At 46.2% G+C, this 62,201-nt stretch overlaps 2 protein-coding genes across 10 annotated transcripts; both read right to left on the bottom strand.

Annotated features, from left to right (window-relative positions):
• Positions 1–2,081: 2,081 nt before the first annotated feature.
• On the bottom strand, positions 2,082–7,089 carry LOC121593945 (protein lin-28 homolog). Its single transcript, XM_041916744.1, has 4 exons — positions 6,235–7,089; positions 2,749–2,852; positions 2,494–2,669; positions 2,082–2,408 (listed from the first exon to the last, which is right to left on the bottom strand). Exons 1-4 carry the CDS (start codon positions 6,341–6,343, stop codon positions 2,249–2,251), a joined length of 549 nt encoding a protein of 182 aa, XP_041772678.1. The 5' UTR covers positions 6,344–7,089; the 3' UTR covers positions 2,082–2,248.
• A 9,290-nt stretch (positions 7,090–16,379) lies between these two features.
• On the bottom strand, positions 16,380–51,698 carry LOC121592137. Of its 9 annotated transcripts, none has more exons than XM_041913477.1 (7): positions 50,065–51,698; positions 41,494–41,530; positions 23,526–23,747; positions 23,305–23,421; positions 22,075–22,113; positions 19,295–21,929; positions 16,380–19,215 (listed from the first exon to the last, which is right to left on the bottom strand). In XM_041913477.1, exons 3-7 carry the CDS (start codon positions 23,736–23,738, stop codon positions 18,782–18,784), a joined length of 3,438 nt encoding a protein of 1,145 aa, XP_041769411.1. In that variant the 5' UTR covers positions 23,739–23,747; positions 41,494–41,530; positions 50,065–51,698; the 3' UTR covers positions 16,380–18,781. The 9 variants fall into 9 exon arrangements, with proteins under 9 accessions (XP_041769411.1, XP_041769412.1, XP_041769410.1 ...); XM_041913478.1 differs by having other exon boundaries at positions 23,526–23,750; positions 50,866–51,698; XM_041913476.1 differs by having other exon boundaries at positions 23,526–23,750; positions 50,065–51,697.
• Positions 51,699–62,201: the final 10,503 nt, after the last annotated feature.

Below are 62,201 nucleotides of genomic sequence, written 5' to 3'. Positions count from 1 at the left end.
TATCTTCACCGTTTTCTTGCTCTGCCCCTTTGTGCACCCCACCCTTTCACAGTGGAATCATGAATCGATCAACAAACCGCAAACCAAGCCATGTGGAAGAATGTAACAAGGCCAGGAACAACGGAATCACTTTCCCTTCCTTTGGTGTGTGTGTTTTTTTTCTTTCTTTTTTTCCTCTCCAACAAACATTCTTTTTCGCTCTTCTCTCGCCCCATCGTGCTTATCATATGTTTCTTCCTATACTTTACTCCCCCCACCTCCCCTTTTGCAAGCTCACGGTGTAGCTGTGGCACACAGCCTTCCCCATAAGCGTCCCATAGGCGGCATGTGGCGGCCGCAAAACGCGTGGATAATAAATTGAAGATGAAATTATGACTGGTGGGAAAGCGCCGTGGCTCCCCATGGTGAAGGAGAGAGAGAGAGACAGAGAGAGAGAGAGAGAGAGAAAGAGTGTGGAAGAGTGAGACGCGTGACGGTAAACTTGAGGAAACAGGAACTGCCGCGTACTCCGTTATTCATTCATCGGGGCGTCCCTTGTGAGATGAATTTTATGGTTTGCTGCATCCTGGGAGGGAGCAAAAAAATTCAAACTAAATTTATTAGTAGGCTTTGAAAGGTGTCACGTGTTGTTGCGTTGGGTGGGAGGCGTTTGTTGGAAGCATGTTTTTTTTTTTTTTTTGCTTGCGCACACTGTAAGCCGTGAGTAGCTCATAATGGGGGAAAGTGTTTGATGATACGAAGAAAAGGGATCGGAAAATAACAAAGACGAGTTTGAAATGAGTTACATTGTCAATTTTTGGACCTTTATTGGGATATAATATTGATTATTTGCTCATTTTTGTAGTCACTGTTTCTCTTAATTATCGGGTAGAAATGTTATCTATTCTATCGTTAGAAAGAGGTTTATGTTGGGGCAATTTCTGAGGCTCTAAGGCTATACGCGATAAACAAACTGCTTTCGGAAAAATAATTTTGGAAATGTATTTAATAAATGAATTATTTTTTCACTCTCCAACACCAAAACTTTTATTTTTGATCTTCACAAAAAATAATTAGATAACTTCTTATGATCTCTACACATTCGTACAAAAAGACGATACGGTACGATTTTTTTCCGCGATTTGGCTCATACGACGAAGTCTATGAGAGGTTCTTGTTGAAATTCTGGTCTCCACAATTCTTTTTCTCAACATCTTCTCTACTCTCACGTTCCACCATCTCTCTGCCTCCATTAACTCAAGCAGCCGGAAGTCACTTGAAGTACGCATCAAACCCACTTCATCATGGTGATTGGGAATTTCAAGCCTTATCGTCACACAGTTCATCGTATCGGTTCGGTATCGATACAAAAAAAATAATCCTCCCCCAAAGTGACACATTACCGTAATGAAAACCCCTAACCCGTAACTTGCCCATTCGATGGTGGAGCTTTGGCGGTTCTGGAGGGCCGTTTCCTATGTGTGACGGTAACATAACTCAATATCGGTGTAAAGTGTGTAATGTTGAAGAGATGAGGAAGCATGTGCGTGGAAAAAAGCGATGTAAGCATTTTGTTGTGGATTAGTTTAAGAGATTATTGATGCCTGCTAGAATCAGTCTCTTTTGTTTGATGTTCAGCGTAATAAAAAAAAACATTTCCTTGACATCAATCGTACTAAACATTGTAGTACATTTTTTTTATTTATTAAAATCCAGAGATGTGTATAAAATACACTGTTTCTTTTTTTAATATGTTCTTTGATGTTTTTTTTTGGTAATATTCTTAAAATCTGTTGTTAAATAAAAATTAAATGCAATAAAACGGACAAACCCCTTCGCAAACAATCTAAATTGGATTGAATCCGATCTAAAAAATATTGTGCGCTCGGCAAAGCGCCATCTATGTTTGAGTACACAAAGCTTATATCAGGATGGCAGCGCTACATCCGTCGGAAACGAGAACTAACTACGTTGCTGGGCTCAACACTAGAGAGCAGCACCGGACTAACACATCCACGCGCGTTGCTGTTTGGTGGAGCATTAAACATTTTATTCAAATTACCACTGAAAACAAAAAACATTATTCAATGACAAAGAACATGTAAATTTCTTATAAATTACTCTTTATTATTTGATTTCCAGATAGGCTTTGCTTACGTTCTACACTTTTTACTTCTATTGTACGACAAAAAAAGGAGGTAGCTGTTTAAAGTTAACGACTCTCTTGCACTAAATGCAACGAAATGTTTCGTTTCCAGCGGGGAAAGACTCATTTTGGTGATGATGACTGTGGTGGTGCTGGTGGGGGTTTGGTCGGACAGTCCGCTATTAAATGATCCTCACTTCTGCAGTTATGGCAACGCTTTGGCAGTGGTCCCAGCTCACACTTTGACGCGATGTGGTTCGCAAACTCGCCACAATTGTAGCACCTGCAGTTGGCAAAGACAAAACCAAACAATTTACCCATTGAGTGGTATATTACGGTTTCAAATTTAAACGTTATATTCACTTTACCTCACTTTCCGAAATCTTCGCTTTTTACTGTACGGCCGAAAGTCGCTCCCTTTGCACTCCGCGTGCGACGGACCGTAGACGCTCGTTGCTTCGTACCCTTTGGCCGACAGTTTCGACTCGAACTCGACCTCTTCGTTTTCACCCAACGATCGAAAGCCACCCATCTGTATGACGCTCTAATTTAAAAAAAATGGGACATTTTACAAAAATTAAGGGCATTATTTTTAATATAAATAGTAGTTGGTTGGCTCATACCTGATGCACAAACACCTCCTGGCCACCGTCGTCCGGTGTGATGAAGCCCCAGCCTTTCACCACGTTAAACCATTTGCAACGTCCTCTTCGTGGTCCTACCAAGACTGGAGAATGGAAAGTTAGAGAAGCATTAGTTTGACGGTAACAGTATTCCCTTTTTCAAGGTCTAACACACATACAGCAGGGAATCTAATCAAAGTCGATCGCCCAGAGGTCACAAAAGGCGCAGATTAATGTCAATCCATTCCGTACCTTCCTGTCGAGCGAACGAAGCACGGACCTTTCATTCCTTGTCCAAATGGTTTTTTTTTCACTCTGTAAAGGAACAGAACACGTCACAAGCTGACCAGCCAGCTGGACACGTCTCGCGTGCCCGAAATTTGCATACGCCACGAGGACGAGCGGTCTTGCGAGCTTACAGTGATTCAGATTTGAAATGGATCCGTTTTTTTTTTTTGCTTTTGATAAAAGGATTCCTCCACCTAACGGTACTCTGTCTCGCTGGGCCGTGCAATCCCGTAAAACCGCGTCATTTATGACAGGCAGCAATCTTTTCGGCAAGATCGGGTTCTTTCATTCTTGTCCCTTGAAGAATGCACAGTCAAGAGAAAAAAAAACCCTTTTCTGTCGCTTTTCTTCAGTTCATCAACGAACCGGGAAATGAGAATTTTTTGGAGCAAAAAATAGCAATATAAAAAGCAAATAGAAAGAGCCAGGAACCGGTTTATCTTCCACCAAGGATCTGATTTGTTGCTTTGTTCCATTTACTCTTACTATTTCTTTTCTCTCTCTCTCTCTCTCTCTCTCTCGCTCTCTCTCTCTCTCTCGCTCTCTCTCTCTCTCTCTCGCTCACTCTCTCTCTTTCTATTGCTATGTTTCGCTTATTAGTCTAATTTTGCTCCTGCAAGGGATGCGCTGTTTACAAGCATGTGAATAAATTATGATTAGAAACACATTAGTCCGATCGTGTACGCGACCCCGGCCAAACTGGAAGACGATTTCACTTTTCGATTTATACCCGGCACAATAACGAGCGTACAACAACAACAACTTGTCCATTACAGCGGGATGTCTATAAATTTGCACAACCCAAAAAAAAAAAACGCTCCCCTTGAACGTTTGGAACGACCCCGCGGCAAGCCCTGACAGGAACGGATTTGCACCTCGTTGCTGCGAACCTGCTTTTTCTGTGCCTCCTTTCTTTTCTTACGCTTACGCGAACGTAACGTAAGAAAAGTGGGACTTTCCCGGCTGGCATTGCTGTGGAAGTTGGGCCCCCTGTCGGTCTGTTTCGAGGCAGGTTTCTAATTTTCCTAATAAAGGATTATTTAAATGAGGTCACAATTGTATCGTTTCGCGGCTCAGGCTTAGGGGTCTTTTTTGTTTCGTTTGTGCAACATTGAACTCGTTACAATTACCGATGGACAGCGGGTAGAGCTCGTTTTTCTTCGTTGTTTTTGTGTTGAACTTGTTCCTCTTCCTCTTTTCAGGCACGATTTCGTCGTGATTCTTGTGTTTTTTTTTTTCTAGTTGGCATGCACGGTATGTATTGTTTATGTTAGGGAAAAGATATATTTGCTTCTTTGGAAAAAAAGGAAGACACATGTGTAAGAAATTGAATGCGGACATAATATTTCATTTTTGGCCATTCATCTTTGGTTGGTAATGATTGAGGCGTGTCGCTTGTTTAGGAGGTTTATTCATTCTTCTAAAGATTGTTGTCTAATAGTTCGTTCAAGAAGATTGCCTTACACTATATTACTAACACATTATTATCAGTGTGTACTCAATGGAACAAATCAGTTTTAATGAGACTTATGTGTGTAGCAGTTTGATAATTTTCTATTTAAATTATGATCATTGTTATACACGCAAATCTGCTCAAATCACAACGTTTGTCGAATAGTTTATCCATATTCACCCTGCCATGCTTATTCTATTCTTGTAGTTGAAATGTCTCGATATCGAGTTAAATATTTCCAAGAAAATCAGGTCTATCTTGCAACTAAAGCAAATATCCCACTTCTAAATGCGGTTACGGGGTTACCATAGAAATGTGTCAAGTAGAAAAGTTTTATGAATGAAAGCGTCTACGCGTTCTTTCAATTCCAGTGTCAATTGATATCAGTCGTTTTCAATACCAAATTTTTTGCAAGAAATAAATCAAAGTCGATAATAAAGCAGTTTCAAAGCAAACTATTTCATTTTTCTGCTATGAAAAATACAGCAAAGATATGTTTTTTTAAATAATTAGTTAAAATTATTTGAACGCCATGCAAATAACATTCTTTATATTTTGGGTTATTTATTTCATTTAAATTACTATAATGCTAGGATGAGAAGTGGTTGAACTCGTTGGTGTAGCAATCAAAAGGAACTATATTTTGTGTTCTTTCGTTTTGTTTAAATATTTTCTATTTGTTTTTTGTAGAACTGATATAAATTTTTTTTAATGACACAGTGTGTGCATCTTATCCCTGAGTTTGCTAACATTTTATGAATAATATACAGAACAGTCATATTTCTACATTACATTACACTACAGCCAGTATGTGTGTACTTTTCTTTGCTTCAGTTTCAACACTGAAGTTTTCAGATGGATTTCGTCAAATGATTCCTCAAACACGGCGATCAATCTCATGTGTTGAATACTTCAGATGATGAAAAACTTAACCTATTTGTGCAAGGCGAAGATGAGTTGAAGTCTTGCTAATTGCGGAATGCAATCCAAAAACGTCGTTTGTAGTAGAACATCGATTGTCTGGGGTGGTCGGAACCAAGAGTTTAATTGGATTCTAATTTTCACTGTTTTATACTCCTTTGAAGAATATTAGACATAGTTTTATATGAACGAAACGGTGGTTTAACGTGTTGAAGTGCTCAAACCATCGAAAACATACTTGCGAACTTTAATCCTTAAAACCTAAACCTTCAATTTTTTTCATACTAGTCGTGAAACGTACGGCTCATTGCTCTAGTTAATCCGGCTCGCATTATTATTATATCAGCATTTTAGAACTTAAACTAGATATAAAGCCTTATAGATTAATTTAATTAACATCTATCAATTCACTTTGAAAGTCAAACGACAAATGTAAAAATAACAAGAAGGGAGGAGTCTCCCTTTGCATTTTACACCATTTGTGCGATCTTTTGACCTCATCTGTTTCAAATGCCGCTTGCAAACCAATATGTTTCTTCCTCCATCTGTAAGTTCACTTCCATCAATCCCCCTCGAAAGACCATGCAAGAGCCGTTGCAGTGTCCAAAAATAAAAGAAGAAGCGCATTAACACCACGTGCCAGGAGATGGTTTGTGCGCGCACCGCAGTGGGAAGGAAGGAAAACCCGAGAAGTTCATTCCCGTTCCCTGCATTAGGGTGCATTTTCTTAGGGCGGCCACAAAAGCATCATCCCATCGTCGAGCGCAGCAGTGCCGGTGACCCCTTGTTGTCACACCCGAAAGGTGACACCTTTCTTCGCTTACCTTCCTGCCCTGGGTTCGGTGATGTTTGCGATGCTGCGTGCTGTTCGCTACCGGGTGGGCAGCCTCCACCATTGTCCATTGGCTGGAAGGGTCCACTGTGTCGTTCCATCGTCTCAGGTACTGGTATTGCTGTGTTGTGAAATGTGTCACCTTCGCCGGGAAAAAGCTTTCCCTCACATCCCGCACGCACAGTTCTAATGCACACTTGCTCCTAGACTGGCGCAATGCACGCCACTCGGCCACGCAACGGCTCTATTGACAGCGGGCCGGCGAGTTGCCTCACTTCAGGCCCTCACTTTGGGAGATTGGAATTTAAAGAATGCACCATCGCCGTCGTTCCCTTTGCACCAGTGCACCGTGTGTGTAAACAAAAACCTCCCCGCAAGCAAACAGGGGTGGGGAAAGCCCACCACCATAACATCCGAAAAACTAGCACACAGTCACACACACACAGAGACACACTCGAAGGTACGAAGAAAACAACCACACTCACACATTACGCACTTTTCATTCACAAACGCGCGTCTCTTCAAGCGTTGGGGATCGTTGGGGAGGCGGCAAGATGCAATCAAGGGCTCTGTTCCTCCTCACCACTCCACTTCATCAACTAACGCTCTAATCTTGCCAGTGTGCTGCAGCAACAAGACACTACCACTAGCTACCGTCACCGCGTAACGCAAACCGTTCCCCGATGCGTGCTGTCACGACCGCGCGTGAAATTCGAATGCGCGCGGGGTCTCGCTCGCGGAATCTACGCGGTTGCGTTCGCCGCACCGTCTCCCTTGGTGACTGGCGTGGCTGCGTGGTGCGCGAGTGGGACAGCAGCTAGCGCTACGCACTATACGCACTATACAGTGTTGCTGCTGCTTGTGCGTGCGTGCAACCCCAAACGCGCCACGCTCGATCGTACGCGTACGCACACCACGACTACACGTGGTCTAGCGGCCTTGCCCCGATGGTGGTGGTGGTGTTGGAAACGAAATCGTTCTTTTCAGTTCTTCCAAAAGTCCATCCACCAAAAGTGTGTGAAAGGGAGAACGTATGCCGTGCGACCCCTTTTGTGGGAATCGTCCCGCCATCATCGGGCCAAAGAACCGTTTTCTGTTATCGGATGCGAAACTGTCCCTGTTGTTCGGCCGACAAGGGAGTTTTTCTTTCTCTTTTTCGCTCCCAGTAGAGGGCAGTAGGGGCGAGCCCTTTCTGTGTAGGTGAGAAAGCGTCCCGCGAATGGAAAGGGGAGGAAGGAGGTTTCGACCGGGATAGTGTGTTCATGGGCGAGTGCGTAGGGTTCATGTTGGTTGTTTTTTTGGGGAGGATTGGGGCTATGTTGCAATGCTACCGAGCGCAGAAACGCCACACATGTGAACGCATTCCAAGCGGGGCAGTGCTTTTGGGTCGATAGAAAGATGATGGAGTGATACAAAAAAAAAACGGTGAAGTGTGGATGGGTGGTGGCTGGGTAGCGTTGGGAGCGAGCGGGAAATTGGTGGCCATTGAAGACGAGTGCGCCTGTGCGGGGCTGACATATTTGTGTGGCAAAGTGGCAAAGGAGGAGGAATGGTTTTTGGTGAGGGTATGTTACGATGGGTGCTGCTATGGAACCTCCTTAAATCATATCTCGTTGTAAAGTGGAGTTTTGTGCTTTTTTGTTAATTTATTGTAGAAGAAAAGTTCACGAGCACAGCGCAAGTTTGAATTATTTTAGTAGTTAAGTGCAATTGCAATTAAAGAATACAAATGAAAATAACTATTTGTTGTACTTTGATGAAGTCTTCTGGTTTTGATGTGACCAAATTGTGTCATTCTATGAACTGGTTTCAAAAAAATTTCAGCCTAAAAATGCGAGAAGTTTACCAAATATCTAAGATTTCCAACAAATTCTGCACTCCAATTTTGCCTCATAACGAAATTTCCATCAAACCCATTAACACAAACGGCACGCAAAACAATCGCACGCAACAACAACACTGCTGACCCGCATCTAACAAATCCCTCACCACCTACCCTCACACACACACACACATAGACTCACGCCTGCCTGTCCCTGTTTGTGTCGGTCACTGTGTTTGTTGTTAAACATTATTGCGTCGCGAGCGGCGACAAAAACCTCGACGGTTGCGTCGTCAAATCGCGTCTTCGCTGGCTGGGGTAGCCGAGCTCAAGGCTGGTCGCCATCACCATCTCCAGCCGATTGCCACCTCCGAAGCCGAACTGATTGGATGCGTCTTGGAAAGCATCTGGTCGCTTCAGGTCGCACACAACACACGTTCCATGTCCTCCCGGAAGTTGGCTTACACTGTACGGAAGACACGCACCTTAGCGCAAGACGGCAGCGTTGCGTTTGGACGAGAGGGTAAGACAGTCGACTACGGATCACTTTCACGGATGCATCGTAGCGTGAGGTGTCTGGGCCGGGTGGGAACCGGATGTTTTCGTGATTTTGGATCTGTCCGCAAATTGGATTGCCTCACCGCACGGAGAAGGGAGTTTTGGACAGTTTGGTTTGGAAAATGGTTTCATTTTGATTCTATTCGCGTGTGAAACATTGGTGTTTGTTGTAAATATCGTTCAAATTGTATTGATTGGGAGTGTTTTGTAATTGACTGATAGGAGTGGTTTTGATAACTTTTCAAGATTAATTTGATTGTATTTGATGTACCATTAGATGTACCTTTACGGTCCGTGAAGTTATGTAAGTTGTAAGTGAGATTTTTATACCTAAATAAGCATTAAAACATCATATCACGAGAAAAACAGTCATGCCATACTCCCGGAAGCATGTGACTGGATAATTATTAGCATTATTAGCATTACTTATTGATAATAAATTAGTTTTTATAACTAGAAAATTAATTTATTGATCAAAAGCATTAAACTATACTGTATTTGAGCATTCTACAAAAGATAGGGAGAAAAAATTAATAAATAATCAATATTTTTTAAAACTCTACCACTAAAGCCAGAAAAATCAATCATACAACCAATACAAGCATATCACAAGTGAAGCAAAATACTGCACAGAGCCACCGAAGTATGTTATGTTTTGTTACTTCAAACATTATGTTACAGTTAGACAGCAAATTATACTACCTAAATAGATACTCATATCTAGTGGAGCTTTATATTTGTACTCTCTGTACAAATCAATCTACATAATTAGATTTAAGCTCTATATTTTGCTTTTTCCTCATGAAGGTCTACCATCGAAAGATATATTTTGCTCGTCTAATACTTAGTTTTAGTTCTAATATTTACGATGGTTGCAGTGACATTTAGCAGCAAACGTTAATGTCGTCCAAATACAGGTTATATCTTAAAAGTTGATCAATGTTTCAATCAAATGACGAATAGCAGTTTTTCCCTACTGGACTTCGATCTTGGGAATAGTGACTGTTTCTTCTAATAATGGCCTCAGGATAGTTCTGCGATACAACTACCAAATGTATAGGATATCAACAAGGAAGTTTTTGATTTAATCCTCGAAAAGATCATGCCAACCCCTTTACATGGTTAAAGCGGACGTAAAGCAATAGTAACTTTTGTGAATACACGGACCCAGAGACTATCCTATATAATATTCCCTCTCCCTGTTTACTAGTCGCTAAATCTAGCTCAGATTTATAAGTGTAGCGATCTCGGCCGTCACTCAGCGTATAATCTTATTGATGTACTACTTTCATATATTTTGTTGTGTACTTTGTTTAGAGCACTCAATTTTACTTGAGTATTTTATGTTGTGTACAGAAAGATTATCATTTTCCACTTGTAAGTAATAGCACTAATGGTTTGATGAAAGGATAGGTTTTAAACATCCTCCAAAAACAAAGTGACACTCTTTATTTAATCTCTTTACCCGAAACTGATACTGAAAGTAATCGATATGCATCCGACAAAACAGACGCGATCACGCGATCAAACTCTTGGCGCAACTGGTACAAACGCATCCCGCCCAGCATCCAACATTCGATCGCCGATTCCGCTTTGTACAAAAAAAAATAACTACAAACGGAAACTGGTAGCAGCAAAGTTTCACTCACAAAAAAACACGTCCGCGTAAGGTGATACTCCTGTAGACGATCGAGCGATATCCAGGAGCCCGCGCCGAGGTTTTGTTTTCCCCGTGACCTAATTTGTGACGAAACCTGAGGGCGACACGTGTAGCACTACAAGGACCTCCGACAGGCACACGAACAGAAATGGAAAGCCTGTCAATGCCGCTGACGGAGAGTGTGTGCATTGGAAAGCGTCGGCTCGTTAATTCATGCATGCATGCAAATAAGCTTTAACGGGGCTAGTTTGCACACGCGTAATGGAAAATCAAGCGGTCCTTCGTCGTCCGTTCTAATTGACACTTGAACAGCGATGCAGCTGTCAATCAACTGTCCGAAAACGGGGACCGTACCAGAAGGGGGTCCAATAAAATCCGATAATATCGTCCGATTTTCGATCGCCGCGTTTGAGGCTTTTGCTACAATGGTACAGTATTTTGGGGGAGAAAATGAGAAACAATCCATCGAAATCGTACTGCGGGATATTATTTTGCTGATGTTGTTTTTTTTTCTATTGTTGCTGAAACCCTCCTGCCCTGGATTCAAGCCGTGTTAATGCGATGATATGAAAATATTGCCGAAAAAACGAATACAAATAAAAAATTAACCTCCCCGGGACGGCTTTTTTCTTTTTCATCTCTCTACCCTAAGGTCCGGCACACGCCCGCTACCAATTGCAGTTTGAAGCAAGCGCAACCTCAACAGTGGATCGGTGGACAACGGCCAATTTGCCTCTGACCGGTAGCTACCGGTACCACCGGTATGGATGAGATTTAATCCGCTTTTGCATTGACAGGACCTTCGCTGCTGCGAGAGGGAAGCAACGGCAAGGATGGGATGCATGAAAGCATTTCGGATGCAATGGACAATGGGCACGGGCCAGTGCAGTGCAGCTGGCAGTTTGTCCGCCCGCAGAGAAACGTACAGAGAGGGGTCGCTTTCGATTAATGGTTTGGTTTCATTCTATTCTCTGTGTTTGTGTCTTTATGACCTTAAAAACTTTATTTGAAACGTTGCAAACACTGATAGTGAAGAAAGGCCAACTTTCACATTCATTCGGTGCTGTTTTATTTGATGGATTATTAACATCAAATTTTAACAATGAATTCTTGACACTTTACAGCATGTTAGTTTGTGGTAATGGAGCTTTTTTGGAACTAATTAATTCATTGGTAATTAAGGTTCACATAACAAATTACACCACAATAAACCTTTCCCGTAAAACTTCCTAACGTGACAATAATCAGCAGGACTTTGAAGAATGCTGCCATTTTGGATCCATTATTTGCTGGCTGAAGAAAGGATCTGCGCATGAGCAAATATGAGATGAATGAAGTGCATCGTGGTAGTTGTGAGGCTTTCCTTGATTTGATTCTATTTTTTGTTACTGTTAGAAATGATAATAGGCCTCCCTAATAATCATTATTTATGCTTGTTTATTCGTAATGAGTTTAAAAAAATGAAAAATCATATTGGAACTAGCAATTTATTTTAAAATTTAATCATATAATATGAAATAGACATGGAATTCATTATGATGAATATTCTACGTTTATTAATATATAATATATAAAGATAAATATACTACAGAACGTGAAGCAAAATGCCATTTTTATTCAATCATGATTTTACAATTATTTTAAAATAATCAAAACTAGATGTTTTATACAAAAAATATTCGCTTGAAAATAGATAAACAACACTGCTCCGATAAATACATCGTACCTTATACGTACCTTACACTCCGACTGATCTATAATATAATATGTTATCTTCTACGCTTAGGATCCTTTAGACCTTGCGTGAAAGTGAATGTGAAAGTTTGGTTTTTTGCTATATTATATTGAACTTATTAAAATAATGAATCAAATAATTTTCCTTGTGATTCTCCGCTTTGTTCACGGTGAAAAAATAATGGTCAACTGAAAATCACAGGGATTGGACCAAGTGGATTTAATGCTTCTTCTATTTGGCGTAACGTCCTACGCGGACAAGCCGGCCTATACAGGCTTTCGAGACTTAATTCATTACCAAGCAGCCGGATAGTCAATCCTTGCAATGGGGGGATGGTGCATTCTAGGCTTGAATTCATGACGGGCATGTTATTGAGTCGTTCGAGTTGGCGACTGTACCACGGGACCGCCCCTTAATTCACTTTATATTTCATTTCGATATTTTTACAGACTAAGCAGTTGGGGTATTGAATATTTGAATTGTACCTTTTGGTGTATCCGTGTAGCCATATTCTGATAAATATTCAATGAAATATAGCAAAAAAGCAAAAATGTCAAGTTAACTTTCACGCAAGGCCTAGAGCGACCTTAATCCGGGCTTAATAAAAAAAGTAACAATACTTGAAAAAGCAAGCAATATGGGCTCTATTGAACATTGAAAAAAAAAACAATTAAATTATTAAATTAATTAATGAATAAATATTTAAATAAAAAAAAACAAAACCAAATAAATAAATAATTAAATAAAACAAAAAAATGTTTCATGGAATACAGCATGAGTAAATTATTAATAAGATATTTAGGATAAATAAAGAGGCATACAATAGGAATGAAATAGGATAAAATTACTGTTAAATGTGATTAAAATGTACATAGTAAATTATGAATCCATTCCTCAATATTTTTTTACATTATTGACATAGGACATTGTGATACAAATAAGTTTTTGTATATATATCAATACGAAGACTTTCCTTAAAATCTTGAATTACTAAAATACAGTTATCATCCGTTGTAAATCATAGCTTTATTCTGCTCTATTATTATTTTAATTGCATTTATATATTTATATTTTATTGTAAAATATTTCAATAAGAGGTCGATTTCCGCAAAAGTGTCTTTATTTCCTGTTCTGAATATTTCAAAGTACTCCTTAACATCCTGTACTGAATATTGATCTGTAAATATTAGCTCAACCTATGATGAGTGACAAAGGCAAAGGGACACACACACATCCTTACCTTGAAACTGCCACGTGCCCCTTGCACAATCTGTCAACGGATGCTTTCCTTCCGTCAAGTGAACTTACCTTCCACTGGTCACAATGCAAACAATTGGCCTCCGTTCGGCTTTTGCTGACGCGCAATGATGATGTCTTGGATAAGGACAGTGAAACCACTTCACCAGCCTTCCTTTACAACCATCCCAATAATCGTTGCGGAGCAACTCAATTAACTGCTAACTTACTGCTACTTACCTTATAACTGCATGCTAACTTGCCGGGTAGCTCATCCTCTCTAGTAGCCATTTTGTTTTATGTGGTTTTTTACATCCTTACAGGGGCTAAAAAATGGGGCGTTGAATAAAACGGTGTCGATAAAAAATGCATCGGCCGTTGATTGGTCGCTTTTTTAGCGTTTCCAAAAACGCAGCGTTTCCCATTCACGCCGGAGTCGGCTGTCGCGATTAACGCGAGTGAACAAACGAACAGCATGGACTCGGGCTGTTGGTGAACGCACGTTCAAAATCACCCTCCTGCCATCGAGGGTGCGTTTCGATTTACCCTATTTCGCTCTGGCAGGATACGAGCGTGCTGACTGCATGCGCTGAGCCCTGAGAAGGGGAAAACGGTACGAAATGCACCGCACGTCAACAGCCGGTTGGCAATAAAAACGGATAGAAAGGGGAGGATTAAAGGCAGGGATGCAAATACACCAATGCAACGATGCACGGTTCCCGGTTCGGGGTCCGAGCAGTGCTGTTAAACCGGTGCGTTTACGAAGAGGGTGCACAAAAGGGAAATGGCAAACCATGCGAATGGTGGTGGTTTCTGCTGGTAAGCTACACTCGGACACGGGAGAATAGGATATAGTCCGTTTTGCACCACATGTGGGTGCGAGGATTGTTGTCAAATTTTCGAACGAACAGACACGTAGACATAAGTTCAATGATTTCTGTACCTTTAACGTTCGAGTTAGAATGTTTGCATAAACAATACATTTTGACAAGGCATAAATCTTTACCAGGGCTTATTTTGATTTCACCAGGTATATTTTTATGAAAGTTATTTGTATTTTTGATGCGATGTTCTGCCGAGTTTAGTCTAGGTGTTTTAATTTTGTTGTTGGAATAATAGGACATCTTACGAACAATAAACTTTTTTCGTAAATTTCATCAAAGTTTTCTTCTATTTGTCAATGAATTACATTTAACGGAAAACAATGTTGAATAATTCAGTACCCAAATTGCATATGTGACACATTAAACAGTGTATTTGTTTTACTTTAATCCATAGCGAAATTATGCCTAATGGCTTCTCTTGCCTTTGCAAATGATACAGAGAATTCAACCATACATTCCAGCAAGCAGGGGTGTAGAACCCCGTTAGACGTTATACGTTAAGTGCTGTCAAACTGTTTCCCTGTTTCGTTCCACTGTTACTATCGGTTCAAAAATTATGCCATATTTTAATTACTAAAAATGTCTAAACTTGTTTGTAGTGTTGCATCGAATATTTTTTTTTACTGTCTTTTTTTAACTCGGTAAAATTCTTACAACCTCTGTGGACAGCACTGGCCGCAGATTTAACCTTTATGCTCCCAAACAATTTTTATGGTTTGATTTATGGCTTCAAAATATATTTATGGGATGGTTTATAGCTCTAATTTCTGTAAAAACGGTTTTTTTTCTAAACGGCTCGGTTTTGAGGGAGAACGGATTGCACATTGATTAATTTTATTTATTTCGTTGTTATCACAGTATCTATAATTAATTGCACCATAACAGCAGCACATTAACTAAAATTATATACAGTAATATGTTTTAAAAAGGGCATTTTTAGATGAGGAGAAATGCAAAAGCTTATAATATCTCATCGTATGAATGTTAATACATAGTTAGTCAGATATTTGGGTCACCTAATATGTTTCCGGTCTCATACTTACTCATCAAACTTGTCGTTTTTCGGATGTTCTGTTTAATTGTAGAGTAACAACACATGATATGGTGTTTTTTTTCAGTAAAGATTTTCTGTATTTTTATAAAGAGTTCCACTCGTTTTAATCTCTTCGCCTTTATCTCTTCCTCCCCCTTCCCCATTCTGGTCTTCTTCACGAACACACACACACACAGTCACACACGCATATTAGCTGGACATGGGTATAACCGTTGCCCGTCGCATCGCTCACTAGCATTGCATTCACTTATCAGCTACAGCAGTTAATTATCCGTTTAAGTCTTACTTCAAATATGTGTTTTTGTTTTAAATTATTATCAGTTAGGTAGCTGTTCGTATCGGCTTCACGGGACACTCTCGGTTAAGGATTATTTCCGTTGCTCCGCGTTACTTCTTCTGTTTTTTTTTATAATATATAACATTGTTTGCTGGGTTTCTTTTTTGTCACTTTTTCCCCATTTATACAAGATCCCAATGCCAGAGGGTGTATCGTTTCATGTTCTACTATCAACTAAACTGTTGTCTTACCCTCTCCCTATTGTTTTCTCACTTATGCCCCCTCCCCCAAAAGTCAGTGGTCCTGCGATCTATGTTAAGCTACGGGGTTTAAGCCCGTTTACTCTAATACTATTGCGCTAATATTCCACTCCGTTTGCGTTTGCATTCGTATGCCTGCCTGGGAGTGTGTTTGTGTGTGGATTTTGCTTTTTATGTTGTTGTTATTACAATTTAAAAAAAAAACAAAGTCTTACGCTCACACAAACCTACCACTCTGGTGTCAGTAAACGAATTTAAAATGCTTGTATCGTGAGCTTCACCTTAATACACCCTCGTTTACCGTACCCCGCTCTCTATACCTTAGCTCGATGTGAGTTTGCAACTTAAAAGAGGCTAAAAATTAACACACTAATTCAATTAATCAGTCAGTTTTGTTGTTCTCTCGTTCACGTTCCAGGTGCCCAAACACCTTGAAACAATCTTACAATCGTAAAAAAAAAACTTTCAGGAAGGAAAACGTCTTGTAAAATGATCAACATTTCTCTGTTTTCACTGTATATACGATCGTGTAACTGTGTGTGTGTATGTGTATGTTTGTCTGTTAATGTAACGTATGATAGTGCGCGTATAATTATGCTTTTATCTGTTTTCTTTTTTTGTTATTTTCGTTTTTTATCATTCTTTTTTTCCCCCTCTATGCCCCTTTCATCGCTTTTATTGTACAAATATCCTGTTAATGGTTTTGATCGGTGCTCCCACGCGATCGCCACTATTGCAGACTTAATGGCTAAACAGACAGACAAAAAAAACTGCTCTTTATACTATAAACACAAAAAAAAACACGAACAAAGATCAACGAGCAAAATTGCAAACGGAAAAAACAAATTAAACAAAAAAAAAATCCTTAAGATGGGGGAAACTGAAAGGCACTGAACTGAAGGATGATCGGTTCGTGACTATTGCAGCTCCACGAGCCTCTATGTGTGCCTCATGTGTGCGTCGCTCGGTCCACGCCCACGTACGTGTAAGCGTTCCAAGCTACACGATCAATAAAAAAGCAAATGGGTGGAGATCGGTTGAGGCGCGAGAAAGGGAGAGAAAAGCCCAGGGGAAGTGCTAACAAAATAGAATCGGTCAGTCTGTCAAGGAGCGTCATCTTAGCTTAGCTAGCTGTCTGCCAGCTGCTGCGCTGTGCAGAGAGTCAGGTTTGGCCACACAATATGCCAGAGCGTTGATTGCCTTCCTTTAGCGTTGCTCCCGCTGTCCGGCCAGCGCCTGAACGTGTTGCTGTAGCGTTTCTGTATAGATTGGCTGTAGGCTGCGGTCTATGCGCGATTAGCGTGCTGCGTTAGTTAATGGTATTTAGTTGCTTTTTCTTTTCTACTGTTTTTTGTTTTGTTTTGTTTCACTTGTATAAACTTCACTTGTTTACTACTTGATATCATTTGTTTGCATTTCTGCTGCGTTCTATTGTTTATTTTTAAACTGTTTTTTTTTTCAGAACTGCTTTAAGCAATAACATAAATGTCTTGACTCTTACCTCCTTCTTTGTCATTCCCAATTGTAGCACCAGCGTACGTATTATTTTCTAATTCGTATCATTTTTTTCATTCCTCTTACACACACTTTTCCCCTTCTCGCTCTCTCTCTCATTTTTCTTTCTGCGCTCTCTTGTCTTAATCTCCCAGAAAGATTAATTTATAAATTTGTTTTGTTTGTTTTCGTTTCTCGTTCTTTTTTTATCATCTGCTTGATATACGTTCTTTTATATATTATTCTAAATCTTAACTCTGAGTAATAGTATTAGTACCGCGATCCGCAGAGGAAGCCTCCATCCGGGTATGCGCTGGTATTGAAAAAGCACCGATCTTCAGCTAAGTTGTGAATCGTAATTTTCAATTACATTCTCACATCTTCTACCTCCTTCTCTGTGTTTTCTGTGTTATTTTGTAGTGTGTGTTTTTCGTCTGGTGTTTGTTGTGTTTTATGTATTGTTTGTTTAGGTATTTACTTGTAAGGTTTGCTTAGATTTAAACATTTGCTTCCTATCTCTTTCTTATCTCGTATATGCTACTAAACTCCATCTTTCCGTCACTTAAGCCTAAGTCTGTTTTCCTTCCGGGAACGAATATACACCAAACAACATGTAAACGGAACATGCAACGGACTGCAACAAACACTGGTCACAGATCAAATGTATGCTACAACACAACATGCTCTATCTTTCTCTCTCTCTCTCGCTGGTTGCAGCCCTCCTCCCGAGCCCACAAAGGAAAACTATCAGTCAGTCTGGTTGGTTTGGGCCTCTCCTACCCCTCCTGGTGGCCTGGCTCCCATTATGCCCAGCAAGTGTTCCCCTCCTACACACACACACCCACTTCTGGCAGGAAAATATCGAGCAAATATGAAACGAGCAAACAACCTAAATATCCCTAATTGCTATCAGACTTCAATTTTGATCTTTGATGCGTTTCGTTTACTAAATGTTGCCGTAATCCTAGTCACCGTATCAGCCAGCCATTTTGCGTTTGCACCGCAGCCACAACATGATCACCGTTCCTTACGTGCTAATTTCACGCCGCACGCAACACAGAAAACAAACAGTTAACCACAGAGGGAAGAAAACAATTTTGATCACAAATTCGAACCTAGGGTGCGTGCGTGTTAACTTCCCCCCGGGAGGTCGAACATTTGTTTCTCTCCACCCCCATTCTGTGCCACTTTCTCTTGCACGATTACAGCCATTATTTACAGATCTTCTTGCCTAGCGGGAATAAGTTACAGTGCGGGGGGGGGTTTGTTACTTAAGACCACTTAATTAGTACACCCTAACAGCTTAATAGTATACCGCCAGTGTTGCGAGTGATGATCATTAGTATAATATTTAAAAAACAAACAAAACAAGCTACGCTTCCTCCTGCGCTCGAAAGGGCAATAAATATAGACCGGAGTGCGGAGACCTTGATTTCCTTTTTCGCTCTTTTGTTTGTTCGACAGACAGTGTCCCTGTTGTTTACCCCAAATCACTCGACACTCACTCGTAAACGGAGCAGCTGCTGCTACGGTCCGGCTGCGTGGCGTATGACGCCCGGCTACGTGCACTCGATCACCATCGGTTGGCTCGACTCGATCACGCTCGGCCGGTTGGCCGGTTCGTGCTGGCCTTGGGCCGGACCGGGTCCACCGTTCGCCGTACCATTCGCACCGCCACCCGCCTGTACCAAATGGCCACCGTAGTGTAGGTGCGGCGAGGACGCTAGATTGTGGTTGGTACTGTTGGGGCTGTTGTTGTTGCTGCTGTTCGGCGGGGACGGTCCCTGGTGCTGCTGCTGGATCTTCCCGGCCGACACCTTGTGTATGACCTGCTCGGTGCCATGGTGATGGCCGGCGTGCTGGTGATGCTGGTGGTGCGACGCCGGTGACAGTGCGGCCGCCGTCTGCTGTACGACAACGCCGCCCGGCGAACCGTGGTGAGACATTTCGTAGAACTCGCGGCCACCTTCCCCATCGGGCTGGCCGTCCTTATCTGCATGCGGGGGGGGGGGGAAAGAAGTGCGTTAGATGGAGAGGACTTCCGGGCACAAAGCCGGCCGGCACAAACTTACCCAAACACTCCGAGGTGGCGGCCGCCGCCATCGCTAGCTCCTCCTCGAGATTGTTCGGCTTGCAGCTGGTCGTCTTCCAGTGCGTGCGCAGCCCGGACGCACTGATGTACTTCTTATCACAGCCCTGGCACACGTACGGCCGATCGTTCGTGTGCAGCCGCTTGTGCAGCTTCAGGTGCACGAACTGGGTGAACTTCTGCGGGCACAGGTCGCACGCGTACGGCTTCTGCCCGCTGTGCAGCCGCAGATGCGTCTTCAGGTTCGAGGTGGAGCTGAACCGCTTCTTGCAGATGTCGCACTGGTGCGGCTTTTCGCCCGTATGCACCAGATGGTGCTTCTGCAGATGGGCGAGCTGGGTGAAGGATTTCGTGCAGACGTTGCACTTGAACGGCCGCTCGCCCGAGTGCGTCCGCAGGTGCACCTTCAGGTTGGACAGCTGGCCGAACGTTTTGCTGCACACGTTGCACTCGTAGTGCATCTTGCCGTCGCGCTTGCGCAGCGGGTACGGCAGGCTGCGGTAGCCGCGCGAGTTCGGGCTGCCCGGGGACATGGGGCTGCCGCTGCGCGAGTACGAACCACCGTCCGGGCTGAGGCTGCTCGGGGGCGAGGTACGCCCCGGGGACATGTGCGTGAGCGGCGTCAGCGGCTGCATTAGCGGGTGGCCCAGTGGTAGCTGCCCCTTCGACTGGAGCTGAACGTAGCCCGGGGTCGGCGCCGGTTGCGTTGGGGGTGGCGGCGGCGGCGACACCGAGCGGATGGTTGGCGTGGTCGACGAGGTCGTCAGTCTCTCGTAGTGGCCACCGTTCAGCGGCGGGCTGTAGGTGGAGCTGGAAGCGCTGTTGATCACACTGGCCGACCCGTTCGAGGTGGAGTAGAGGCTGCCGCTGCTGCTGGTGGCGGTGTAGCTCGGTACCGGGGACTCGTACGCCACCGGCGAGTGCGTTCGGTGGTGATGGTGCGGCGGCAGATGGTGATGGGGATGGTGCAGGTGCGGATGGTGCTCGCCCGGGTACACGATGGGCGAGGGCGAGGGAGATGCGGCGGCCGTCGGCTCCTCCCGCGACTCGTGCAGCCGCTCGTGATGGTAGCTGCTCTGGTGCGGCTGCTGATGCGGCTGCAGATGATGATGCGGGTGATGGTGCGCCGGCAGATGGTGGTGGTGGTTGTGGTGGTGGTGCAGATGGTGCAGATGATGATGCAGATGGTGCTGGTCCGCATGGTCCGCCTCCTTCGGCTCGGGACCGGCGGCGCCGTGATGGTGCGGCTGAGATCGGTTCGGACCGTGGCTCGGTTCGGCCGGCTCGGGGGCCTGCGGGTTCTGCGAGCTCGAGTCGGGGCTGCAGGCCGTCCCGTACCGCTGCGACTTCTTGTACGAGTAGGCCATCTCGGTCGGGGAGGTCGGGGGTGGGGTCGCGTTCGGCTGCCGCCGGTGCGGATCGTCCGCCGACGGGGACGCTCGCTGGCTGCCGGTCAGGATGGTTTCGAGGATCGAGCTCGAGCTGGGCGGCGTGTAGCGGATGAAGGTCGCGGGCGAGGTCGAGGTCGGTTCGGCTTCGTAGTAGCTCTTGGTGAGCGGCACTACCACCGACGACTCCGGTGTCGTGTCGAGCACGATCACGGTGCTGGTGGCGGGCGTTACTTCCCGCATGCTCGCCACCACCACCGGTTCGCTGCTCGCGGGCACCACCGGCTCCACCTCGCGCTCGGTCGGCTCCAGCTCCGGCTCTACCTTGAAGTTTTTGCTGTTGTTCTTAAACTCGTACTTGAGCGGCATCTTCATCTTCACCTTGCGGTACTCGTTCTTGTCGCACGGCTCGCTCGTGCTCACCTTGTGCTGGCCGACGCTCGTCTCCTTCGGCTCGATCGCTTTCTTCGAGCAGTCGAGCACGTAGTTGTGCTCGCTCTCGCTGTCGCTCGAGTCCTCCGGGGGCGTGAAGCCATCCTCGTGGTACCCGTGGCTGTGGTAGCCCTCGTCCGACCGTACCGACCCGTCGTTCGGCGTTAGCTGATGCTCGTACGCCGTCTCTTTCGTCTGTGAGATCGGAGAGTCGGCATCGACCTCCTTCACGCTTTCGCGCAACAGTGGGCTCTGCTCGCGGATCACAATCCTGATGGGCGATCGGTCCCGCAGGGACTCATCCCCGGTGACGGCTGCTGCCGTGCTGCTGTTGCGAGGCTCGCGCAGTACCGTCTGGTGCAGGGCGTGATGCTTCGCGGAAGGAACATGCCCACCGACGGTTGCGGGCGCCGGTGGTGAAGGGCTGGGCGTCGGCGTACTGCGCACCATCGCCGGCAGGTAGAGGCCCATCACGTGCTTCACGTGGTTGTAGGCGATCTCCGGCGGGACGGGCTGCTTGTACGTCTTCTTCACGACCTCCTCGCGGCAGATCGAGTAGGTCGCCCGCTCGGGATCGATGTCGTAGCCGAGCCGCTTGGCAAAGTCGCGACAGTACCACACCATCAGCTCCTCGTTCGGCATGATGTCGCGTATCGTGTAGAAGTAGATGTGCTCCTGGTGCTGGCAGGCGACCAGATTCATCACGGAGAAGCTGTACGCGGACGCGACGTACCGCATCCAGTTGGATTGGGCCGTATCCGACCCGTCGAGATAGTAGAAATCACTATCTTTGAATATCTGCGAAGAGGGATCAAAATGGAATGCTCCAGTTTAGACGAGAACGTACCGAAGAGGGAAAGAGAATTGCTAGAAGAGCTTGAAGGAGCAGAAACTTCGGAGGGGATAGTTAATTTATAATACAAAAAAGATTGTTCATAAGTACCTTGATATTCCCATAGGAAACGTGTCGCAGTTCCTGCACCTGCTCGTTGCGTTTGTTTTGGTTTGTATGTTAGATGTGTTAGATGGCGATAGAGATGGACCGGGTTGAGGGTTAGAGGTAGGTTTCAGTAATTTCATAGTTGAAGGTTGGTTGATTTTTTGGTAGTTTTTGTTTTTGTTTTTGTTTTTTTGTACACGTCAGACACGAGAAGCAGGAAGTTGATGTTATGGAAAAAAGAGAGAGAAACATAAAGAGACATTATAGACAATGCAATTAAGGAGGCTGTTTGCTGCTAATCTTAGTGCTACAGTTCATCTACTTGGTGGCATGCAAGGACATTACAGACATAGTAAAACCTGGGAAATCGCTCCAGACGCTCCAGACAATGGTGGACAAGGCACGGTCGTCGATTCAAACACAAAACGATCGTTCAAATTTCCCCGACAACAAAGAAACTGGACAGAGAAAGTTATGCTACGTTGTACCTTTGCACGGGGAAAAAAGCGCGTCGTCTGCAACGAATTGCTGCTTTTTCATTTTGTTTGCACCAGAGAGGAAGGTGTCTGTTGAGCACACACACAGACCGGGGCGCTCTCTCGCTCTTTAGCTGTCAACGAACAGTGAGAGTTGTGGGAAAAACTACACTTCCTTATGGCACGTCTAGCGCTGGGCAGCCCGATGCGGGAGGGAAAGAGAGCCGTCAGCGTATCAAATTGCAACGCATCCATCAACAGACATAAAGGAAAATCCTGTTCGAAGTGATGGTGCGAGTGAGATAGAGCGCACCAAGTCGAGGGAAAGGGTCCTATGCTGTTTCATTTCACAGTGAGGTAGGTCTTGTTTGGCCAGTAGAATGCATTATTTACACAGAAAGGAAAAAATGGCAGACGCTGTGCTCTTTTTCACGGCAAAGGATTGAATAACGAAGCTTTTTTGGGGGATTTTCGTATATACTTTTTGCACACTATAAGAGTGTACAGAAGACGAATATTTCATTTGAAAAAAAAAAACATAGAATTGCATGCGTCCGGCGCATAACTTGCCCACTTGGCTTCGACAAAGGGGGCGCTTTAGAGTCTGAGACAACCACACAAAGACAAACCACCACCGTTGGATCTAGCAGCTAATGTAGTGACCGATAGAGCAACGAAAGGAAGGACCGGGACGGTTTCTTTGTCTAGCAGTGCTAACTTGAGCTAAAGTAAGAGTAAGAAAGCTCGCTCCACTTACCCTCCAGAAGTACCGCCACAGCTGCTTATCGCTCGGGTGGCTCGGTGTGCGGACGCCCTCGAACGGGCCGAACCGGGTGCCGCGCGGGATGACACCCGTACTCCATACGCCCTCAGTCTGTTTGGAAAGATCGGGAAACACACAAAAAACGGGATTTTGTGATTATGAGATATTCTTTTTGGGATTTTGCACTCCAGCACCGTCGGCAACGGGATCCTTACCGTGGAGGTGGGCGTCGACAGGACGAGGGAGGGCTTGAGCGTCAGGCTGCGGGGGAGCGTTTTCTCCGCCCGGCCGGGCACACCCTTCTCGCAGGGCATGTCCGGCACGATGTACACCGCCAGCCGCTCGAAGTCTTCCTCGCGCATACGCGTAACATCGTAGTCCTGCTGCGCGTTTGGCGTAACGCTTCGAGGGGGATTCGCTCCAGACATTTTGATTAGCTGCTGTAGTACCGTGGCATAGCAGAAGAGAGAAAAGAAAAAAGAACAAAAAATACAATAATTAGTCCACGTGTGTGTGTGAGAGGGTACGGCAGGAGCCAATGGAAAGAAAGACACTGAGGGAGAGAGAGAGATACAGGCGTCATGAGCAGTAAGAATCGATTTCAGTTTCCACCTGTACGTCATGGGCGTGCGACAGGGCCCGACCCCCTTCGGTCACCCCCATACTTGTACTCCCATCCACCATTTGCAAAGCCCGCTTTGTTGTCTCAAGGTGAAGTGCCAGTGAAAGGATGCATGGACGATGAGCGTACACGATGCGGATGTCCAATCCGTTCCGCAAGCAGCGTCCTTGCAGCGAGAGCAGGCGCGTAAAGCGGGGAAACAGAATAGGGCGGGAGGGGAAGGAGAAGGAAGTGCGGGAAGTGGTTGGAATGAAAAATCCGACTCAAGGTCAGCATTAAACGCGCGTACGCTAGAGCGCGATAGCGCTTGGGTGAGCGGTGAGAAGACAGGAGAGGGACACACGAGCGAGTGCGATGTGTGCGAGCGAGAGCGGAACAGTGCAGTTATGCAATGGCTTCCTAATCCTGAATGCAGCAGCACGAAATTGTCGGTGAACGCGTATGCGCTTCTCGGCCCTCTCGTCGCTCGCCGCAACGTGTGTGCCTCATTTCCGTCCATGCTGCTTGCTAAATGGGACTACCGGGAAGAGCGGTTTGAAGGTGAGGTGCCCCGCTCCCTAGTTTGTCCATTGTGGCGTGACAAAAGACGAGAGAGGAGAGGAGCGAGGGCACCATTACGTAGTGAAGTGCCCAGAGTAGGTGAACTACTGCAGCAGCGTAATTTATCGATTCGGTCCGATTCGGCCCAACAAGATTAGAGTCCCAGAGACGCGTCGCGTGAAGGCTCACTAGCAAAAACCTGACCTCACACACTACGCGGAGGTAGAGAGGGAAGGCGTCACGATAATATGCACACACACACGCACACACACACAAACACACGGAAGGTTGACTGATTTACACCGCCAGCCACGGAATGAAAGTGAAATATCAAAGGTCAGACCAAATTAAGCACGTCACTACCGTGTTACACTGACCACCTACGGCTTATGCTGGTTGTTCCCACAGCTCGCTTTGTCCAAGTGAACCTCGGGTGGTCCCCCCGAGCAGCGGCAAGAAAGGTTGGATTTTTATCACCCTTTTACGGCCGCAGCTCAGCGCAAAGCTCAAGGATAGCACGCGATAGCACGGACGGTGATAGCCGTATGCTTATGCAACTGCATACTGCAGGCGACCACTGTTTATTGGTGCGGGTCCTTGCAACGTGACAGTACCCACCTAAGGTTGCGGTAAGGTTGCGGCCGGAAGCATTGATTTTGGATGGAAGCACTTTCCTGTAGTTGTAGTTGCACACCGTCGCTTTGTGGGGAAAATAAAACACTTCTTGCGAATGGAGCGAGTAATCTAACACGAATCTAGCAAGAATTATTAAGGAGAAATCGTTATTGGAAATCAAACGACACCTAATGGCTCCATTTTACACGCGCACACGCACACACACAAACAGTCTTTATACTGTACAGCTCCCGGCTGCACTATCCCACACTGCTGCTCTGCTCGCGCACTGTGGACAAATGGATTCGACAGTGCCACAAGTCAGTCGCAGCATCCACCCGCATGCACGCACGCACAGACAGTAAAATCTGCACTCCTGCCTAAAAGCGGCAACCACCCACCCACACACACACACAATCAGAGGCAAAGGAACAAGAACAAGGAAGCGCACCACCACCGAGGAAGCAGGCAGGCGAAGTGCTTTAAAACCATCCGCTCGCTGTGCGATTCGATCGATTCACTTCCGTGTGTGTGGCAGCCCGTTTCGCTCCCGCAGTCCGCGGATGCTGTCGCCCCGGGTGGGGTGGGGGGACGAGTGGACGGACGCAGCCTGTCGTATGTCTTGCCTCTCCTTTCGCCAACGCGCTTGACAAGGAAGGGCGGACCGTTTTCCGCCCGGACCCAGCCCGACCCGACCCGACCCGAAGAGCCGAAACTCCTCTACTGACCCAGTTTGCGCTGTTCGCAAATCCTTGCCTTGTTCCTGGCTGCTGCTGCAGCAAAAAAACCCCGACACACCGACCATCGGTGACTTCCACCGCTCACTCTCACTCTCGTGGGGGGTGCCCGGTTTTGCGGTAGGTCTGGGATGCAGACATCTCTTATCTTGCACTCCTTGTTCGTTTTCGTGTTTCGCTCCGCAAAACCCGGGAGCCGAGTCCTTGCACAAACTGCGGAGAGGATGCATTCGGGCGCGGTGCACGATTGCCGGACTCTCCGGATGCAGCATCCGCTGGGCGTCGGGTTTGTTGGAGCGAGCATTTTTGGGAAGAGATTTTCTCTCGTGAGAGAGAGAGCCATGCTGAATGACAGCGAAAGAGCTCGATATGCTCGTGAAGCAAGCAGAAATGGTTTTGTTTTCACGCCATTATCGTGTGCACCCGTTTCACTCTCGTTTTAGGTGTGAATTTTTCTGCATGTCTTTCCCGTCAAAAAGAGGGATGCATCTTCCCTTTTTGCTTTCTCAGAAAAAAATACACACATACTAGACAATTGAAACTAAACCCGAAAGCACAAACAGGGCAGTGTTTATTTGTTTGTCTACATAATATCCTTTCTGAGGCGCACGGTGAGACGGAATTGGCCGCAAAAAAACCAAAACAATGCGCTCGCTGTTGTTTTGCTGTTGCTAAGAAAGGTTTTACTTTTATCCGTCTTTACTTGACCGAACACGAGGGAGTGAACAGGGAGAGGAGGTAGAGAGAGAGAGAGAGAGAGAGAGAGAGTTTTGTTGTTTTTCTAAATGCATCCTTGCACCCCAAAAATACACCGCTGCATTCGGTTACGAGCCGGCGCTCTCTGTACGCTCAACCGGGGCGGGGTGCGTGCACGAAAGGGGTGCAGCCCCCCCGCCGTCTGCTGTGGTAGGGGTGCAATTGCGTCCGTGCGCCCGGTCAGTGGCAATTTGAGATTCCTAATAAACTTTCATCACTTTATTTTTAGCCCGCGCGCGGTTACTGTGCGCGCCACCGGGCGCCCCCATGGCAGGTAGCAGGCAGAGCCGCCCAGACAGATTCACGCAAAACCCGGCCCACGTTCAAAACGTTGGCTGATCGGATCACAACCACCCAGACTACTGGCAGCCAATGGTGGTGGTGGTGATGGTGGTGATGATGTCGGTGCACCACCAATTCCTTCCCTTCAAATCAAAACGGTAGCCAAACAGGAAAAACCTTCAAATTCTCATCCACTTTGCACTAGTTTTCCCCTGCTTTCCCGTTGCCGTTCGACCGACTTGAAGCCGATCGTTCGGCTTTTCCTCTCTGCGTGTAAGTGTACCAGTTGTGCCGGTCGGCCATCTTGCGTGTTGCGCTGTGCGAATTTTCACCCCATGCCAGCCGGATGCTAACCCCGCGCAGCGTTGTTTGCCAAAAAAACGCAACCCGCACCCGATGATGATCGTGCGATGATGATCAAGGTTAGGGTAAGTTTTGTGTTACAACCATCGCTGTTCCTCCGTTGAATGACCGGTCTCAAGTTTACGAACGGTTTTAGGGGATGTGCGAAGCTTCCTTCCTAGGGATGTAGGCAGAGAGAGATAGTGAACAGGCGGAACAGGAATTTGCACGCTGAATGTACGCGCGAAAAGTGAAGGTTAGCGCGCGAACGATGATCATGTGAGTGGCAGAGGTTCATCTCCCCCCTCCCCCGCTGTAGTGGTATCGGGAAGGAAGCTGCTCTCCCGTTGATGAATGGTAATATTTTCGGACATGCTCATAATTTTGTGAGGTAGTGAAAAGTATATCAATGGGATGGTAGAATTTTGCTTGAAATTTTCTTTATAGTGATTGCTTTTCTTATTAATTTAACATAATACCATACATTTTACGGTACTATTTTACTATTACCTAACTCTATGTTAAATGATCACAAACCAACGTAAGATTCAGCGAGCGAGAGGAAAAACTTTTTACATTGAAATACACAAACCAGTTGCGGCGAGATTTCGGTACACGACACGACGTGTAGAAAACAGTGCGTGTATCTACTCCACTAATTTGTCTCTCTGAGCAATGCCAAGTTAAAAGTGAATAAAACCAGTAAAAACAATGCACTTTTGTTCGAGCAAGGCTTCTGTCAACGTGGTTTATCAATTGTCATAAAGAAAATGAGTTTACACAACAAATTGATCTACGTTATGATCGTAATAAATCCTAACAATTACCTGTCTGATGTTCACTAAATATTTTCTAACAATTGTATTCACTCGTTCTGCCACCCAAACTATAGCTTAACAATCGCTACACGATCACCACACACGTACAAACGCTTTCCAGAGCCGCGTTCGTTGTCACACCTTTGATCACCCTTCGATCACCAGTATCACCAGTAACAAAGCGAACAGAATGCGCGAGCCGGCAATCATCAGTAGAAGTTACCGGCAGCGAACGAGTGCATCATCAACGATATCAATGTGTTTCCACACACACACAAACATACACACACACACACACCCGCTAAAAGGGCGCAAAACCGCACTCGAAACTAATCGTCGCGCGAGTCGCTGCTGTACTGGCACTTTCGTACCGGGTCTCGGGGTGCGCAACCTCCCCCAAAGACGTACAAGTACAGCTACAGCGCGGCGCAGCAGCATATCCGATGCTGCTGCGCGACGCCACGCGAACCAACGCATCCGAGCTGAATTACTGGCGTAAGGCAGAGAGAGAGAGAGAGTGTGGCAGGGTGACCACCCCGTAGCTGCCGACTAAGCTGCCAAAGCGGAAACTCGGGGAAAAGTGCCTACCCTCATCCGGCAACTCAACTGCACCAGCAAACCAAGGGGAGTTGTGTGCAAGATGCAGTGGGAGTTCAATAACAAACAGACTGCTATACGCCCGAAACATTCGGCTGTGTAAATATCCAGCGCAACCGTGGCAGGAGGAATATCTTTGAAACAGCATTCCTGTGTGTAGGAAAACCTTGAGTAGGAAAAATCAATCCAACGTCCCTGATTCTCCCCCGTTTTGCAAGCGTATCTTTGCAAGCGTGTTTGTTGTAACGCCGTTGTCAATTGGAAATCTCTATCCACAAACACCACCAACGCCAAAGTCGGTGCCCGTGTTTTTTGTCGGTGTTGATCATTTGCGGCCGTTTGCATTGCACACAGATGTAGTGCAAACTGCACATGCACTGAGAGGGGGGAGAAGTGCAGCGGAACGCGAGTCCCGTCATTCCGTCCGGCCGGCCGGACTTTTTATGGGTTATAATTAGGCGCAAGGTTAACCTTAGCCGCCACAGCCACAGCGAGCGCTCCCGAATTTGCCCCCACACAAGTGTAGTGGGGTTAGTTTTTTGCTAGTGGAAGGAGGGGGAAGGAGTGGAAACGGGTGGAGGAGTAGTGCTAGTGTGTGAATGATCGCGTCACTGTTCGTTTGCGAATGGCGAGCTGCGAGAAAAGTGGCAATAGTGTTCGTTCGACCGTTCGTCGTACGTCAATATTTGATGGTCGAACCGGGTGGCGTCAGCGATGCACTTATGATGTGCACGGTCCGGTTGATGATGGTCACTGTAACTGCGAGGGAATATATGAACGCTCCATGTGGAGCGAGATTGAGCGGAATAAAACAATGTAAAGTGTAGTTCGTTTAAACACAAAATTGCAAAGATGGAGACGCCCAGCCTTTTGTTTGCTATTAATATGTTTAACGATGTAATATACTATTTATTACAACTAAAGCCTCGTGCCAGTGCACTCAATTCGAATGAATGAGCATTCGAAAGCACAAACGACCTTGAGCAGCGGGTGCCACGCGCCACCCACTCGCGGTCGCATTGCAATTCCACTGTGCGCTCCAATCATCCAGGGCACGTGACAATGGAAAGCGTTTTTGCGTACCAGCACCACTCGGGAATGGGAGCTTCCCTGCTCTCGCAATAAACAATGACTTCCGAGCGAGTGATACGCGATATCAGCCATTGAGTAGTGGTGTTGTTTTTTTTTCTTCTTCTTTTTCCCTATACTGACCTTGAGAATCGTTTCGCGTCGAAACCGAACCATTGATTTAGCTGCGTAGCTTTCCTCTACGTTTTCTTTTCCGGTATATGTTTGATCGAGATTAGCCAACGTTGTGGGCCGTTAAAAGCCACTTGTAATTGCCCAACAAAGTGGCCCAAAGCTGTAAGATTGCTTGAAGAGGTTTTGTTGAGGTTGAGGGCTGCGCTGAGGGGATTTACTTTCACTGTCGACAGAACGATGGCGCCCGGACGTATTTTGTAACAGCCGAAGCTTGAACCTTTCGCGCGGTGATTTAACTTTTCTTTTCAATGCACAACCCTTCACGGCGCTTGTGAGTGTCATGCACTTGCCAGCACTGCACGCAAAATGGATACACTAAAAATAGCACCCACAAACAAGACGGTCACTCATGTCTGCAGCTTCAGTTTTGTACGCAAAACAACATTTAAAATATGGATTTCCTGTCTCTTTGAGGAACTTGTAGACGATTTGGTAGCGACAACAAAGACACCATTTGATAATTCCATCTAGCGATCTTGCACACCGTAACGCAACTGATCATCTTCGTGCGCACAGCAAAATAAACCGTCCTGGATCGGTTTGAGTGTCGGTGAGTGTCCCATTGAGCTGCTCAGTTCTAGCACTCACTCGTATTCCCATAGACTATTCCCCGCATTCCCTTACATCATAGTTCCTGCTTTTTTTGCTAGAAAGAATTGTTTCCTCCGGGAAGAGTGCTTTCCTAAACCAAAGTCAAGTGAGTGGCTTGCACGATCCTCTTGAGTGGCTCGGAAATTTACGGAGCTAGTTGGTGGTTTCACTTTTCACGCTCACCCACCCATCCCCGTCTTTGTCTCTCGCCAGGGTAAACAAACGATTCAATCACAATGGAGTCCAGTCAAAGCAGATTGGCGCGTGCACTGCTGCTGCACCTTCCCCGCACTGTGTGCCATGAGTGTGATGCACCATACCGCTGATAGTGTGTGGAGTGATAGGAGCGGAGACTTTTCGCAAGCGCAGCACAATGTCAACAGGCGCATCTTTAATATGTGCACCGCTCACTCACTCGCTCACTCACTCACCCATCCAACCCGAAGCACTCTTGTGTGTGAGTAGTGAGGCTTACATACTCTTATCAGTAGCGTTTAGAAGTAGCGAACAAAAACACTAAAAAAAGTGCTTGACAAATGAAGCATCCCGCCCGCTTCGATCGATGTTGCGCGAACGCGGGTTTTGGTTGCAAAGGGGGTTGGAGGGAGCATGGTGGATGATTAGCGCGCGGGGTGGGTAGTGGGCGACCGTCTTGCGACGATGCCACGAGGCAGTCGAGGCGTCAAGTGTGTGTGTAGGCCTTGGCGAGGGCCGGACGGGCGCAACAAGCGAAAGTAAATATTTTTCTCCCAGCGCTTCCCCCAGTGCATTGCATCAGAAGTTGTTGCATCGGCGACCCCGCTTCACGATCATCCCATCCTTTCCCAACACCTCCCCCCGTCCGTCGGGGTAAACAATCGGTCCGAACAATAAGGAACTATGCGCATCGCAGCACACACACGCTGGCACTCACTGGGAGCCGCACTGGGACTGGACACGAGCGCTTGATTGGGCGGTTGACAATGGCGGTGAAGTTCAAGGGGCGGGTGGTGAGCACCAACGCACGCACACACACACACGGAGAGCAGAGTGGGGCCGGTTGTCACGTTTTCCGTCGACCTACACGTGATCATCGAATGTCATCTCGACGGTTTTGCGCTCATTGTTTTCTCATTGTGGCGCGTGTGGCATATATCTGTGTGTGTGTGTGTGTGTGTGTGTGTGTGTGTGTGTGTGTGTGTGTGTGTGTGTGTGTGTGTGTGTTTGTGTGTGCATGCAATTTGGATTTTGCGACGAGGCTGATTAGACCCATTCCGCGAGTCGCGCGTTTCGTAATGCAGCGTAAATCTCAATCGGTGCATCCCGCGGCGGCACGACACGGCCCCGGCTGTATTGGTGTGCCCTTCAGTTATGCTGTTTTATGTGTGTGTCATTGTCAACTGTTTGCAAATGAATGCGTGTAGATACTACTAAACAACACCAACGGGGTTCAACAGATCAGCAAATAAAATGTAAAAATAGCGTCTAATGAAGTGTGTGCCTTCTACTTCAAGCTTTCTGCCACACATATTGTGTCTATTTTTTGAGCACTTCACCACGCAGTGAGCGGTAATCGAGTGAAATTGCCATCACTTGTTGTGACCCTTCCGTGTGTGGGGGTCCCAACCCGTCTTCCCTCAACGCACATTCTCGTGCCCGAAGCGGCCCTTCACAATTGAGATCTTTCGAGCGGCGCGTGGCACCGTTGGCCGCTGTTGCCTTCTAGCGAAACGACTGGAACACCAGTTCAGAGTATGTGTGTGTGTACGTGTCGTTGTTTTGAGAGTGGAGGAGTAGTGGAGGTTTATTTTGCTCCCCTTTTTTGCATTACAATATTCGCACTCCGGAGCAGATGATTGGAAACGGTTATGAGGGGGGGTATGAGCAATCCCCACCCTTATATAATCAATCGCACGTGTCGCTTATTAATGCACCGATCTGGAGTGTGTTATGCAAAAAAAAAACAACAGGGAAGGGTTTGATAAGAGGGACGCATTGATAACGTTCGTGAGGGATGTTTTTATATTACGAAATAGAGATTAATGTAGTTGGATTTTTTTTAAATTCAATAACATATATTTTCACTTTTTTAAAACACATTTCTATATTTTTTCTAATCATTAGAAATGTCTGATTTTTACTTTTATTTTTTCAAATCTTTCCATTGCCGTAAACCACCGATCAATCATCACACGATCGTTTACAAAACAATACTGAAATGGGTTGCAAATTCCCGATCCTTTCGCAAAACAAAACAAATCTCCGTTGTTTGCACAAACAAACGCTCCAACCGGTGAACGGTAAACAGCAATTAGAATCGGTCGGCTGCCGGACTTTGCTCGCCTGCAATCGCGCCTAATCAGCGTACATTAATCAAACGAAAAATGCAGCCTCTAATTGGTACGGTTTGAGTCAGCACGCTATGTGGATTGGGTAGTGTCCCGAAACGAATAACAAAACCTGCGATAGTTCTGGAATTTGCTGTAAAGCTTGTTCCACAGACACACACGCACAAGGGCTCGTTTCTAGTTGCATCGTGAGGTAGAAGTAAATAGTTTCTTCTCTTTCCTTTTTTTTTTGCATGACCAAATGCGAAAGTGAGTTCGCCAAAGCTTCTCACCCTGGGCGGTGGTGGTTTTACATTTACCAAACCACCAGCGCTTTGCTGAAAGCGAAAACACATAATCCGATTCTGACACTCCCTGGGTTTCTCCCTTCCCGGAAGTAAATGGGAAGCTAGCTGCGGTGCTTACTTCGCGGAAATTCACACACACACATGCATTTAGGGATATACATACAGCCTTTGCAAGTATATAAAGAAGCACGAGAGTGTGCTTTCATTTCTCTCGCTGCCTTAAATGGTTTGTTTTTATCGTGAACCACCATGCTGCTCCATCGGTGGAAAATTTCGCCCGTCCGAATGGAACCATTCGTGTTTCGGGTGCCTTTGTGTCTGTGTCTGTGTGTGTGTGTTTGTGTGTGCATATTTACTCTCGTAAAAGAGGGCCCGGGGTGCGCAGTCTAGGGATGCATTTTACAACCCCACTTGCAGCTGGCTCCTTTTCCCTTACTCTCGGCAGTGGTTGAAGCTGAAATGGAAATTATCGATTTTCTCATACTTGTACGGGCCCGCGTGCAGCACGATGTAATGGACGGTATGGTGGTTGTGTTTTGCAATACATTGTTACAGAACGAACGTATTCTAGCATTCTATTTAATGGTGAAACAGTTTAATATTTTGCAATGATTTAAGATTAGTATTTTTAAGAAATAATATTACAAAAAAAAGTCCTTTACAAAACCCTATTTTCATGTCCATCCCCTCTTATACCTACTTGCTTTCATAGCCAAGAGTAGCGGCTCCGTTGTGGGGTAGGCTTAGTTGACTTCGAGATCGGAGATTGCCTATGTGTGTGTGTTTGTGTTTGTTTTTTCTTCACTTTTGATCCCACTATATGCTCACTCGCTTCCGTTTAGAATCATTTCAGTTCACTCTCACTCATTCAAATCCTGCCCGGTTTTGCCCCCAGGCAACCGTACACACGAACGCACACATTCCCTTTCCGCGTGTGTTGATGCACACCAACCGATCCGTGTTTGCGGTGCTGTAGTGGTTTCACTTTTACTCAGCTTCACACAAACTCATCGCAACCGCTCCTCGGCTGCATGCAGCGAAAATTTGCAAAACACACACCTACACAAACACACCACACCATTTACACATAGCAAAGAGTGTACCGGATGTAGCTTACATCCTTCGTCCCGGGGAATTTGGAAACCGAGAAGGGAGGAGTGTGTTAAGGGGAAGCAATAGGTAACACGATAGCCGGCCGGTCCCGGAAACGAGCACGAGCACACCCTAATTTGCTTCTTTTTTTTTTCGCGTCCTCGATACTTTTCCGTTCAGTTGCTTGGAAGTTTCGAGCGAATTACTACTCACTTACAACAGCAAAAACACACACTCAGTACTGGGTATAACCGTACAATCTCGAATGTAATTAGAACGTACGAATTCCTTGTTTTGTACAAATTCCACTTTTCAGTTTCGTTCAGTTCAGTTTCACAAAGTCTCACACTCGAAATAGACATTTCGAACGAAGCAGAAAAAAAACCCCTATCCACTACAGGCAGAGCAAGCAGTACACCGTCCACACCGTGCCGGCCAACGCGAGGCGTCTGCTAGAGCGACGATAAAACCCCGGTCCCGGACCTACGACAACAATATTTACGGTTCGACTGGCACGATTGGCTTGCATGTGGTGCAAGCAGCCGTCTGCCATCCGTCGTTTGCTCTACAGTGTGTCTCTATTTGTGCGTGTGTTGCTGTGGGTGTGTGTGTGTGTGTATGTACCGGTACAGCAGGATCGGAAGTTCTGCATGCGACTGACGGGCGAAAGCAACGCCAAACCAAAACCTACCGCACACGATACAAAGTTGAGTCGTCGTTCGGGCCAGTGGCGTTCGGGCCGTACCGCCGTTCGGGCCCAAACCCAGTGCCAACTTTTCGCTACACGAGTGTGTGTGTGTGTGGACTGTTTCTGAGAAGGTAGAAGAAGAAACAGAGCACACACACAACGCAGCACAGGCACTGTGCGATACACCATGGGGCGAAAAGCTCGCGGAAGGGCTTTTTCCCATTTAGCACTGCAAGCGAAGATGCGCTGCGCATCCTAAAAAGCATCTCTCCATGCTTGGGAAGGGCTTTCCTTTTTCTCCCCCTTTTGTAGCAGCCATCCATGCCATCCAAACACACACACACTTACACAGATTGGAACCAAACTGGATGGAATGTGTCTTCCGGTTTTTGGAAGGGAAAAGGGAGGGTGGCTATATTTTCCCACGGCACCGCGTCTCTCATTTACACGACGGCTGCCGCGACGGTCCTGACGAGCTGCCTTGCCTGACTTTCGTTTTCCGCAATGTAACAACTGTGGTCGTGGGGAGTGGGAGGCAAACCGCCGTCGTTTGCCCGCTGTTGGGGTAGTCCCTGTTCTGGGTGGAATGTTGGAGAATGTGTCGTGGGTCTTCTGTTTGTATGGAATGATTAAGGTTTTTTTGTATCGTTTTTGTTAGCTATTTTGCTCGTGAATGTGGACAAAAATTGTTGGGTACTAGCAATGGTATTCTATTTATGTTTTAAATAGCCTTAGAAGTTGTTAATTTTTAGTATTATATATTATTTGAAATGAATATGCGCAAAGAATTATTTGAATATTATTTATTTTAATTTTTTTTTTGTATATTGTAGTTCTTTTCAGTCATTTTATGTTATTTTCCCGAAATAGATTAAGTATATCATTTCATCTTTTTATTATTATTAAGTTTTGTGTTTTCATTTGTGACTTCATTTCAAAGACTGCAAAGGGTTTTGCAATAATCGTGAAACACTTGTGTCAACATATTCTAAAATTGAATCATCATTAATTGAACACTTTTCACACTTTCTGGTATCGTGTTAAGTTGTAACACAGCCCATGTGCCCCTCCCGCACACATCCGAACATTTTCAATATTTAATTGTATAGAAATTGCAATTACAGCCTTCCTTCCTGCCTTCCTTCCGCCCTTTTTGCGACGGTTCAGCAACACAGAGCCGTTTCAGCTCAAAAGCAATTTCGTTCATTTTCCATCCCGACCACACACACTGAGGCAGAGCAGCTCCCTAAATTCCCTAAACGAGCGTGAGCGTTAAAAAATGCATTACAAACCGCTCTTGCGTTTCCTACCACGATGCAAACGGGCCCCGGTTTTTTTTCTGCAGAGGCGGCCGCTCGGTCGGTGCAGGAAAAACACAGAAAACCTTCAGGCAGAATGCATGTGTATGTGTGTGTGTGTGTCGTGTGCAGTCAACGGGAAACGCAAAATAAAACAGCAAGCATGAGGGAAAAACAAACACACCAGACGTGTTCCCAGTCCGCATAAACGCACTCTCTCTCTCTCTCACACACACAGACGAGCACAGGAACAAGCCGAATGCTCGCCCGGACCTATCCCAACGTGGCGAGCGAAGCGGACGGAGGATGGGATCGGTGAGGACGAGTCCCCGACTCGACTCGATGCTTCCGCCGGCAAATTAGTCGCCAACCAATGGCCCCGGGGAGGGAAGAGGCCAGTGGCGAGAGGGTTTTTGTTTCTGACTGCCGTGCGGTTCCTGCATGTCTAGCCGTCTGCCCCCATCCCCACACAGTGCATTTCCTTCGCTCCTTCTTTCTCTTTCCCTGTCCCTCCCTCTACCTCGCTCACTCTCTTTCGGAGCTTTCCATCAAAACAGTTCTGACCTGTCTTTGGCAGGTATTGTTCGATGTAAATGAGTTTGCCAATGCTGTTGCTATGATGAAAGCAGCGTGAGCGGGGTGAGAAAAACAAGGCCTACTATCAGCAACAACAAAAATGTGACGGAAAAATGACGCAGTAAGGCAGCCGTTGGTGGCGATTTCGGTACACCAATGCGCCTGTTATGCGCATGACCTCCAGTTCGTACTGTGCGGGAGAAATAAATGGAGTGGAACATGCGGAATGGTTTGGCTTTTGTCCACTGCATGCTTCCCAACAAAAAGGCAAACGATTCTTCCAAATTGTGAAATATCTACATACTCAGTAAGTTTGTCGAGCAATCAATTGGGAAGATGGGGTTGGTAATGGCTGAGAAGAAGAATAAAAAAACCACTCTACCAAGACAAAATTGGCGGCGCCCCCTAGCAGAATAATCAGCGAAGCTTGAACGTCAACAACGAACACTGCCCGTCTGCTCCTGGCTGTTATTGCTATTGTTGTTGTGTGCCCTTTTTTTGCCCTTTTTTCTGCATTGTCTTCGCTGTCTGCCTTCGGCTTCTGAGTTGACACCCCTCGCCCGCTTCTCGGCAGCCCTGAAGCGGCGGCTTTCGGGCGGAAGCGGAACAACAAAGCGTACCAGCACCAGCACACACTGACGTTTTCCATTTCGATCTGCGCAAGCGGAATGATGTTGTCCTAGGTTCTGGACCGTTGTGTGCCTTCTCCGGCGGAAGGGGGAAGCTATAGAAAGGGTTGGCTGTGAGTGGCTGGCACTGCACTGAAGCGTGTGGTAGTTTTTTTTTACTGCTTAATGCACTCCGACTCCGGCGACTTTTGTTTCGAAGCAGCACAGTTTGTCCATAAAGAAAGCTCCACACGATATCGATATGTTTGAGCCATTGATAGAGTGTCCTTTCTTGCCGTTGCTTTATTTCTAGCTTTTTATTGTAAAAAGACAAGAGCTGGCAAAGGGTGGGGAGACTGTGTGTCTGCCCTGTTCAAGCAAATGCTTGCTCCAACGCTCCAACGCGCCACCGAGGCTAGCGTTCGATTCGCGTCGAAGCCAGACGCGTTAATTAAGGACAATTTAATAATGAAGCAAACACCGTTACCATAGCGTTATGGGCAATCAACTTACTATCAACTGGGGGGGGGGGCGGGGTGCTGGATCGAGCGTTAGACGCTCATAAATATCCTAGCACGAGCCGCTCAGGCGTGTGCCTTATTAGATGGCGTTTCTTAGAACCAAAGACAGTACCTCGTATTTATTTATTTGCAAACTATAGTAGAAACTCTTGACAACGCTCATTACTACAGTGTCGATAAAACGTCTCACTAGACGAACACAAAGACACACTCCCTTGTCGTCTGCCGGGGAAAAGCGTTTCGGTGTAACACTCTCTTGTCCAATACCACCTAATTTTACACTTCTTCCCATTCAATCGGGTTTTTTCAGGAATGGGAAGGGTTTTCATGAGCTTCTCTTCCTGTTTTGCCAAGTGTTTTCCCTCCTAAGGCTACACCCGGTGCATAGCTTGGTGGTGTGGAACGTGCAGCACCAGCTCTGATCTTCTCTTGTTCCGCAGCATAGAATGGTACGGGGTTACACTCTTACACCTCCTTCCACATTTTACAAACGTTCAGCCCAATGCAGCGACGGGCTGCACCTGGTGTGCACTCACAGACGCGATGAGCAGAAAGAGCAAACCCCCATGCCCAGACAGATGGTCTGGTGCGGAACTTTTCTGCTTTTGCTGCATCACATACCCCCACCCCCTAGCACCATCTCTGCTTTGCCAAGAATGGTTCTGCATTTTTTTAACCATTCAACATACACACACACACACACTGCTTGAATGTGGCGGAGATGCACATGCATTTTACATGCGGCCAGGACAGCATGTGTATGCAGAGTGCTGTGAGCCATAAGGAACCACCAACCAGAGGCGATGGTAATGATGGTGATGATGGCGATGACGACGCCACCTCGCAGCACAGAAGGGTTGAGTAGTAGTAGGTCGGTCGATGAACCGATACGTCTCGCCAATCGAGACTTCCGCATCCGAGACGTCCTGTCTCGACAGTGGTGGTGTTGGTGGTGCAGCGTGATGAACCGGGGGAGACTTTATTTATGACCAATCCTTGCCCCCTCTTCCCTCACCTCGCTTTAATCGCTATCAATGTTGTTTTTATTTCCCCCGTCTAGTGTTTCGGTGCCGTTTTCTCTGCCGTTTCCGAGGCTGTGAATGAAAGGTGGTACGGCGAAAGCCTCACAGGTTCAGTTCGGTGAGGTCAGTACCACGAGGGCCTAAAAGGCTTCTCGGCCGCGTGGAAAAAGCAAACAGCAAAGCGGTGTGTTTGTTTTCCCACCGTCCCGTTCGCTCCTCCGTGGAGTCCCTTTTTGCGTGGAATTTCGCGCAATGCCGACGGCCTGTCTGGGTTTGCATATACACACAAGGAAGGGGCTCGGGCAATTTTCATAGGCTTCCTCCTGGCCTATGAAGTGCGCTAGTTGATTCCGTGAACAAAAGGGAAAACTTTTCACCCCCAAAAGATTTGGGGGGAAGTAGCGCACAGCGAGCAGTAGAACTGGCGTGCGAGACGGAGTGAGGCAAAGGGGAAAAGCGTCTGGGCATTATCGATTCGTGTGTTGCCCCGTCGCCATAGTTGCGCGCAATTTTACTTCCCTGCGCGGGAGGGGGTTGGGCGGGTGGAGCAGGTGCATGTAGGTGCAGCATATAGTTTCCGCGCCTTTCCTCTTTCTGTCTTGCACTGGGAGGGATCTAGCAGGGAAGCTACCTGCTCCGGGCTAGACAGGGTACCAATTACTGGCGGCGGCTGCCATGACTTTGTTAGCATTCTTGCACCAGCGAACACTGACCTCGGTGAAGCGCGAAACTGTTACCGTCGAATGCGTGCAATACCAAATCAAAAACAAGGAGATGGAGAGAGAGAGAGAGAGAGAGAGAGAGAGAGAGAGAGAGAGAGAGAGAGAGAGAGAGAGAGAGAGAGAGAGAGGACGTCTGAATGCCACAGATCTTCCAAAAAACTATGTAGTTTTCGGTAAATTGATTATGTTTCCCAAATAAAAATACAATCCAAATCGTATTTTTGTAGTTTTTGAATAGAAATAATCAAAATTACTTAAATAAAATCCCGGTCTCATGGTACAGTCGTCAACTCGTACGACTTAACAACATGCCCGTCATGGATTCAAGCCCCAAATAGACCGTGCCGCCATACGTAGGACTGACTATCCTGCTATGGGGGGAAATCAATAAGTCACTGAAAGCCAACCCCACAAGTGTGTTGCCAGGCCTTGACCGGCATCGGTTGTTGAGCCAAAGAAGAAGAAGACTTAAATAAAATACGTAATAAAAAGGATGTTTCAAAAAGTGGTTGCATCAAACGCTTTGCAAAGTGCACCACAAATGCATCCACTGCGAGTATCCTTTTTCACGCCTCTACCATCTCACCCCATTGAAAAGTGAAACTGAATCGGAAACTACTTCAGACTGCCTCACTGAAGCGTAAAGTGCGGCACTACTCCTCTCACCGCGCTAAAGAATAAAACACTTCACAGTGGACGGGTTAATGAACCACGCTTCCTCGCTTGTGTTGTTTCCATTCGTCCCAGCCCGCTGCTAACTGCCGTTTTACGGCACGTTTCTGCTTAACTCTCTCTCTCTCACGCTCGCTTATGGTATCTCGTACATGGATGAAGGTGGCGTATGTTTGCTCTTCCCACTTTCATATGTGACGTCGCAAAAGGATGCAGAAAAATCTGACTTTTTTGCACCCCATTTTTCTATTCCACGCTCTGTTTGTAGTTGCCACTGCAACATAATACCCGTTGGATGGTATTTCAGGCCATTTTGTTTTGTTTTGTGTTTGCTTTTTGAAAACATATCCAATTCCAGCCAGGACGTGTGGCCCGCAACCGACCTCAAAGGACCACCAGCCAGTGGAAATTGTTTAGAAATATCGGGCTCTACCTCATGTCTTCCTCCCCCGGCAGTTGGGCCCACCCTGGATAGTGTCGCCGTTAAAGGTTGTTGACACCTTGAGGCAATTGTTTGCATTTTCCTTTCCGTCCGTACCTTTTTTGCCCGCGCCAGTGAGAGTGAAAAAGTACAGTTCCATGACCTCCACCTCCTGTGGACCTGTGGGTGGGGGGGGGGGGGGGCGAGAGGACCTCCAAAAGCCAGGACAGTGCCGTGGTCTGTGTTTGCATTGCACTTTAGCGAACGCCGGTTTGGCCTAATGTTTCACTTGTTCAGAAATTAGTTTTCCACCATTCAGATTTTGTGGAGAGAAAGCGGGAGGAAACACAGGGCGGATGGGAGGTTATTGTGGTTGGAGTTTGTTTATTCCGGGTAAATAATAATAAAGGCTCGCTGCGAGAGGGGGGGGGGGGGGGGGGGAGAGGAGGAAAACCCGCAACGGCAGGATGCGGTGTTGGCGTAGGTCATTCTAAATGGGGGAAGAGGAGGAGGAAGAAGAAGCGGTTTGAGCTGTGGGAGAAGGAATAGGAGGAGCGTTCTTTAAAGCCAGTTTGGGGGCTAGTTTGGCTCCTGGTTTGGGGTAGGTTACGGTCATCGACACGATCATGGTCTTGCTTGGCCGAGCGTAGAGAAGGTCAGTGACTCTTTTAGGGGGGGACGGTGCATTCGGGAAGTCTTCGATGGCGAATTTTAAGTATCCGAGTAGGGGAAGTTTGCTAGAACTTAGTGGTTCTTTTATAATGTAGTTTTTTAAAAATAACTTACCTTAGTATTTAATTTCCATAAGGTTTAATTCGACTGTCTGAAAGTAAGAAAGAAAAAAATATATAGTATTAATTTAATTACAATCAATTGACTTTTTTTTGTTAGGAAATTTTTAAAAAAGTAATAATTTGATGGAAAATTTGTGATTTTTTTAAATAATTAACTGAGAATAAAATTTGAGGAAACACGTGCTTTATATATCACAAAAAAGAATTTCTCTTGTAAAGCGATTGCTTCGCTAATTGCCAATTTTAACCTAAACAAATACTGTGTTTGAAGGATATTTGTAAACGTCAGTTTATTCTCCTTCGTTTATCTTTTTTTACCACCATAAAGTCATTTCCTTTTTTCGTTTTAAAAAGGCAACATGTATTCGCTTTCCCCGAAACTTACACGATATTTGCAAGCAGAATGTGTTCCTTTTTTTACCCTGAGTTGCCGAAATGCTTTGCAACGACATTGCAATAATAATGAGTGAAGCATTAAAAAAAGTCATTTACATAGAATGGCAATCATAGCATCACGCTCCGATGTTGTTCCGCTGTACCTACGGTACAAGTTTAACAACAACAACAACAAAAAAGCCTTTAAAAAACCATGGAACCGTCGTAGGAACCGACGCTAGAAATGGTCCATAGTTCTCACCGCGGTCTAACCTTTCGGCCTAACGGGACACACTTTCCGACCCGCGCACGCAGGTACCTAGAAAGCAGACACCGGAGCAATAGAAGACAGCACCATCATCCTATCTCTCTCTCATTCTGCCTCTCTGCCAGATAGGAGGATCATTGCAATGCCCGTTCCTCTTCTGTGCGGGGTTTCCCTCGGTGGTTTTGAGGAAAGATTCTTTCACCTCCGTCATTCTACTTTCTTCTGACGCGTCACCAAGAACCTGTGCCGCGGCGGGATCGATCGAGAGCGACAGGGCCGAGGGTCGTAAAAACTGTTCAGCCTGGGCCGTGCCCCGGGCGGTGGTGATCGTTTTATTGCCCAGCCCTCGGGCTTATCTCGTCACGGGCCCCTTGTTGTTCCGTGCGCCGGAAGCGAACGGTACCGTGGCGGGTAGAAAGGGCGACACAAAAAAAATGCAGCTATGTATGTCCCGTACTCGGGTTCTGGCCTTTCACCAAAAGCTTTTTGAACCGGTACAAGCTATCGCTAGCAATCCGGTTCGATGTGGTTTAAAGTACAGCGTGACATTCTAAGTCGTTCTAAACGTACAGTAAAGTAATTTTTGAGAGATAAAATTATCATAAATTGATCATAACATAGACATAAAAAAATTAAAAAAAATAGAATCTTAAATAATTTATATACTACATAAAATATAAGTAATACCAAAAATGGAATGCATCCTTGAAGAAATGAGAAAAAAAAACTAACCTTCTCTAAAAACCCACCATAAAAAAAAACAATAAAGCCAAACGGTACACTGCCTCCAAAAGCAGAACAAAAGTCATAAAACACCGAAATGCACCGTTTGTTTGTTTTACTTTCAAGGATCTTTAAAAAAACATTTCTGCACACGCACTCCCAAACAGCAATAAAGAAGAGGTTTGAACAAAAAACAAGCTGCAAAAAAACGAAAAAATAATGCACTTTTTAATGCTTTTTATTGCATTCGCCCTTCGCTTTTTATAGTCAAATAGACCATGGGGCACGTGCAATAGCAAAGGTACAAAAGCAACTCTCAAGAGTAGAAACAAAAAAACACACACACAGACACATACACGCATGCACAGCTATAATCTTTCTCTTTGCCTTTCTTCCCTTCGCACGCCGTAAAAGCAAAAACATAACGGTATGCAAATGAACATCCCTTGCATTGGTGTTGGAGATGCCTCCGGGGTTTTCTTCTTCTTCTTCTTCTTCTCTTCCATCTGTTCTACCCCGTTCACATAACGGAGGCATGCTGAGCGCTCTTCCATCCCCCTACAACCCGAAAAGCTTACATTTGCGAGAGCAAAAGCTTTCACAGCACAAAAGCTCCCACTCTCTCTCTCTCTCTCTCTCTCTCTCTCTCGCCGGTGCACTCGATTCTCCATTTTCGTTTCCGTGCCATTACACCCCATTCGCAGTAGGCCTATTTCGCCCATCTTTTTTTTCTCGCCTCGCTCGCTCTCTCCCATGCGTTCTGTTTGCTCTCTCGCTCGCGCAACGTGGGCCAACCGGCTGAACTGACTTCGCCTTTAAACCGCGCGCTATTTTTTGCGCCAAATCGACCTCTCTCTGGCCGCAATGTAAAGGGGGATACAAAAGAGAGAAGACCGCAACACACTCAATGGCTCTGTGTGCGCGTGTGTGCTGGTGTACCGCGAGGCCTATCTTTCCTCGTATGTCATGTGTGTGTTCTGTACTTCCTCTCTCACACTCTCTCGCCACCAAACACCAAACATGGAGGCTCGGTGGGAAGTTGACCGAACCGCACCGAAAGATCATTGAACCCTTGCGAACTGTGCGTGCGTGTTGGTGGCCAAGGGGGAGGAGGTAGTGTGCGTTCTTTAGGGAGCTTTCCGCGTGTGTGAAAGAACAAAAGGAGGGGGAGGGATGGAAAGGAGGGCCACAGAACAGAACGTTTGCTTTCGAACGAAATTGAAAACACTCTACCGGGCCGGGCGTGCGAGGTCATTTGCTTTGTTTTTTTTTCGCTTTTTTTTAGGTTCTTTAGAGTTCGCGGACTGACGTTGAGGCTTTCTTGGGCAGTGCACTTTCCGTCACTTTTCGCTTTTTTTCGGGAGGGAAATGAAAATTTAATGCCTGTTTTATGATTTCTCATTGCCACGTTTGGAAGGTTTCGAGTGTTTGTATGCTCAAGAGAGAGCGATGTTTTGATTGGATGTTTCGTTAAATTCGGATAGAGGAAACGACCGGTTACAAATTCAAACCAACTGCTGGTGGTATTTTTGTATTAGTGCAATGCTTTTCTTGCTCTAACGTTATTCCTCTTCGTTATCACACGCCACAAAGCGAATGTACAACAGAGGGCCACTCAAACAGCAAAAGATTAAGCTCTTCAGTTTCAGCAGGAAGTGCTGCCAATGGAGGAGCGCCCAGTGTTTGCCATATTTAATGCCTTTTCGCACCCTCCCCCCAAGCTTGCTGGAGGCTCAAAAATATACGCATCAAGCTAACGCTGTCGGTCCGTTTTGCTGAGCGAAACCGGCAACCGTGCACGGGAACCACAAATGTAATATCAAATTTTTGGGGTGCTTTTTAATTGACAATGAGGGCTCCATTTCTGACACGCCACTGACACATGGCCGCGCGTGGTGATGGATGACCGCGCTGCAAATGTATGAGCGAGTTCGTATCGAACCTTACACCGCCCCGTTCTGGTACGATTAATTATTCCCTCTTCTCCCTTTTGCGTTCCGAAATCGCTTCCCAAAACTGCTCAAAAATCAATGCCCTTTAATAATGTTTCCTTTAGTCTTTGCTGTGTTCTTTTTTTCCGTCCCACCGATCACGCAGACCACACGGTCGTTCAACTCCGGCGCGTTCTATCCGGTTGGTTTCTGTAGCTGCTGCTGCTGCTGCTGCTAGGTTTTTCAAATCCGATCCCTCCCTCCACGATCTTGCAAAGAAAAATAGAATACATAGAGAGGAAAAACAAATCCACCACCGATCACATTCTCATGCTGCTGGAAGGCATGTGGCAGGCTGCCTGTTTTGCTTTGCTTCCCTTAATAATTGTTGCTTCCTTTTTTCTCTCTCTTTGCTGCTACTTTTCCGCCCGATAGACACACGGCCCCGTCTCGATCGCGCTCGCTGCGTTCAAGATGATTCCGATATGCTACCGAGGTGGCAGCCCAAGCCGCCGCCTCACTTATGAGTTTATGCAATTGCACGGGGCCGCGTGGGTAGCAAGCCTTTTTTACGACGAGGCTTTGCGATCCAGGGTTGGAGCCCCCGGGAAGGCAAATGAACTCTCCACGGTGTGCTTGGAAGTGATGGCTGTACGCGAGCTTCTTCCCACTGCCATTGCTGCACAAACTCTGGCCGAAGCGGACATCACAAACTGTCCAATAAAACGTAATCGAATTGCTGCTGAAACCGCATCGGTGCGAATAATTTCGTACATTGAAGTGAGCCGGAGAGTGCTTTGTGTGTGTGTGGTGACTTTGAGGGCGAGTTCAATAGCAACGCTCGTCTGAATCTGTTTAGCCCTGACCGGTGAGCATGAAGAAGCGCTGCCTAGAATGGTGTCTAGGTTTAGCGTTGCCAAGGCATGGATGCTAGAACATTGTTCATGCAATTGCGAACACACACACACACACGGACGCTAGAGGAAACAGGATTTGCGAGCAGCAGCGGGCACAGCAAAAACCCGCAACACTGTGACGTTGCCTACGAACGCCCGCGAGTAAGAGGATGATATAAATCATGTATATTCATGGCCCGCTGCGATCATCGGTCTAGGAATGCTAGCGAGCCCTTGCACAACCTCTGCCCGGCAACACGATCTCGACCGGCAATGCCCTGGAGGCGACCGTATCGCAGGCAAGCTTTAATAAGGCTTCCAACGTTTTTCTTCCTTCCTTTTCGCAAGACGCTTAATCCAGCGGATCGGACTCCTCGCGCTTAGGGATGAACGAACGAGCATGGGGAGCGAGCACAATTAAATCATTATGACGTTCTCCCTCCCTACCCATTCTGCCGTGGATCGTTGCATGAAAGTAAAACGAGCAACGAAATCGAAATCGGTTCTAAGCCGCGTGCGCAAAATCGACGAACCCTTCCAAACCCAGCGAACCGGGGCAGGCAGCAGAACGCAGAACATCCGCGCATCCAGAACGAACGAGTGCGTGAACTTCCCCCCGTTCACCACCCGGCGCTTGAACTCTTTGCCATTCCCCCCACGTGACGAAGGTGAGCGAACGAGAATTGAGCGAACCTTCCCCCTCCCATTACTACACCTTCCTTTTTATTGCGAAATGGAAGTAAAAACAGAGAACAGAAGAGATAGAGAGAGAGAGAGAACGAGAAACTGAGAAAAAATTCACATATTCGCGCGGCACAACAACCGGCGCAAACCCACGGCGCAAAGAACCGACCGGCCACTGGCGAAGTTCACTGACCGTACCTGGGCGCACAATTCATGAGCTCACATACACAGCGCGGGCCTGGCGAGAACGTTCCGAAAGGAAAGTGAGAACGGAAAAAGGGCCTGGGCTTGTTTTCTGCGCAGCAGAATTGGGGATGGAAATGCGAAGAAAACACACACACACTCATACATAAGCGTACAGAAACTCAGTGTAAGTGTAAGAAGTAACGTGGAATAATGTATCACGTTGTTGGAGCCACTTTGGAGATGGGTAAGGCGTAAGGCGTCGGCAGATGAGCATGGCTATGGGGAGCTTTTTGTTTTATGGTTCTCTGACTTTGACTACGTGATATCTTACCCTGTTGGGCGTTGGAAAATGCTTCTCCGCACATCGCTTTTTTACTGCCTATTCGGGGTGATTTATTCTTTGTAGAACTATGCGCACTTCTAGTTTTCTTCACCGCTATTGCTCCTCCTTACTTTTTAGCCAAACCACGACAAGGAGCTCCAAACAAAACAATAAAGCGTCGAATCATGTACGCGAGAGAAAAAAAAAGCAATGCTGAAAGGATGAAGCAATCTGCCAGCAAAGTGCGATTCTTCGCTCATCATCCCGAAAATGGGCGAATAGCAGGCGAGATGATGATGATGCCAGCACGAACTGATCGCGTAATGATCGTACGTTCTCCTCCAGCAACCCAGCCACCAGCCAGGTAGGCAATGCTAATGAGGTTCCCAACCTTCCCTTCTCTTCCCTCCTCTGTAGCCCCACCAAAAAGGCACTCTTCTGACAGTTTAAAACGTCAAACGAAAGTGACAGGCAGCTTGAGCGGGAGAGCGAACCGCAAAAAAAATGGCGTACATGGAGATGAGGTCACGCACCAAGGTCCTATTTCAGCCCCAAGGTTCGACGACCTTGTGTTTGTGCGTGTGTGTGTTTTTCTACTCCTCTTCATCGTCCCATCAAGACTCTTTTAGCCACCCAGAATATGCGAATATGTGGCGCGAGTGATTGGGCGATAAGACTTAATGCGGTGGACATTGGGAGAGCGTCATGGGATGACATCTTAAACCCCCAAAAAAGCAACCTGTTCTCATTCCTCCCACATTGGATTTGAGTGACCAAATCTGCAGTGTGGAATGTGTCAGCTTCAAGCAAGATGCAAGATGCACTCTTGTGTTTTACTTTGTGTTGCTTGTTGGTGCTGCTCTTTTTATTGGGATTTACTTTTTAAGTCGCTTCGTTTTTGCACATTAAGCCCCACGCTAATGATGGTTACAGTTGTGCACATAAAACTGTGCGCCATGTTTCACCGGCCCGGGAACGAATGTGCTAAACATCAAGCGCCGATAGTTCATTCGCATTGCCCTCGTGTTGTGAAAAACCTCATGATCAAAACCGTACAATAGAGCAGCACATTGACGCCAATAACTTATCCTTCTCTTTCTCTCTCACTGCCACTCTCTCTCTCTCACTCACTCTCCTGTTACCAACGAACAGCTAAGCAGGGCTAGCGCGAGCGAGATGAGCGCGTGTCATCCATCGGAGGTCCCCATCAATGTCACTGATGGTAGCGACGTCGAGAGAGCCGATGAGGACGGTTCAGCACCGGAACGGTTACTTAATGTCATTGTCAAGGATTTTCCTCGATCCCTCCCTACCCTCTGGCTGCAGAAGAGCTAAAAAACACATGCTTGAACACGGGCTTGAACTCCCAGCCCCCGAGGTATACAGAACACGCCAGTACACCGTATAATTTGAATCGCGCACTGGCGAAACAAGAACGAGAAAAAAGGTGAACCCAGCACACGGGCATGATCTGGCGAGATGATCATAACCCGTAGGGCCGCGTAGAATGCGGCGGAGCATCGGAACAATGTTTTTAATAAACAATTATTTGCTGTACCTACAGCCAAACCCCTTGGGGGCGTGCTGCTGTGCGCTGCGACCATTGATGGCACCCTTAATTAAGAGCAGCCTTAGACACTCGGTGCCGTATGAGTCAGCAGCGGCGCACATGATGAGTTGCTAAGGTTCGTAATAAACGATTCCCCTATTAAAGTGTGCATGTGTTTCGGTACGTGTTGCTGTACGGCTGTATTCTCTCTCCCTCTCTTCACTGCACCTGCCTGCGCTCGGTTGCGCTTGAGTGAGTCTTGACCACCCTCGCGCCGCATTGCCGGACGGGCAAGTCGATGGGGAAGGCCTGTTTAGCTCTCATTACCGACACTCCGCCAAAGACGGTTGGAGGGTTTTTTTTTCGGACGGCAGCACAGAGCCCAGGAAACGGCAAGTGATTCAGAATCTAGCAGCGTGAATCTTGCTCGTTCTTTGCATTACTACCTAAACAACTAGCACCATCCCCCTCTCCCCTCCCTTCCGTCAAAGTAACGCTTGCAGTAGCTTACTACGCAGCCTAATGGCGGAAGGTGCTGGTGTTAATAAGTGGCTGTTGCGCAAACGACTGAGCGGCCAAGAACCGCACCGGCGAGCGCACGAGTTCCGCCGATGCCGTGATTGCAATCAGTTCCTCCGAGAATTTTGTGATCTTACTCTCTGTCTCTCACACGCACACACACACACTAAGTCTCCAGAGGCAACGTTCGCAATGACGCGATGTTTTGAGAGAAGACGGCGCGAAGCGCCAGAAAAGCGATTTCCGGATGCGCATGGTGAAATCGAAAAGGCAATACCCGGAGCGAGGGGGGGGGGGCGTAATAGTTGGAGCCTGTGTAATGTGAGAACCGAACCGGAAAGTGATACTTGCTCTGCCCCCTGAAAATTCCTTCGGAAGGGAGGCGACTAGAATTCCCTGAGTTTTGTTAGAAGGTGCCGGAGGCAAACGTACCTCACCTAGGTGGATCACATTACTCCCCGTAGGTAACAATTACATCACTTCCAGAACTTGATCTAGTGCATCAGTACACTCAGAGTCATCGAAAAGGAATGTCTGGAATTTACACTCGCATGCAAATGTGCATATATAGGGACTTATTGTAGCGAGATATACAATTTGGTGTCGCATCTACGCACACAAACCTCCAACGCATCACGTGGCTCACCTCCAACCTGACCGACCGACCTGGTATGACGCAGGCGCTCGACACAAGTACAGCCAATCAAACTAGCAACTCATCATCCTCGTCAACCCCATCCGCATCGGCTAGAACCTTGAGCGGCAAAGCCTAGAACACGCGGCGACGAGGTGTGCATAGTGCTCCGTGTTCTTCACCTGACCCTGACAGGCTGGATGAATTGGAGTTCTTCGCACACGCTGAACAGCGCGGGTACAGCACAAGAAGACAACAACGAGCGTCCTTCAGAAGGCACACGAAGTGGTGGATCGCTCATTAGAACGGACCTGGTATCGCATCATCAAGACACCATCACCACCACAGTCCTCAACACGAGTGCTTTGCCCGTGCCGAATCCAATGTCCCAATCCGATGAGCTCAACTATTTACCACCGATTGTGCCTTTTTGTTTCTTGACGCACACCACAGCCGTAAATGCTGCGTACACTTACCCGCACCAAAGGGACCGTTTAGTGGGCTGCAGGATGATTCGTGAATCGTCACTGATGATATCAGCGCACCGTGTCGTGCTTTCACGTGGTAAATCCTTCAGGGCGCAATTATGATGCGCATGTTAATTGGCCAGGCGAGTCGCTTCCACCAACCACACCGGTTACAGCTGACCGAGATCGCTAGTAAACAGGCTGTTGCGCTGAAGGTTGCTTGGGCTTAGTTGATAACGATAACCCACCCACCCAACGGGCTCCCTTCGAATTGCGTTCTAGCGTTTACACTGCGCTTCCTCTTATTGCTTTTTTTTGCGCCTAGCCACGTATTGCACAACACTTCAACACACCGCTTTGGAACGTTGCACAACTCACAGCGAACGTCATACAAACTTCCAGTCACACAAACTCATAAACACCGCTCACACGAAGGGTACTTCAGGGGCTAACAGGGGCCAATAGCTCACTAGAGGTGGGATGGGACGCTGATTCTAAACACACGACACAAACACCTTGCTCAAAGTGCTCCCGCAAGTTCCCGGCTGGATCACTTCCGATCAGCACGAGAGAGGATCACCAATATACACAACAGGTTGCTACAACACACACACACACACTCACACTCGGGGCACACGGACGGGACGGGCGCAAGGTTGGATGGAGGAGAGTCGAGCGCGGTAGAGTAATAACTACACCTTCAAACAAGTCGCAGATGAATTCTACGTTCGTTCCCTCGGGATCACGACAGCGCCGACTTAAGTCGCAATATCCCGAACCGGACAACCTATCCAGAAATTCCCGGCTCACCTTCCACTGCTGCTGCTGCTGCTGCTGTTCCTGCCGATCTGCTACCTCACCTTCTGTTGAATCGCACTAATGTGTGCTAATCCACTCGCGCCCTCCACGAGACTGTGTACGTCCGTTCTTGTTTGATTTGTTTCTTTTTTCTATTTCGTATTCACTTTATGCTTCAATCACTAAATATATTCTGCTCTGTACTTCACTGCACCAACTCTTTTTCACACTTATGTCACTGTTTCCCAACTGTTTTCGTGCTAGGCTCTCACAATTCCACTACTTCTAATTCGCAATTTTCCGCACCACCGAACATGGGACGGGAGTATGCAGTTGATTGATTTTTATTGGTACCGCTGCTTTGCCGAATTTCAAACACAGCCGAACACTCTTCAACACAATCACATCAACATCACACCGAAACTCATCAACAGCCGAAACAGCCTTGCACTGGCTTCACAATGCTCCGGTCGCTTCACTTCCCGCAACAGTGCGCGCAGTTCGCGTTCTAACCGCTCGCGCAAGTCACTGCCGCCTGTTCGGCCGCAAGCGCTCAAACTTTAGCTTATGTAATGCTCACCGGCCACCGCACGCTCCACGTACCCAGGCGCACAAAAGTTTGTTCAACTCGTTTTGCGCAGGCACAGCAACACAACACTTTGCTTTGCGTTTCAGGCAAAGGACGCTCTGTTCCGTTTGATGCGGAGATCTGCTTCTCCCGCTGCAATGCTATGGACGCTCACGGACTCATCGACGTCCTGTCTGGGTTTTGTCTTGGTACCGACTAAATCGCGAAGCACGCACCGAAAGCCAAGGCCCGGGTTTTGACGGTCAAGGTACCATTGGGTATATGCGCTCTTGGAGAGGGACCGAAAAGCTTCTTCGGCACGTACAACTGAGCGCAGAAGCTTTCCGCTGTGAGAGAGCGCGTTTGTGCCGGTGAGAAGGAGAGCGAGACTACTGTGCTTGTTTCCACCTGTTTTTACCCTTGGCCGTATGATGGATTTGTTTATACGAGGCACACATACAGCTACGGAAGCGATCGTGAGCAAAGAAGATGATCGTTCGCTGCACACGGCCCAGCTCAGGTTCAGGTTCAGGGTCTTGGATTCTCTCTCGCGCGCGCAGTCTCTCTTTTTCTCTGACTTATTCACTGTTTGCGTGTGTGTATGCGGGTGTGTACGGAGGATTTAAAATTTTCAACCCTCTTCGATCGTTCTCTTTACCTCTCAATTTATTGTTGTTGTGTTTTTCTCTACATTTCCATCTTCTCTTTCCCTCTGACTATCTCTCTCACGTCCCTTTTGTGTTGAGCTACTCGGTTGCATTGGAGAAGCTCTATGCACAAGCCGATCCATCGTCATGCTTCCATGTATTTTTATCACACTCTTTATCTTTCTCCCTCTCTCTTTCTCTTTCATTTATTCTATTTATCTTCTCTTTCTCTCTCTCTCTCTCTCTCTCTCTCTCTCTCTCTCTCTCTCTCTTTCTCTAGTTGTTCTCCATCTATCTCTTTTCCTTCGGGAACTGACCTGAAAATAACGGTACAGACCAGGTTTTACACTTCGCTTCTATGTGTGCATAAGCGACTCTGTTTATGTTTGTGTGGCCCTCGCGTAGGTTCTTTTGTTCTTGATCATCCGCGAGGGACCCGCTCACCCTCCTAGCCACCCTCAGCCTAGGTAAACACATATACATACATACACAAACGCACACAATTTTAAAAGTACAACCTCCGCCCCGCTCGTTGACACTCCGTTTTATTTGCCTTTCCGTTTACACCTACCGCGCCCTTCGATGGCAAAACATAAGCATCGGCGCTCAATGCACCATTATTCCAGTCGGCCGGTGAGGTGAATGTTGCGTGATCGTGACCCCACCACCCGTACCGCAACGGAAGCCCGGAACGCCCGTTATGCTGCGATGACGACAGCGAGCGAGAAGTTCATGGGAATTACCGCATCGAACGTATGCGTCCCGCGTGTGTGTGTATGTGCCGTCCCTATGTGGCTGACCTTTCTCCGCGGTTAGGTCGCGGTTACGGTTCTACCGCACCGTGGCTTCCGGAAGAGGCCGCGGACAAGCGAGGGGAGCGAGCCGTAGATTCGAATTATGAAATCCATTGTTTCCCGAAAACAAACCCAATATCCCCCCTCAATCCAGCAGTGCGGTAAGGCGGCACCAGTGAATGAACACAGCGGAACACGGGAACACTCAACGTCCCCACAGGCCGACCACAGCTGTTCTGGATGCTCTTCGACACTCACTGGAGGAGGGTGTGAGAGAGAAAGAGAGAGACTAGGGAGCCACCCTTTTCTAAGCTCTTCGGTGGATAGAAGGGATCTAAATTATTGTAACGGGATTATTGGCCGCCCGTGGCAGAAGCACGTCACGTCACGTACCCCTTTTTTGCGCGGCTCCGTGTCGGATGCGACACATTCGATGCACATACACAGGCATGCACAGGGCTTGGTTGGGGTAAATCTAAACAATGGTCAAATCAGATCCGCGAACGCCTTTCCTGCTGCACGCCACGAATCTAAGCCCTCGATCTAATGCTGCACGTTGGTTGGTTCTGGGTGGTAGATGATCTGGCTTGTCTCGGGTCCGTGATTAACAGCGGTGTGCAGGAACAGCCGGTCACACCTGGATGTTTGGCATTGTTCGGTCTAATTGGACTGATGTGGAGCCGACCAAGAGGGTCTATGCTCGTGATAGTCAGCGCAGTGGTAGCGCAACATCGAATACATTGGTTCATGATCTATAGAGATTAATCATTGCACCGATACTGTCATCTGCTGTAAGGGATAGGCTGATCATAGGTGGTTGTACTGAGGCGGGCAGAATTTATTCTAGATATGATAAGCAAATCACTGACTGTTTCTGTATCGTAGGAAATGTGACTTTGCACAGTATTTGACCGCATCTGTCCTGAGATTTATTGCTAATATGTACACTCCAATATACGAAGCATTCATACACATGATAAATTAAACTGAACTTGGAATTGAAACAAACGAATAATTGAAACAAATATTTGATCCAATTAAGCACAAATTTGAAAAACCTGCTCCTAATTGCTAGCCAAAATCTCTTGTTCAATAAATATGACGATGCAATCAAAATTAATCTGATCGAATGCTGAAATTACAAAATTAATGAAAAATGAAAATAAGACATTCTCGGTATCTTCTTCATAATTATTTTAAGCTTATAACTGTCAAAAAACCTTGAATCTTTGATATTAGATCGCTTAGCTACTTAAAAACATAACTTTTTCTAAGCATAAATCATTGGTTTGACTAAAACAGCTTCATATAGAGCTACATAATACAATACATTATGTTTCTTTGTTTCAAAATAACAACAACAGCATTACGGAATGCTTTATTTTGACGTATATTAAATTGTCCTTTTGTAATTTGGGCCTGTCCAAGTCATCAAATCTGTGACAATAAAACATCGCTAACCAATGCAGTTCATTTTAATATGAGTTTATGAATATCACTACAATAAGCAATAAGTACAATAAGATCAAATAAACTCTATATACATGAGTGATAAGGATCTATCTACATCGTAAACGATGGTATGAAAAACCCTTATATTTTTCCAAAACGAACAAGTGTCTAAATATTCCAGAAAATAATAAATATTTAACGCGCACACGCCATAATCTAGCCATTTTTTTACAACTTCTTCTTCTTCTTTTTGGCTTAACAACCGTTGTCGGTCAAGGCCTGCCTGTACCACTTGGGGAGTTGGCTTTCAGTGAATTTTTGAATTACCCTCCATAGCAGGATAGTCGGTCCTACCGTATGGTGGCACGGTCTATTTGGGGCTTGAACCCATGACAGGAATATTCTTAAGTCGTGTGAGTTGACGACTGTACCATGATACCGGCTTAACAACTACTACGCTCTTTTTGAAGGTAAGATTGAGGTGCCTTGTTTATTTGGTTCTTTCAAACCAAACCTGTAACGAATCGTATAAACTAACATTTTTCTTTGCAAGTGATTGTTCCTAGTTCATTGAAGCTACCTTATCCCAGGTAATCTCGGTTGACCTAACACTTTAAGTTGGTATGGATTCGAAATTAAATGTTTGTTTTGCATGATTGTGCATTTGGAAATCATAATTGTACAAAGCGTCAATCGATTCGCTAAGCAAAGCTGTCACAAGATGTCAATAGAAATAACAAAACTATATTTCACCCAATTTGAACACCTTAACGGCTTCTCAATCAGCCCGTAAGTGAGGTGTGAGAAAAACCCTATCACTTGACCCACCCACAAATCCGGTACTTCTTTTTTTACCAGTTTTCCACTCAGTTGAATTTTCCCTCGTACTCACGTTCCACACTCTCGCCCAGTATCGCCGTATCGAAAGTGTACCAAAACAAACGCAAACTCGTGCAGGAAGGAAAACTCACCCGTTGCTTTTCGGAGTTCAACAACCCCTACCAGGCCTCGGAGGGTAAAGGAAAAACTAGAGCATCAGAAACTGAGCCACCGATCCCAACCCGAATGCTCCGAATGCGCGAAGATCGTGCGGTCGTTCACCTCGTGTGCGCGCGCGCGATCGCTACCAAATCGCTCGCTCACCGTTTGCTCCCATTACGCTGGCTATGGCAAGGTGCCTTGCTCCGAAACTGAAAAGAAAAACAACAAATGTGACATAAAAGCACGAATCAAGTGGAAAAAGAAAAAGAAGCGCATTGAAAAGTTTCCTCCCGAAAACATCAAAACAACAGGTTGAGAAAAACAACACCAAACCAAACGCGACTAACGAGATGAAGAGGAATTACGCGTGTGGAAAAGTATTTCGATACGCCGGAAAAGCCCCAGCAAGATGCAACGGGAAGGATGGGAGTGGGCTATACATTTTCACCCCAAAACCTTTCCCACTCCGGAGCGGGCTGCGTACGAGCGCACGTACACTGTGCACGTCATCTGATTCATTCATGAAATATGAAAGATTTCAATGACCGCAAAAGAGAGAAACCGTGCGTCACCGGACAGCAGTATCGAAAGGCCACAGTAAAGGCGAGTTGATTGACTTTAACTGATTTGCTTCCTATGGCTGCTACACTTCCACTAGAACACACATGATTAAGATTCTCTATTAGAGATGCATACTGCATCTGAAATACTAGCTTCAGTTTTTGCACTGTCTGTTAGAAAAATGCCTTATTTTCCGCATCAAGAAGCAATCGACTTCTGAAGTCAGATCAACTCACTATCAGCTTCTTTCCTATTCCGCCCGTGCTACTGTACGTGTTCTTTGTTTTGCAATTAATCTAGCGTTTCCAACTGCATTGTTGATCGATCGAGAATGCGGACGGCTTACGTGTCGATCGATTCCGATAGCATCAATCGAACCAGAACTTGAAGGTTTTCATTTCATGCCTTTTGTCAGTGCACCGTCCTTCCTTACCACAGCGGTGTTGAACTTCAATCTTCCTGCCGATGCGCTCCGTACCCTATAGAACATCAAGAGCAGGGAAGCCCACATCGCCTTGGAATGCCACAGCCGATGCATCGGAATAAACGAGAGCGTTTGTCAGTTTTAATTAGGAGCAAAGTGTTACATAAATTGAGTGTGCAGCTAGCCGTGCGGCGCAGTAGGTGCAGTGATGGCGCGCGTTTTGCAAAAGTCAATGAAATGGAAACTGGTTCCAAAGTGCCTTTTGTGTTTGGCGTGTGCAAATGTCGCACCGCAGCTGATACGGGAAGTGCACGGCAGCAGAGGGCGGGCACGATTCTAATGCAGATTTGTTCGCTCCAGCACGCGAACTAGCAACGGCGCTCGGTGTGGAGCACAAAGGAAGGAATTTTGTTATTTAATCAATCGAATAATTGATCTTGGGAGTTCATTTTTATGAGGGAGTTTTTTATCACTTTCAGAAACATGGGTTTGTATTAGGTTTTGAGCTGAAATTCATGAATATCACATCGAGACAAGTAGAATTTTAAATGCGATTGGTGTGGGACTTGTACAATAGTAGAATAAATGGCGAGAGTTGATAAATGATGAAGCAGATAGCTGCAAGGGTTCATGGAAATCGATTTCATTTCTTACAAATGGGATCAAAACCCATGCAGCTAATGTTGGTAGCCAATTTCTTCTTTTCATTTTATTTATGAATTTTCTTGTGTTACCTTTTCTTATTTGTTTTCAATTTTCGGTTCTATAATATATACTTTAAAGTTTCACATTTTATACAGTTTTTATTTCTTTTATTGTTTGTTCATAAACCGTTTTTCATTATTTTAATTTAATATATTTATGGTCTTATTCATTATCTTTATATTTTTTTATTTTTATTGTTTCATCATCGTTTGTGTTTTACATACTTTCTGATAGAATAGTTTTTGACAGGATATTTTTTTCACAACATTGTTCAATATTGAATGACTTTATTTTACTAGAAAACTATTTAACATATACGACTGCAAATATGCTAGAACCATTTACACCGGCATGTTTATTCTTCCCCTTTTCCCATTCCTTACCGCCCCCCCCCCCCCCCCCCCCCCCTTAAGGAATATGCCACATAATCACGATCGTCTCTTCTCTTGAACTGACCGAAACATTGACTCACCACTCACGTCCTATGCATTATTTGCTGCCGTAATCTAGGCCAAACCGTGTCGCCGTACGCACGAGCTGACCGAGGGCGTCCCGTCCCGACTGCCCTGGCCAGAAGTTTGGCTGTCCGAAGACTTTCCTACATTTGCTTCGTCATTTGCTCCCTTGCTCGCTGGCCCTCGCCCTTCGCTGCACTGCCCCCGTCTGGTACCGTCTGTCGATTCATTATGCATCCGTGCTGTTGTAAATGGCGCTACGTTTTCGGAATGCAAAATCGCTCATCATCACTTCTTGGTAGGGCTGTATGGTGGACAGTGGTGATCGTGGCTGGCAGAAAGACCTACTTACTTCCCTCAGGCTGGATGGAGGGCGGAAAAGCAACGTGCTTGGAGGCGTTCGGGTTGTAGTGCGGGAGTGCTTGCAGGATATGGGACATGGGCTGAGTTACGATTTGCTTGCTGTAGAATTCTGAATGGAGCAACGGTCTATTCAAAGGCACGCATATGATCTACCAAGTGAGTTATGTCATCAAAGCTTAAAAGGATGTAATATAACACGATGCAAACTACAATTAAACATATTTATTTTGAAGCTCCAACAAATAGTTGCATTACCTAATTTCGATAGTATCTGGACAACGTTTATGCAAGCTGCTCCAAGAACGATCGCTCTTCGCCGGCCACACTGGCATAATACAGGCCTGCTCCACTGCAGCGAAGTTCAACGAACTTTTTAGCTAGATTCACCTTCTCTTTTCAGTGTGTTCCATTTATTCCCTTCCGCTTTATCGTGCCTTTCTTCCAAGTGTCTCTTTCTCTGCGTACACACACCACGCCAAGCCTTCCACAACAGCTCCAAACGCATCTCTCTATGCGTTTTCTCTACGATTTTTCACTCTATGACCATCTCCATCCTCTCTTTTCCTCCACCTCCACCTTCATGGGGGCCCTCGTTCAGTGGTGCTCTGATTTTGCGCCATTTCTTTCATCGCCTCCCCTCGGCCCGGTGACGCTCCGTTACTCGCTTCCTTGTGTGGCCCTGTCTCTAATGCGCTGTTGGCTGAAAACTCGTGGAAAAGGCGCACAAGAGAAAGACACAAATGTACCGTTGGTGTGTTCATTTCTCCAACTGCCTCGATGCTTGCCCGATTCTCCATGGCCGTGGAGCAGCAGCAATAGATGGTGGCTGTGGTGCATTTTTCAACCCGTTTCGGTCTTCAGGGAGCTAGAATAGACTGTTGACTATGAGTTAGCTCATGGGTGGTAGCAATTTGTTGTAATTCTCTTGGATGACGGCTGAATTCTAGATATATTGAAGAATTGAAGTATTTAGTAATTTATGATCAACGTAGATGAAACTATAAATAGGCTGTTAAAACGTACAAAAGACTTGAACAGCTGTATAGGCCAGAAACCTTTCGTTAAACGATTTACTATTTGTTTTACATTATTTCGATAATTTTTTGTTGAAAGTTATACATTTTGTTTCCCGAATTAAATAAAAAGTTGAAAGACTCTCAAAAATATATTTAAAAAAGTTTAGCATGCTGTGAACTTTTAATTAATTACATGCTCTTTACATCTTACACTCTATGAAATAATATAAAAGTATGCAAATTTCTAACATAATTCTAACTTTTTTTTATTCTTTCTCCATATCTCTTCATTCGAGTGTGAGAGAGATGTTTGAAATAGCTCCATAGGCAGCTACAATTACAAACAAAAGTTAAATTAACACTTTTCCTCACAAACTCGCCTTCAAAATCACTAAACACATCCTCTTTCCCCGTACTGCAGCTCATGCAGCTATACTTCTGCTGGTAGCTGATAGGGGCCGGCGCTTTTTCCTAGTTTCCTCCCCCCCCCCCACAAAGGTTCAATGACCGGCTGCCAGCGCATCCACAGTAGAGTAGGCTAGTAGTGTTGGTGGGGCTCTACGTGCAGTAGCGCGCTGTACCGGATTAGGCTGTATAACGTAATAATCATTTCGAAAGTATGATATGCAGCCCTGCCCCTGTCCCGTCCATGTTGCTGTTTCATTTCCCCATTTGGGAGGGACGGAGAGTGGGCCCTCTCATTTGGTGTCGGTGTTACAACAACAGCAACAACTATTTCAAACTAGAGAAACAAATCGACAGTCTGCGAGAAAGGGTGAAAATAGTGTGCCAGCGTCTAGGAGAAGAAAAAAAAATCTCAACATTACGCCGCCAACAAACCACCGCACAATTGCACCGCGGAGCGCCGGTAGATTTGCCCATGGCCGTGTAATAGAAAGAGGTAGCAAATGGTTGCAAAGGAAAACTATGAAACGGGATAGGTAGCGACGCAGCACGCCCCTTCAGCAAGAGCGAGATGCCAACCACAGAGAAGCAGCAGAAAAACCAATACTTTTCATTGTAATGCCCTATTTACCGTTTGTTTTATGTGCACATGCACACGGGCACGTACAGCAGCCCCTGTGCCCATTCACCCTCCCTTGTGAGTATGGGTACGAGCTGGCCCCAGCTCTAGGCCAAACCATTTTTCTAAGCCCCGTGTACCAATAAGGGGCCAGAGAAAACCAAAGCGAAACTATTTCTCACTCGTAAGCGCATTTAAAGCGTAAACGGACAGTTGGAAGATGACACTTTGATGCTTCACTCACGCGGCCAAAATGGCTAATCAATCTTCTGCGGCACACAGTTGCAGGGTTGAGATTGTGTTCGAGTTTTGGCATTTTCCGCCTCTATGCCCCACGCATCGTACTACAGCATCGAGCCGCCGCATTGCCGAAATTTTGACGAGCCAAAGCCGAAAGTTCATTGACTCTGCTGGCGCTGTTCCATATATCAAGTTCACTCCCTCCCCGTCCATCTAGCTCGGCGAGCGAACTGAAGTGGAGCAACGATGGCCTCATAAATGTTTGAGCATTTGTTGGGTAGCGACAAACTGTGGGGGGAAACGTAAAAAACACACACACACGCGCACGTAGCCGAACGAATCTGGAAGAGAAATGCGAAAAAACGACCGATGCGAAGGTTCGTTGCCTGTGGGATCGTAGAAGTCTTTTGTGGCTGGAAATAGGCAAGCTTTGATTTCTTTTCTCATCAAACAGTCTAGCTTCCCGCGAAGGTCAACGACCTGCTGGCTTTGAGGCACCAACTCTCGTTGGCACTTGAAGGACACCAGTGCCCCAGTGCAAAAAAGGGATCCTTTTTCAAAACCCTTCTTTTATGGGGGATGTTATTTGGCCTAAAAAAAGCTAACCATGATCGTGAACTTGAAAAACTCATCTCCATTCCTTGTGCCTTTGTGCCTAGCAGGGATCAAGGATTGCGTTCCAGGAAAGATGGACGTGCGTTGCGTGTGTTGCTGTCAAGTGGAAGTCAACCTTCCAGCAATCTTGTATTTAAAAAAAACACACACACACTCACCATACCCGTCACCGGCCATCTTTCGTTCGCTGTAAGTGATGGCGCAATTCGTCGCTCGAGGCAAGTGCTCTTAAACCGGCTTCCGGGGAGGGGCGGGTGGGCGACCGGAGTGGAGCTGAACCAGTGGGACAACACTGTGAGCGAAGGATGAAATAACAACGGTGCGTTTCTCTCCCCCCTCGAACCACCGTTCGTTGGAAAGTATGTGCAGGCGGGCGAACGAAACGCTGGAAGAGCGAAGAAGTGCGAAGAAGCGGAAAAGAAAGAAAGCAATGCGCGAAGTGGCCACTGCGATCGCGCAACATGAATCGCTACCAGGCGATGGCTTAAAGTGCTACATATGTACAATAGATTTAGCACTAGGTAACTGGTTCAACAGCCGCGAGTAACCTCGTCCACTGATCGGGCTAGTCTGCCTGCCTGTGTGTGTGTTTGTGTGTATGTGTGAGATAGAGAGAAAGAGAGATCGTTGCCTAGCCCGCGTTAGTTATGTTGCTGGTGGCGAGCGAGCTTTCTTCTTTCGCTCGCTCCTTCCGTGATTTGCTTTCTTCGTGCGATTTGTGCGATGGAGCGAGGGCTTGTGCCACTGAAAAATGCGCAACGAATTCGTGACGGTGGAGAAGAAAAAGCAGAAGAGGGCCCTTTTTTCTCACCAGAAGACATCACGTAATAGAGCACGATTTAATCATAGGTTGTCCATGTACATGTTACTGTGCAGTGCGAGATTTTTCTTCAGATGCAATTTGAAATATCATTATTTACAATTTATAGGGCAGCAACAAACTAAACTAAACTAAACTAAAACTAAAACACAGAATAAGGCATAGTCGTTTTGCGTTTGTGTTGCGATTTACTAATATCAGCATTACTACACAAAAAAATCATAAAAAAAATTATGAAAAAAAGCTTAATTTGGCTCTCTTTTATCACAAATTGACCTTTTTTATTAGACCTGATTTGTTTACTTTACTATTTTTTACGATTTGTTGTTTTCAATATGCTCAATTTACATCATATTTTATCGACACAATGCGAGATAAGGTTTTTTTTACTAAACTCTGTGCAAATATCTCAATGTGACAGATATGATTGAAAGCAAGAAATAAATCAATGCCACCAGATAGCTTCAAGCATCACGTGCAGGAGAAATTTATTCACGTCCATCATGCACCAAGCAACAGCCGAGCAAGAATCCGACCAGCCACGTCATTCTTTCTGCACCCAAAAGAATACGCGCACGCACTCACACAAATCAGCGAGTTTATGCTAAAATGTGAAAGTGATAAATTCCCCCTGATAAGCACCGCGCCCGAAATGGCAGTTCATTCATCCCACCGTTGCCCGC

This window comes from Anopheles merus, chromosome 2L (genome assembly GCF_017562075.2).
Source record: "Anopheles merus strain MAF chromosome 2L, AmerM5.1, whole genome shotgun sequence".
In the NCBI taxonomy this organism is placed as follows: Eukaryota; Metazoa; Arthropoda; class Insecta; order Diptera; family Culicidae; genus Anopheles; species Anopheles merus.
The sequence above is the reverse complement of the archived record's forward strand: the minus strand, read 5'-3'. Positions and strand labels throughout refer to the sequence as shown.

Bases quoted from the DNA above. Each gene is read 5' to 3' on its own strand.
- LOC121592137 (XM_041913473.1), bottom strand. From the start codon at position 29,864: ATGGTTCGGTTTCGACGCGAAACGATTCTCAAG. The intron at 22,114-23,304 runs GTAAGTGGAGCG...CGCAACGAGCAG, and splicing joins TGTGGCGGTACTTCTGGAGG to GTGCAGGAACTGCGACACGT. The intron at 19,216-19,294 runs GTAAGTTTGTGC...CCCCGCATGCAG, and splicing joins CGCCACCTCGGAGTGTTTGG to ATAAGGACGGCCAGCCCGAT.
- LOC121593945 (XM_041916744.1), bottom strand. From the start codon at position 6,343: ATGGAACGACACAGTGGACCCTTCCAGCCAATGGACAATGGTGGAGGC. The intron at 2,853-6,234 runs GTAAGCGAAGAA...TCCATTCTCCAG, and splicing joins ACCGAACCCAGGGCAGGAAG to TCTTGGTAGGACCACGAAGA. The intron at 2,670-2,748 runs GTATGAGCCAAC...TTTTTAAATTAG, and splicing joins AGGAGGTGTTTGTGCATCAG to AGCGTCATACAGATGGGTGG.